This window comes from Astatotilapia calliptera, chromosome 19 (genome assembly GCF_964374335.1).
Source record: "Astatotilapia calliptera chromosome 19, fAstCal68.1, whole genome shotgun sequence".
Classification (NCBI taxonomy): Eukaryota; Metazoa; Chordata; class Actinopteri; order Cichliformes; family Cichlidae; genus Astatotilapia; species Astatotilapia calliptera.
Window position 1 is genome coordinate 26,508,154 of NC_137440.1, and position 61,133 is coordinate 26,569,286.

Genomic DNA, 61,133 nt, shown 5'->3' on the forward strand with positions numbered 1-61,133 from the left:
ATGTCAGTGAGTCAAAAGTCACGATGCGAAAGGCTATTATTAGGTTTTTGTAGACTGGAAAACAGGAAAGCCAAAGAACAGCTTAAGCGATCCATGTCCAATAAAAGTGCTCTTTCTAAATTTAAAAAAGCCCCAAAACACTACAGGATAGCCTTGATCTTGATCTAGGACTTGATCACAGAGCAGTACTGGGGACAGGTTCAGACTTGATTTGTCAGGCTAGTAGAGTGATGTGTTACACACAAGTTTGTTTCTTCTTCCTCTCACATTTTCAGCTGAGAACATCTTAACCCAGCAAGAGTTGGATCAGCTGTACTGACCAAGTGTGTCTACACATACAAGGGGTTTGGCTCTGGTTATTTCTTTGTTATCAGTGCACGTAGTAGAATATACAACAGACAGTTCTGACAGTAACAATAGCGGTTCAGTCAGCAATAATCACAAATTGTTGTGCATTCGGAAATGCTCTTACTGTTACTATTACTGTTCCATAATTTCAAAACAATGTGGCCATTCTCCAGCAAGACATTTTTAGCCAGAGATTTGTTGCTAACTCAATATTTTCTTTTCTTCAAATCATTGTCTGTTAACTCTAGACATGGTTGTGTGGGGAACATCCCAGTCAATCAGTTTCTGAAATACTCACACCCGCCTGTCCGGCACCAACAAACTTGTCACATTTAAAGTCCCTTCAGTGACTTTTCTTTCTCATCCTTAGGTCTTCTTGACCATGTCTGCATACCTAAATGCACTTAGTTGTTGCCACATCTTTGGCTGATTAGATATTTGCATTAACAAGCGGATGAACATGTGTACCTAACTGAATAGCCACTGTTCATATATGCCACATGGGCACAGTGTCATTTTGCCTACTGACTTATGAGGTCAGCTTTCCCCCTGCCTCTGCCTCTTTCTCTTGGTTCAAAGAGGATAACAGCAGAGGGTGCCAGATATCAGAGGGTAGCTCTTTGATGCCAGTAGCCTTTCCATCAGGTCTTGCCCTTTAGCACACTTGATCAAAGTACATTTTGATCAAGAGCACACATTCTCACGGTGCTGTTTTGTACTCACAGTTTTCTTTAAGAGATTATTTACTGTAGAATTGGAGCCTATGGTGAAGAAATAAGAAGCCAAAGAGGCCATATTAAAGTAGATAACTGCATCATATATTCAACTTGATGCATTATAATAATCTGTGCGGTTTCTTGTGGGTCAAAAATGTGTTTACAAATAAGCTAAGATATTTCTTCTTCCAGGAGGATGATCCTAAGATATTTATTTATACAATAAATAAATGAGCAAGCGGAAAATGTCTGACACTGCAAAACTACTGGACATTATTACAATATTTATAAAGTTATAGCAATGTCACGTTAACCTATCCATAGCTAAAAATAACTAGTCAGCTGAGTTCAAATGATGAAAAAGGAAACATTTCCGGAAAATTCCCGGGAAAACCGGCTAACAGTTATTCTTGGAAGACAGGATTAAGTCTGCGTCTCAGTGAACAAGTTACAGTTTCTGTGTTTTTCAGCTATTTTGAAGCTTTAAGAAAAAGGAAATCAGCAATGGTGTGAGTTAAAGGGCTCATAATATTTCTATAAACCTAATTTTCTATACAGCATCTGCGGTTTTTTCTGTGGGCAATCAAAAGGTTGAATCAGGTCCAGCCACAAGTAGCGCAGGGCTATTACAGGATTATCGCATTGTTATTATATTGCATTGTACAGGTGTTGAGGTGTTGTGTGCAATACATACTTCCACATTGCTGCATGAGCCGTGCGCCTTTTTTTGAGCGGCGACGTGAACTGCGCATGAAAGTAAAGTATGAGGGAAGTTCTGAAGTCTTAAAGCCGCAGTAAACACACTATTCCTTCAGGTAAGGAAGGGGTGGGGGATAGGTGGGAGGGGTCTTGCTCCTGGTGCAGGCTGACAGTTCTGTGTTATTGGCTGACAGCAGGTGAGAGACTCTTACCTGTACCCGAGAGAAGGAGTGCCAGTCGTCGTCGTCGTCGTCTGATTCCAAATCAGGATCTACTTTTGTTTCTTCCAGCCACCCAGAGAGGTAGAAATCGGCCAGGACCGCTGGGAACTGAACGAGCGACTGCAACAGGACTCCGAGCATGGAGCCTATAACGTCGTGGAGCGAGGAGAGAGTGAGCAAGTGGCTCCAAGGTGAGACACATATTGCTTTTCCTTGTCTAACGCCTTGATCACTTCACAGGTACTTTGGCTCGCACGGTAATGTTAGAAATAGAATCGCCACACAAATCCTCTTGGAGGTGGAAGGTGAAGGTGGAATGAGGAAGTGGCCCGTGCAGAGGGAGAAGCCAAAACAGTGTAGCTCTGATCAGTGTCAACAACTAAAATAGTGTCCTCATAAACAATAGTTTATATGAATGCTTGTCATGTACATTTAGATCTCGTCATATAAACAGGCCTCCCCAGTTGGTATGTTAAAGCGTGTTAAAGTAGTGGAGGAAAGTAACTGAGCACAGCTTTGAGGTAATTGATTAACTTTAATATTCTGAATTTATGGTAAGCTCCTTTTTTGTAATTATAAACATGTTACTTTTTTATGGATTACTGTTGACAAGGAGTCACTCTATATATTATACAGCTTGAACAGTAAAAGTACATTTTGCTGTAAATACTTTCATTTTAGTGTTAATTTAAAAGCAGTATTTGAGTATTTAAAAGCATATTAAAATATCCTTACATATTACTGATATATTGTAGTTATATATATACAGAAGTGTTAATGATTTCCATGCTTTAGAGATAATTCTAAATATCATGTTTTTGACTTGTGCTTTTTACTGATGTGGTTTTGATCATAAATCATAGCTTAATTTAATACACAGTTAATAGCACAGTTAATACACATAATACAGGTATTACTTTGGTACCACTATAGTGTTCAGATATTAGTAAACTACTCGTGTTTCACAGTCAAGTCTTTACTTTTTCAAACGTAATTACTCAACATGTGGTAGAGAAGAAGAAGAAGACCATTTTCAAGCCTGCACATGCATGGGACTTTATGAGTATGTGGACTTTTCCAGTTATACTTTTGCCATGTGTGCAGCTAAAGCCTGTTGTTTTTTGTGCCCTTCGGCAAGGTTTGGATACCCCACTGCATCAGTATCCAGTTGCACAGTGGCATCTATCAGGGGTGGACCTGCTCCAGTTGACTTCTCAGGACCTGGAGGTGTTGGGAGTCCATAAGATTGGACACCAGGAGCTTATACTGGAGGCTGTGGAGAAACTGTGCTCTCTGGTGAGTGAGCAATGAGAATTACATATTATAATACATGTAGACAGTGATGGTGAGTGTATCTCTGAGTATCTCTTGTCATGTTTTTGCTATGCTGCGGATTGTAACGGTGCAGTAATCATGCTATCATGTTCTGGTGGTGCGTATGTTCTGATACAGCAGCACAGAGATATAATTTTGCCTCACTGCTGTGTTTTTACACCTTATTTTTGTTTGCACAGTGGAATGAGCAGCTGTTGGTCAATCGGTTGCAAATCTAGCCAGAACATACAGCCAGTACTTGACTTTTCTGTCACTTTTACAACAATCCAACATATCACAGTAAAGTACTTACTTTGGTTTTCTAGCTAAGATCAAAGGACTAGTCATGCATCAGCTGTAAGCAAAGCAGATTTAGAATACAAAAGCTTGGGCTTAATAGTTTGCATGCAAATTTTAGGGAAATCGTGCAGTCAACTAAAAAAAAAAAACTTATGCATTCCCTTTGATTCTCTATCCCATTTTTTCTGCTGCTTAATTATTTACCCTGCTTGTCCAATTTTAAGAGCAAGTTTTAGGAGACTTAAATTCTGTGTGCGTATGTGTTTGTGTGTGTGTGTGTGTGTGTGTGTCTGTGTGTGTGTGTGGAGGGGACTCCAGAATGGCCTTAGGACTAATTGAGGAGGACAGTACCAGGCCGGGTTCCAGCTCTTGTGGCGTAACAGCCTGTAAACATCAGCCTAAGACTCAGGCTGCTTAAACTGCCGAAATAACTAATACTGATTAGTCGTTACAACATGAACAGTTCAAACCCAAAGTCTGTGCGAATGAGGGTGCAACACTTAAGTAAAAGCTTTGCTTTTCAAGCTTCCATTATAGTGTGCATGTGGCTTCATGTGCCCACTTCCTCTCCTCCCTCCAGGACTTAATGCTCCACGAAGCGCTAACACTGCGCTCATTCATAAAAACACCCATCAGATACTCACATGGAGTAGACCAAACAGGTTCACGCGCATGGTTAGATAATTACCAGCTACAGTGTTGAAAAGGCCATGAAAAATTCATGGCCACTTGTTGACAGGCCCAGTGTTCCGGCTGGTTGTGTACCAACAAGCCTCTTGACCATGGGTGAGTGGGTCACGACAATTGCATGCTCCTCCTTCAGTGATTTTAAAGACTCACGTCTCATGCTGCTGGCCAGCAAACTGTGAGGACAAGCATATGATTGTATTATTATGTATTGATATTACTCTTTGTTACAGTGTAATCTATTTGCTTTTCTCCCCTTTTCACTTGTATTGCATTGTGCTGTGATTGATCATTTATGCAGTTAAGGGTTCAGGATAGACTGTTTATAAAATGCTGTGCTTCTTTTTAATTGCTCTGGGTGGATTAGATCCATGTGGGCAGTTTATGAAAAACAGGTGTTTAATGGAATTTTTAAATTACTCATTATGGTTCTTTATAATCGCTCAGACAATTGCTAAAATACCTAAAACAGACATGCATTTTTTCATAACAGCTGTGCTATAACACAATATCAATACCTTGACAAAAGATTACATATAAAATATACATACACAGAGTCATGAAGCGTAACCCTGTGAGAATAAAAGGTTTGAAGTTTGTCTTTGAATGTAGATACGGTTGTAATTGACCTCAGGTCAGACGAACGTGCAGCTTGTTCCAAAGAAAAAAACCACAGAAACTGAAAGCACCCACACTTGTATCTAATTCTGGTTCTGCACCTGATGACCTGAGAGGTCTGATTGGGTAATAAACAATTCAATTGTCATGCTGGTAGTAAATGTTCGACAACAGTAACTTACATGGTCACTTTTTCACATATCTTAAAACAAAACAGGAAACAACACACATTTTTCCATCAACAAGAAATGCTGGATTTTGTGCAGGTCGCACAGCCTTTGCTGAGCATTCATGCTACAATACCAAGAAAAAAGTCTGTATAATGAATTCTCTGAACTCTCTCCCCACAGCTATATTGAAATGACATGCTGAGGATTGTGTTCTAAGGATTTTAGATGCATTTTTTTGGCTTTGTTCAAAAATACACCGAATAGAAGCGACAGGAAATGACGAGAGAGCGGGGGGCCGATGTGCTACACACAGCAGGTTCCATCCAGTTCAGAGTCAAAGGGACATGTTGTGAACACTATATCAAATGTATCTTAAGCGATATATTGTGTTAACTGTAAAGGGACAGTAGAAACGAAGAAGGGGTGTTGTGAATTAAACATTCAACATCATTAATGTAACACATTGTTTTTTGAGTGAAAAGGGCACTGTACTAGTTGGATTTGTGTTTTTTTTTTGTGCGTGTCCAGACCTATGGTATAGGCGGTGAGAACCTACGTGGTCTGATAGAGAAGCACCGCGCTGTTGCTCACAGCCTACAGATGGGCATCCAGGCCCGCTGGCGCCTCAACAGCTACGACGGACGGAGCACTACCAAGCTGACTCCCACAATTCTGCAGCTCGTAGTGGAACTCATCGCCTCAGCCAAAGGCCTCTTCTCTTTGCTCAACAGGTCTGTAAACAGAAAGCAAGCTAACCTTTTTATTTTTAAAATTTGAAGTTATTGTAAATCAGGAAGGTCCCCTGCTGTTTCTTAAGCATATTCTGGTTTTTAGAGTTTTTTCTATATAAACTGCAATCATTTTCTTTTCAGATATCAATATTCCCAGCTCAATACATACACCACCACCAAGAACATATTCAGTTACTGCAAAGAGCTGGGAGACATTGTGCACAAGGTAGGCCCATTTTTTCTAAATAACTGCATCAAAGTCTCAGCATGAGCTTGTGAATGGCATTATTGCAGTAAAAGAAACCAAACAAACTAATATATAATATATACTAATATATATTTTTTATCAGCTGTCTGCTCTTACAATACAGAGAATTGAACACAAGTACTTCACAGCACATGTGCTCGTGAGTCCACACAAAGTGTATACTTTTAAGAGGAACCAAACACTATTGAACAATGTTTCCAGCAGCACTCTCATGCACACTATAAACCTCCAAAGGGGAACTGCAACCTGTTGTGCGATTTATTTATTTATTTTTCAAATCAAAAAGCCCAAACGAGCAAGCCAGAAGCACAAACACACTCCCTGTTCCTCAGTTTAGCCCGAGTAATGCAATTTTTATCTTTACATTCCTGGCATATTTGGAGGCAGCTGTAACTTGAAGACGCTTAGGTTAAAAGGGCTGGCAAAATGAACGGCTTGGTTTGGTCTGTGTTTACCCCGGCAGGGTGCGATTGAGAGAAATGGCGGTGGGGAGAAAGAATATTTATAATAGGATACATGTAAAGGTGGGTGAAATGTGCTCACAGGTAGCAGGAAAGGCAGGCCTGGATATGTTGTTGTGCCTGTGGGAGGGAAGGAAGGAGGGGGGGAAGAGCTGAGTGGGAAGCAAAGGGTATGGGAGAGAAAGGGGAGGAGACTGAGAGAGGGATTGCACCACCGCTACTAAATGACTTTTGACTCCTGAGGGAGTGTGGATTGATAGACGCGCTGCAAAGAGCAACAAGCAGAGAGAAGTTATTAGCTGGGCACTGTGGTGACATTAGAGATAAATAGCCTGACAGAAGTTGAGAAGAGAAGAGGAGAAAAAGAAAATGGAGCTCCAGCGATAACATGAATGGAAGATAATTCGAGAGATACAGAGACAGTAAGCAGTAGAGAGAAGCTGTGGCTGAAAGAGAACTCTGAGTATTTAGAGAGGTTTATTTAAAGCTCCTGGACACCTGCCCACCACAACAGGTAGAGTTCTCATCTCTTTAACTGGATAACTCTCCACATGTTGATCCTTTTTTTCTTTTTTTCTTTGCTTGAATGCTTAAAATACCTACACTTAGATATAAAAGCAAGTGTATTTTCTGCTGGTGTAGTTAAAAATCAATCTCTGGGGTCTAGAAAACAGGACATTACCCTAATGGGCTTCAGTGAGCAGCAGGCAAGGAAGGAAGCATGGATTTAAGATTGATTTTAGTTGTTGACTCTGAAGGGATTTTTTTTGATCCTATGAGCTGAATCAGCGTTGTCCCCTGTTGTTTTCTTTCATTGTCCGGTTGATCACCATTTGTTATCGGCGAGCTTTTGTTTGTTCCTGTTTTTAAATTTTGAATATAATCAGGTGTTTTAAAGCTAGGTGTTATTTTATATAAAACTGCTCAGAGCTGCTGAGACTATTCTGTGAAGTAAGGTCAGAGGCATGTGAGGAAATTATTAGTGGGCTTATGTGTTAACCAGAAAACAGGATGACTATTGTTTCAGGTTCCTCTTCTTAAACATCAGCCACATCTATTGTATAAATGCTGGATATCAACGGTTTTGATAGAAAACTCTTGGCAGATCAATTGTAAGGTCAGTTTTGAGCAGCGTGTGTGCACACGTTCTTGTACTGCTGCAATCGCATTAGCAGCATAGCATCACTAAAAGCATCCATACAGACTAGCATTTTCAAAGATTTTGCTTCAGGCTCGGCTGGTATCACACACCCCACCCTGTGGCATTTACTGTCCTGTCAGGAGGCCACCCTTTAGCATGACGTCTTTTCTAAAGAAGGGCTTTTAAAGAAGCCAAACCACATCCTTTGCATCAAAAAAGGAGTCTTATTTCCTGTGTGCTTGTGTATATTTAAGTGTGTGCGTGTTTCTTTTCTCTCACCCCGAGGGTGCTCGGGGTCAGTAGTCAGCTGGTGTCGTTGAAGATGCCGCACTAAAGTTGTCAGGTCTGATTTTCACAGTAGCACAGGCTCAGTTTGCTTTGAAGCAGCCAAGCAGCAAGCAAAGAGAGAGGGACAGAGAAGGGAAATTGGTGGCGATGAACTGAGGAAATTCATTATAAAACGGTACGTGAGTATAACTGGAATTCCATTTCTTCTGGAAAAACAACAGTCAGACTTTTAATAGTGCCTTTCACATGAGAACATCAAGGTGAAGGTGTTACTCAAGAGATTTTAATGTTTAACTCTTGAAGGACTATGCCCAGGGTGGCTGGAGCCTATTGAGCTGTCAAAGGACGAGAGGCATTGTACACCCTTTTGTTTTTATCTATTTAATTATTTTTTATTTTTTAATCTTGTGTTTTAAAGCAGACACATAATAATATAATATTAAGCACTTTGGTACACCACTGGTTTTTAAATGTGCTATATAAATAAAGTTTGTTGTTGTTGTATAAAACGAATTGTAGGACACAACTACTTCATCTTTAAAATTAGCATTGGGATCTTATTGCTCACCGGAATTAGACTCAGGATGAATTGGCAAGAGGATGAAAAAGTCATCATGCATGAGAGCTGTCAAACTATAGCTTGTGTTATTTTTAGGGTTAAAAAACAAGAGCAGAAGAGAAATCCCAAAAAGACCAGAATTTGAAAAAGGTATGGAAAAAAAAACAAACAAGGAAAAGAGCAACAGGAGTGGAAGAGATCTAACATAGTTATGTCTTCCAGTCTTTTTATAGCAAGTCTGTGAGTTGGTGGTTAACACAGGGGTAGTCCAAGTATGTAAACATGCGTGCTGAGGCAGCAGAGGTCTGTCTCAAGAGATCTTGTGTAGACTTTTGATGTAAAGTTTGGTAGATTTTAAGGATCTGTAATAGGTTGCACAGCCTCCAATCAACAGTCCATGTTTGAGCATACTGTACATTCCTGTCATCTCATTTGTTGTTGGTTTTAGCCTCCTGTTGTGTGTGTGCCCATGCATGGCTGTGCCCATTCTTGTTTTTCTGAATGTTACACCCACATAAAAGCGTGTCATTGTTTCCTAGACAACTATGGAGCAAACAGCTTTAAGGCACAGGATGTTGTTCCAAAGTTAGCCCAGCACCTGATCGGGCCACACACACCATGATCCACAAGACAAGACAGCTCAGCACTATTCCTATTTATTTCTATGTATTTATTTATATAGCGCTTTTAATTACAATAGTGGTGTTCATCAAAGTGCTGTACAAACATACAAATTACACAATAAAATAACACACAATAAAATAGCAATATCAATTAACATCAATGCCAAACAGCTAATAACAAATAAATAAGTAAATAACTCTCATGCAGTATTAAAAGCCAGTGAGTAGAAATGTGTTTTAAGATAGGATTTAAAAAGGCTGAGGGTAGGAGCCTGTCTAATGCGGAGAGGCAAATCATTCCACAATTTAGGCACCACGACCGCAAATGCACGATCATCTCTAAGAACCAGCCTCGACCTTGGTGTGGCCAAAAGCAAAACATCACCCGATCTAAGAGCTCTAGGGGGCATATAAAGCTGCAGTAGGTCTGACAGATACCCTGGGCCTGTCCATTCAGTGCAATATAAGTCACAAATAAGATTTTATAATTGATTCTAAAATGTACAGGGAGCCAGTGAAGTGAGGCAAGCACCGGGGAAATATGTTCATTTCTCTTCGTTTGTGTCAAAAGACAAGCAGCGGCATTCTGAAACAGCTGGAGCCTTGCAAGACAAGTCTGATTAATGCCTACATATAAAGAATTACAATAGTCCAGTTGTGATAGGATGAAAGCATGAATTGCCTGTTCTAGGTTTGTAAAAGACAAAAAAGATCTCACCTTGGATAAAAGCCTCAGTTTAAAGAAAGACCGCTGTACAACTAAACTAATCTGTTTCTCAAAGGTGAACTTATTGTCAAATATAACCGCCAAATTTTTTGCATGCGATTTGATAAACGGTTCTAAACTGCGCAAATTAAAATGTGAGGTTCTAGAATTGCAACTTGGTCCAAAAACGATCACTTGGGTTTTATTTTTGTTGAAATTCAGGAAATTAGAGGCCATCCGGGCCTTAACTTCGCCGAAACACTGAAATAAAGGTTCTAGGGAGGCAGAACTGTTTCTCTTTAGCTGAAGATAGATCTGAGTGTTGTCAGCATATGAGTGAAAACTAATATTATATTTCCTAAAAATAAGACCCAGAGGCAACATATAGATAGAGAATAGAATTGGCCCCAGTACAGAACCCTGCTGAACACCACAAGTACAGGAGGCTGTGGAAGAGGTAAAATCTCCAATCTTCACTGAGAAAGTCCTATCAGAGAGGTATGACCTGAACCACTCTGGAGTGCCTTTGATGCCGCATTGCTCCAACCGAAAGATCAAGATGCTGTGGTCAACAGTATCAAATCCAAAAGCACAGCTGAGTCTAGTAAAAGATCATTAAGGACTTTTAAAAGTGCAGTTTCAGTGCTATGAAAAGCTTTGAGTGCCTTGAAAAGTGCTATATAAATCCAATCCATTATTATTATTATTATTGTTTAAAACCAGACTGAAACCTCTCGAGAACATTGTGACCAGATAGAAAAGATTGCAGCTGAACAAATACAATCTTTTCCAAAATTTTGGACATAAAGGGGAGCTTTGAAATAGGCCTGAAGTTTGCAAGAACAGAGGAATCAAGATTAGGTTTTTTAAGCACTGGCTGCACAACAGCATCTTTAAGACAGGCTGGCACAACACTAAGCGCAGTATTGCAGCAGAACCGTGCGGCGACGCACAAACTACTGTTCTCGTTCATTAAAGGTGAGATGAAGAAAGATTTGTGTCTCTTTTTTTAAAGTTTGCTGCTCTTCCTAACTGGGATTGTCTACCATTTATTGATGTCTACACTGTGGCTAATCTGTAACTATTATAGTTGGAGTAATGTTAAAGGTTAGGCTTGAGAATCTGGCTGCAGAATAAACTTGTTGTTGCTCAAAACTTGGTGAGTGCCATTGCTGTGTTTTGTTGGCAAAGTCACAGTTTATAGGCCTGCATCAATTTCATTGTTTCAGTTTTGTGGGCATCTTGTTCTGCTTTTGTTGATGGCGATCTAAAATTGATTCAACTCGAGAGTGACAGTACAACATGCTGTTGAAAACTAAATGTTTCCCACCCCTTACGTCTTATCTCATTTCCTCTCCTCTGCTTCTTTCTTTGTCAGGTCTTTACCACAGACAAGCTCGCATATTCTTTTTATAGATTTGTAATAATTATTCGTAATTTCAATGCTCACTTATGTTAGAAAGGGGTGATTCATTGTTTCTATATGCACGAACACGCCCATGCATACAGTTTTGGTGCCCGTAATTGATTCTTAGTGTGATACCAGCAGTGAGAAATGTTAGTTTGTGGTCTTTGTTTTCCCACCACGCCCAGCTGAGTTTCACGGCACAACTGTACCTGTCGCCCACCTGAGATGTGTCATTTCCTATTCTGGCAGAGCTAGAAAAGAATGCAGAACAGACTGCATTGCTGAAGGGAAATAACCTGTGGCGTGACTTTAAATACAACAGAAAGTAGAGGCGTTGGTTTGGCTTTATTTTTACCATATTTCTATAAAGCTATGGTGAGAGTTTTTACAGGAAAGAACCTTATGCAGAACAGATAATGTGTTTGAAAGGTGGCACCAAATTAGAACCGCAGCTGCTGTTGCTATTTACAGCACTGATTTGTACAAACTAAGTTCTTCAAATATGTTAAATTAAAGTCTTAAGCCATCCATAATGCCTTTATATTTTGCTTCCAAGGAGCAGACTTTCTTGCATTTCTTGACCTACAGTTCTCTAGGATTTTCAGAGGATTTGTCTTTGTTTTGTGTTGTTTTGTTGGACAACATGGACATAAAAGTCATTCAAGAATAAAATGACACCTAACTTTGGGGACATTATTTTATATGATGCTTTTAAGTTCAGCAGTAGATAAAACTTTGTTTAAGTTTAGGTCTATGTGCAGAGCATCCCATTTTAAAAGATGCAAACAAAATGCTGTTTTCCCCAAATCCATCTAAAACTTCTGGACATAAAAAAGCTGTTTGGAGGAGCGTAGCTGGTAACTATTGGAGCTTAGAGAGATACAGTGAACAATCTCCAGCCAACCACATCATAACTAATGCAGTGGTGAGTCCTTGTGTTTGTAATAAGGATGTGTTTTGGTAAATATTACATATTCTGTGAGCATAACTACGAAACTGAAGGCATCAGTGTGAAGGGAGCGATCAGGCAGTATCTGAAAAACTCAGCTGTGTTTGTTTGTTTGAAGCCAATTGTTAATAATGATGCTATACAGATTATTGTGAAATGTCCCTGCAGAAAGTATCAAGCCTTCTAACATGGCTGTAGATGCCTCTTGCGATTATCTTAATTTTCTTGTGGTATTGAGGGACATGTAAAACTTCTGCAAATGGCTTAAATTAGCGCTGCATCTATTTTTTCCTAATGCTTTGATCATGCCTTTATATGATAATCATAATGCTTTGGTTCGCATCTTACTTACACATGATGCAGCTTTTGTGCTTTAGGACAAGGCACTCGTTGATGTTCTGCTTTCTGCATCTTTTCTTTGGTTTATTTTGTGATTTAAGCCTGAGCAACTAACAAACTTATTACACATTTAGCACCCTAACTCACAAGACTCTGTTGCCGTAGTAGGGATCAAAATAAAGATCTGAATATCTGAATCTTTATCGGTTTGTTTTGGTGTATATAACAGTTTGCAGCCACTCTCATGCAGTAATCCCCACGGGGAATAGCAGCATACAAAGAACACAAGCACAAGCGGACCAGTTGAACTGGCCAGTAATCACGTCGTACCTCTTCCTGCAGCCTTGTGTCGCAGCCTTTAATTAGCCCAGAAATCCAGCCGTGTTCACTGTTGATCCCTTGCTACATTTCACAGGGATTAGTTTCCCCTTGCAATCCATTATGTAACCCATTACATCGCTGGCCATTGCAAATTAGCTTAGGGCAGTAATAGTGTGTGGCATTAGACGAGTCAGTGAATATTATATGGTGTGCAAACATATGCCCTATTCACCTTTAACCCCTCATTTGTCCTCCATTGTTCAAAGCCTCTGCTTGTTTCTTTAGCTCCCGGGACTACTCAGCTACCTCGCAGGAAAGCTCATAGGAAGGCGTTATTAACACCCTCATCCCAGAAACCAGAGATTAGCCAACATACATCTGTCGCATGAATTCTAGTAACTGTGATACTGACTGTGTGTATGTCTGTGCGTGCATGTGTGCATGTTTAGATGATCCGTTTGTAACATTAACATTATAATGTTTGCAATGTTTCCTGTACAGTAAACGAGAGCATTTGTCTTAAAAGATGGGTTCATCTTGCGTGACAGTTATGAGCAACAAATCAGTGTGTTACCCACTCTGGATAGAAATGTATTAGCAGAGTGTGTACTGTTTAGTACAGTATGTGAACTCCTGGGTAATAACGCCAAGAAATCTGAAAAATGAAACAGCGCAAACAAGGCCAAGGCCACTTTGATATTCGTCAGAGATTTTCAATTTTCTCCTCACAAAACGTATCTGCTGACGCGAATCAAATAAAAGGCTGGAGTTGAGGAATATCTCTTTTTATAAGTCTGCCATTTGCAAATTTTATACTATAATAATAAAAAAAATCCTGTGCACCCACGAGTACTGGACCTTTTAAATTGTTAAAGTTTCAGTTATATTGAAAGAACTCATTTCGTTTAGCATAGGAAAGGGGAGCTGAATATCAGCATGGGCAAAGGGGCAGCTGTGGCTCATGTGGTTCAGTGGGTTGTCCACCAATCGCAGCCCCAAGTATGGCTGAATAGGTGAATGAGAATCATCATAAAGACTGCTGTGGTAAAAATGTGCCATTTAAGTGCACAGTGTGGGGCCTTTTGGGCCTGTTTGCCATCATGGTATCAAGGCCAAGGATAAAATTACAGGAAAAAAATTAGATAAAGCTTAAAACTGGATGACACAACAGAATAGGTGGACTCTAAAAGAATATTGTGCAGATCTGATCCAAAGATAACTGACTCGTCTGTATGTGAAGAGCAAACATTCATTCATTGTAGAAAGCCAGAAAAAACACACTAAAGATCTCCAGGGATGCTTCTGTGTCCTCTAAAAACCCGAGGCCTTTCACTTCCTGACTCATGCTGTGAAGAGGAAATGGGACATGGGTTTTTAGTCAAACTGTCCCATTTCCACAAATCAATAACATTAGCATGTCGTACATAGGCTACAGGGTGTCATTTGGTCAGCCTTCTGCTCATATCATTTCTTTTAATTCATCCAACAGAACAGCACTGGCTACGAAAAAGAAAAGGACATCATCTCTGTCGTAAGTTTCTCACTTATTTCTATGTTCGTCCGTTTCATTGTGCCTTGGAGTAATTTAACCTGTTTTGCTGTCCTTTGTTTTACTATGAAGTAAATGAGATATTCTGAATGGCACGTGTTTCTTTCCTCAGTGCCGTCAGTTGGTGGCGGTTTGTGACGAGATCCTGAACTGCTGCCCCGAAGCGCTCCTCAATCACACCGCTCAGCTAGAGAGTGTCGAACTGATACCCGTGGCACCCGGTGATCAGCTGGTAAAGACATCTTTCGCTTTATAACTGTAGAATTTTTGCCTTCATTGAATTTAGAACTCCTGAGAGGACGTATTGTTTCTAATGGCACACAAAGGAAAACATATGTGTACATGTTTAAAAAGGAGTAAGGTAACTTTAGATTTAGTGCATTAAATCCAGTTATTTATACTCATTCTTGAATTTAAACCTCACTCGCTAAAGTTTTTCCTCTGGTCCACTTTCCTAATCATCCATGTCTCCTACTTTTCAAATCTCATCTCTCTGTTTCTTCACTTCCCTTTTTTGTCCTACTTTTTTCTCGCTGTTTTATTTTCAGTATTCATTTCCTGTCTTCATCATTACCCGATGGTTTCCATCATCATCACCACTTCTTCCATCTAACTCAAGGTTCTCCTTGTACTTGTTCCTATTAGATTCACGAGAACCCTTATCTCAGTTGTGTACTTTTTGTGCCGCTTCTTCTCTTTTTTCCTCCAAGTCAGAACATCAAGTAGTAAAATTACAGCTCTCATCTTTGTTTGTGATTTACGTAATCTTGTGTCCCTTTAGTTTCATTTTAATCCCTACAGAGAAATGCGTTTAACCAATTTCCTTCCCTTTTGTGATTTGTGCTTAACAGCGAGCGTCAAAAACTGATTGTCCTCGACGGAGGGAAATTGATTGGAGCACGTCAGCAATAGTGCTTTCTGCCTGTCGACAGATTAAAGAGTAACGAGAACTAAAAAGAGAAACCAAGGGAAGTGAGGGACAGGAAGGATGATGATTTATGCACTTTCAGTGTAGCCAGTATGACGTATACCCGCTCAAGTCATGACGTGCACACGAGTCCAAAGCACACAAAAAAATAAATTCTCAAATTCACATTTCTGTCAGTAACAAACAAATTGTTTGCAGTACATGACTAAGAGAAAGTGACTCAGTCTGGCTCCCAGTGTTCATTATAGGTAGATTTATATTTTTTGGACTTAAGAAAGAAACTAAATATGGCTTTTTCTAAGCATATTATTAAAATGGACTATTTATTTCTAAGCACTGAAAACATTTATTGAACAATGAAGCTGTTTGCAGCTTTCATTGATTATAAAGGCAGATAATTACTGCTGCGTTCTGCAATTCTCTCTTTCATTATGCTTTAGTCATCACTCTCATCCACACTTGGACCGTATTTACTCCAAACTACAGTGCGTTTAATTATTAAATGTATCTATAAATGTAATAATTTGATTTATTGGTGGTTGTGACTCAGGAGGTCGTCTACTAATCAGAAGGTTGGTGGTTTGATTCCTTGCTCTTCCAGTCTCCAAGATACCGAACCAAGAATTTTCCCATATGCATCCATGTGAGTGTGTGAGTGTTAGGTTCAAAGTGCACATGCTTTAAAAAAAAAGTACTTTTATGAATGTGTACGTGAATGGGTGAATGAGGTTTGCAGTAATAAAGCTCAAACTGAGTAGAAGAGGACTATGTGAGCACTGATGTGCCTTTTAATTATTAAATCACTTTTGAGCTTTTTAGTCAAAAATGGATCAACTCCATTCATGTTTCCACAGTTTCTGTCGTGATAAGTATTTATTATGTGATCAGGGCTTTCTGGAATGCAATTATTTGTCTCCCCATACGCCCATTATATTAAAATGATCAGTCACAGCAAGATGACAGGTGGAGGCTGACACCAATATCTTTATGTACATAATCTGATAATGACGGCAAGAAGACGCAGTAAATTTATCTGTCCATTACGGTGAATCATTCTGATTCAGCGATGTGCAAAATTAACATTCTGTGTGGCAAAGTTCATAAATTTATCACTCGGAAAAGTACGTAACATTTTTCCTTTTTTTTTGCTTTCTTTCAGGGCATCGAGATAACATCCACCAACTCCAGCAACCACTACGTGACTGGAACTGCCGCTGAGGTCAGACTCTCGCCTTTATTTTTCTTTCCTCATTGTTGACTCAGCCATCAAACCACACACTGTTAACCATCGCTGCCTCACAAGTGCTCGTAAGCAAGCCACTTATCGTGAACTTCAAACCAACCTGTCAACAGTTTGTCTCTTTACAAGAGCCCCGTGCAGATTCTTTACAGTGCCTCTATATTTCTTAACCAGCTCTGTTAACATGTACTCATGTATATGTGTACTCACTGATTGGCTACAAGTGCAGGAAAATATAGCAGATGGGATTTATTGCTTTAAAAGGATCATTATGATAGCGTCGTGTTATGCTGAGCTCTGCCAGATATTTTTGCAGGAGCTGACACTTTCATACTCATTTACACTTCTTCTATCAGAAGGTTTTGTTCTGCTTAGGACAGAATAGCACAAGTCTGTCTGAGTTTCTTATCTAGAAGGAACTGGAAGTATATTTCCAATTGTGAAAAGCAAAAATAAAACACGAGCATCATTTGGTTTCTTGTTTTTGATTCTTCTAAAAAAGAAACTTTTATCTGATTTCATAAAACTACACCATCCTCTTTTTCCTTTTTAAAGACACATGCAGAATCTGCTAAATCGGGCTATCCTCTCATCTGCACAGTTAAAGTATAAAATTAAGATTTTCATCGATTTCTTGTGGAAACATTAGTTCTCTACCAGGCAGAAATCCCCTTGGAAGTACTTTGCGTGAGGTATTATTTTTAGCTGCTGGCTTATCTTTCCTTCGCTGTCGCCGAAACTGACACCAATATCAGTCCTCGTGCTGCAAATACTGGCATACTGTTTATTTTTAAATCTCTACAAGGCTGCTTGTTCCAACCATAAGTAAGACTGGATGTAAACAAGTTTATAACACATTGTGACTCACAGGATTTTCCTATGTGTGTCAGATATTCAGTTAAACACCGGCTGTAGCTGAGCGGGAAACTGGAGGCAACAACAGGGAGATCTGGTACATGTGGTGCATTACATTACAATAGTGGACTTCATTAGCTTTACTTTGTAACCATTTGGCTTTTGATGTGGATAAAAGCTTCTCTGAGAAAAATGAAATCATCTAATGGATGCGCCGCAGATGAACGAATTTCTGAGAAAGCCAAAGATCCTTTGTATCGGGAGCTTATAAAATGTATGAGGGAGTGTTTATGAGTGAAAATAAGAAGGGCTTGTGAAAGGATGAGGAGGAGAGGGGCAGAAAGATGAAGATGTTATTTTTCCATGATGTCAACCTCAAAGGCTCCCCTGCTACTTGTAACATTGCTGTGGCTGACGGCTAATAAGAGATATGGCCACTGTCCACAAATACAGATAAACTGCATGAATGTGGGAAGGATCCATGCACTGCCTTGCACAGACAGGGCCTTGGCTTATAATCACAATATCGACCTTCACAATATCAGCAGACTGTCTGATGTCGAATTCAGTCTCAAATTTGCTATATTATGAATGCAGTCACAAACAATATTTATAGTTTTATTCAGTCATAGTCAGCAATGCTTGATTTTTGCACAGATATGATGCTGTATGCATTTAATTTATTGGAGTGTCCATATATTGAGATTTCTGTCTAGTTGTTTGACCCTTAAACATTATTTTATGGAAATTTGTTGAAATATTCCTCACAAACTGATAACATCATATTGAATTAAATGTACCAGGATAGGAAGCCATAAACACAACTTCTGTCTGGTTACTTGAATACACATTACAGGATAAACATAGATGATGTACTTTATAGATAGCTTCCAAAGGAGCCAGACTAATTAAGTGGTTTTGATCAATGGTTCTCCTGGTTTTCTGAAGGTCTTTCAACGTTACAGTAAACCACAATACACAAGAGTTGGACTGAACATCAGTATCAATGGTTTTATGGAGTGATAAATGCAAGTTAGAAATTTATGGAGAAGGAGATAAGGTGAACAGGTCAACTGTGATTGTGTATCAGAGCTATAATGGTTTTGTAGTTTCTAATTAGTTTTTATTATTCCACTTTGAGTTAGTTTCCAGAGTTGCGTTGCTTGTTTCAGTTCAGTTTTTATTGCTTGAAAATGTTTAGTTTTTGTTGAGTTTTTATTAATTTCGATATTCGTTTTAGCCTTTTATTGCATGGAGGCACATATGCAGGACGCACAGTTTAGTCTGAGTTAGTACAGATATTCTAATAAAAGCTAAAACTTTTGAAAGAAGTTGACTCTCAATAGTCTCAATAAACAGGTCCGTCAAAGTTTCATCAGCGATTTTTTTACAAGATAAACAAGTACTAAAAGTAAAGATAGCACCTCTTTATTATTATTTTATTTTAATTTTTTTATTATTAATTTTAATTTTTTTAAGTTCACAAAATAATTGGTGAAAAGTTAACTAAAACATGCAAACATCTAAAGATGAGCTTTGAATGTCCTTCAAGAAGACTGCTTAAAGAAATTACAAGAGTTCAGGTTGTGTTGAAGAATTGTAAACCTTAAGACTTTTGCATTATAATATGTATATATATGTATATATGTATATATACATATATATAAATTAGATGGGTTCGGCATTTTTATATGTGTTTTTTAAAGTTATTATGTTATATGTGGTGTACATGTATATATATAAGTATACATATATAAGTGGGAGGGGGATAGGGGAATATGTAATAAAAGTACAAGTATTAATAGAAATGCACAATGTGTCGCTGCACCTGTATAATATATATACTATAATAATATAGTACAGAATATAATATAATACTATACTGTATCTAATCTAACATCCAAACAAAGAACAGAACTCTCCCTATTCCCGACTCACAAAGGCTGAATAAAATCACACAACAAGAAAACATAATAAAACAAACTACTTTAAGTGCCAATTACAAATTTATGCCGCTGTCTGTGAAAAACAAATCGTGTAATTGCTGAAATCTATATCTGGTTTGTTTAAACCCAAATATAGATGTGTTGATTGTGTTGATTTTCTCTGTTTCTGCAGCCCTCTACTGATGCCTACGTGAAGGTCTTGGCTGGAGATGAAGTGATCCAAGTCAATGATCAAATAGTGGTGAGTGATACCGTACATACAGCACTTAAGGGCCTAATGCTCTGCACTATAAATTTGTGTGTGTGTGTGTGTGTGTGTGCGTGTGTGTGTGTGTGTGTGCGTGTGTGCGTGTGTGGTCCTGTTAGTCTGAGACAGTTCTCCTCCTGCAAAGTCTGAGTGTCTTATACAATAACCTTCACGGTGAAATAACCACCGGTGTTGCTGCCTCAGGTGGGCTGGAGCAGAGTTAACCTTGTGAAGAAGCTGCGTGAGAATCCCAGTGGGGTGACTCTCGTCTTGAAGAAGATCCCTGGATCAGTGCAACGCAACAACTCAGCCCCGCTCATCTCTACACAGGTCCGGGCTCATTAAAATCCTCCTCCACTCACTTCTTCACTCCACAAACTGTACAAACTTTCTTCAAAATAGTCAGTGAATTAAAAAAAAAGCCCCAATGTATTTACCTTTTTATATATTATACAATACTTGTACTTTCCACATAATTTGGAAAACAGACTTCACAGGAAAATTATGCTAAGGCCTGTGAATAACACTTCAGAATCTATAACAATGGCGTCTCAAGCTACTTTCACACTCACACAGTGGCCCTGAACGTCTCTAGACATCTGCGGGAGCTGTATGTGAGAACACAAATGTCCAGCTCAGTTGGATCTAATATTTTTAATGGTCTTTACCCTGCAAGCTCTCTGGTACAAAGTCTGTGTGAGGTCTGATTGAGCCTCTGCGAGAAAAGAGAAGGTAATTGTCCTGTGAATGCACAGCCAGTGAGTGTCACCGTGTCCTGCCAGCTGTACGCTCTACCCAGGCTCTAACTTCACCTAAATGACACAAGAGTATTTCCAGCAGGGAGAATGTGTCTGACCCTGCCATTTGTTTGCTCAACCCCACAAAATGTCATGATTTAATTCTCCTCACGTAGTCTCAAAATTAAAGCTGTGAAATTGATGGCAGATACACTATAGATATATCATGGGGGAAATCTCCATTTTTGTAGCAAATCTTCTCAGAAGCTTAGAAAAGGTTATCTATAATGACTGGATGCCAGCATTTAATACGACACATTTTACGCCCTCACGGTGACTAGAACATTTTTAATGAATTACATTTTTCTCCTCTCTGTCATGCTCATACTTTTAATCATTTGTGAAGCTAAACAGAAGAAACCTCAAAGGCAGAAATATTCTGCTTTCAAGTGTCTGCTGTCTGTGTTCATTTTAGGATAATTACATCCAGGGGTGAGAGTTGAGCATCAAATCCTCTCTTAGAAACCTGATTGTTTTATATCAGGGGGATTCTTTTATGAGAATCCCCTCTTTGATTTCCGTTTAACCTCATTTGGGATCTATTTCCATAAACACTTGCGCACTCTCAGTAGTCACCATGCCAACTGTTGTTTGTCTTTGAACAACACCCTGAATTACACACTGCATCTGATACAAACGCGCACGCATGCACGCACGCACTGTGAGCATTTCACACCCCCCTCGTGACCATCACCGTGCTAATCTCAGATCTAGCTGGCGGCATAGGGTGAGAAAAACATTTAAAAGATGTGAATCAGCTGAGTGTATAAACTCCATATTGTCCTCAGAAGATGCCCTGCTTTTCTTCCAAGAACTTCGCCGGCTGTGTGTGTAGAGTTGTGTGCACGCGGTGTCTGTGTGTGTGTGTGTGTGTGTGTTTGTTTGCGTTGCCGTCTTGTCTGCTAAGCCACAGAGCACACAGATGGCAGAGCCTAGGAGAAGGTTGCAATTAGAGTCTACCGTGACATCCAGCTTCTTAACCCTCCACCGACCCCTAAATGCAGACAGTTCAACCTGCACACTCACACGCTGTTGTGTTTTCAGAAAGAAGAGGACAAGGAGGAGAAGTCAGAGGAGGAAGAAGAAAAGGACGATCAAGAGGGTCCACGGCATTCATTACTCAAGAGAGTGGCAGCATCTGTCAGGTCCTTGTCTTTCAGTTGAGGGCATTCATTTGCTTGTCCTTTAATAAGATGGAACTGCTACTTGTGTTTAATATTCTAAACCATACAGCAGCACCTGGGTTTGTCTCTAAAATAAACATCAAGAAGAAATCCAAGCTCCATTTAAAGTTAGAATAATAGATGTAGATTTCTGAGGGGATGCATGGAATCCCATCTGAAATATAAACCTTTCTACCCCCCAATTTAGAACACGTGCATTTGCCCCCTCAGTAAACATTAAAAAGGAATCGCTTAGAAGAATTGCTGTAACATTAGTCAGCAGCATAACAATGGCTCCTAGACGGGTGGCTCTTTTTCCTTCAGCATTGTTTTTGTTGCGTTTTGTTTTTTAGTCGCATTATTTTCTCACCAAAAACATTGCGATTTTGTTTTTTCCTGCTTTCATTGTGTTTTATTCAGCTTAACAACGTTTGATCTTTCTGGGTCACCACATTGTAAAACCTTAACCCAATAACACAATAAAGTCACCACTGCTCAACAAAGTTTAAAATACTTTATTAAGGAGTAGTAAGTCAAATGTAATGTCCCGCAACTGGGCCCCAAAAGGATAAAGAATCCAAACTTTTGTTTTCAGACGTGATGTACATGAAAACATGGTTTAAACATTAACATCTCGATTTTTGTCTATGGAAAGAAAAGGTTTTGTGCATACACCCGAGGCACAATCCACAAATAGTTTGGCCATATTTAGCAATCCAAAAAGTGAGAATGCTTTAAGAAAGGTATCATTACATCGCCTAAATGCCTGAGAATAAGAATGAAAGATTAAAAAAAATACATAAACAAGAATGCAAACAATGCAAAATTGAATAAAATATGCAAAATTGTAGACAGACGTCTAAAACTGATTTTAAAAAAAATTTTTTTTTGCCAATTGTCTAATATTTTCTGAATTTAAATATTCTTTTTTGCTTTTTAAAAAAAATTGTCAATCACTTTGTTTGCATACATGCATGAGAAGTTGAATACTGATCTGGTTACACAGCATTTACTCAGTAGAGCTGAACATCCCTGAAACCCTTTTGACCTTGTTCATCTGCCAGCACCTGGCAGGTTTCCCATGAGGTCACACTGCAAATGCCACAAATTCCACTGCGCACTCGCAACACACGACTGACTGGAAATGAGTTAAAAGGAAGAGATGAGGAGAAAGATTTAAAAAATGCAGGGAAAAATTAGTAGACGGGAGGAAAAGAGTGATGAAGAGGCAAACAGGGACAGCGAGAGCTGATGAAGAGCAGGCGGACTCTAACAAATGGATGGAGTGGGCGGTGATGGTGCCTTGTGGTTGTAAATAATTCTGACACATTCTAATATACAACAGCTACATTTTAAGAAAAAAGGGAGAAACTGGCAAGTAAAGTCATATTTTATCACTTTAAATTACTCTTTTTAAGGACTTGTAGTTTTGTAATGTGCTGTTAGTGTTTTCCAGCTAGAGGTTTCACTTTATATCAGCCTAATGTGGCAACTGTGAATATAAAGTAAGATAAAAATCTGTATTTTTGCAACATGTTTATGTAATTTCCTCGCTGCTCATTCTTTGCTCAATGTTTCTTTTCATTTGGACTTTTAATTTTATAATACCAGATGCTGCATCAGTGGAACCCAAGTGTTTTGACTGATATTTCTATATATTTTGTTACAGACGAGCTGTTCAGGGGCCAGAGGTGCAACAGCAGCCCATGGGACAGGAAGAATCTGAAATATCCTCAGTCAAGGAGCTTGAGGAAAATCTGAGCCTCACTTCATATCAAAGCCGACAGGGGGCGCTTTTGGCACCAGGTAAGACAAATTTGCAAGATTTTATCTTTTCTTATAACTGATTATATTTTAGTTACTTTGTGTTTTTCTTTTCAGAAGGATTTTAAACTGTTGATTACAACACACAAAGTGTATTATCGTGGCATGCCACACTGTAATAGTTTCACTATCATTTGACCTTCTGCACAGAAACCACAATGTAACTGAGGTGCAAAGATGTGGGTTTATTTAGAAACTTCATTCTGTTTCCCAGCAGGGTCACAGAGCTTGACAGGTTCAAGGCTTTCACTAAATCGCCTGAGAGACCGCTCGCCCTCGCCTGTAAGAACCAAACAGGACAGAGCTAGCATCAGTTCCTGCCCTGATATGGTGGGACACACGGTGAGGGGAAATTGAGAACATTCACTAACAATTGTTTTTGTTACAATCCAGGCAATTAATGGTGATTTAATTAAAGTAAGCTTTTAAACACTGAGTGATCGCTGTCTGATTATCTTTTCAGGGGAACAAGGATGGTAAGAAGACCTCCACTAAAGGTACGATTTTCTTTATCACAGGACAATAAAATAAACAAAACACTGAAGTGTTTTTGTAATGACAAAATCAGCCCCGAACTGATAACTCCTCTGTAAGCTGTGGCTTATAGAAGAGTGTCGTAAGACCAGGAGCACAGCAAATCTCCCTCACCAGGCGTGGCAGATGGACTGGTTGTGCCAGGTTTCTTCCTGTTAAAAAGGAGTTTTTCCTTTCCACTGCTAACAAAGGGCCATCTAATTACTGTGTTTTTCTCTCTATTATTATTATAGTTTCTTAAGCTCACAATATAAAGTGGCTCGAGGCAACTGTTGTTGCCATTTTGTGCCACATGAAATGGTCACAGAATGATAAGCATGTCCAAAACACAACTAAGACTAAAGAAAAACAATGAAAATAAAGCATTGCAAAGGAAAGAAGAGATAAATAGCCAAGAAATACATGCCTAAACAGAAACAAGAGGTAAAATATAATGATTCTTTAACAAAAAAATCCTGACTGAGGATGTTTTATTCCACTGAAAACCTGTAGAGTGCCTGAAACTTGTCCTGCAAAGGTTACTGGAAAACCCGATGGGAACAGTATGTACGGGTTAAGCAGTTAGTGAACTGTGTAACACAGTGTAACACAGTGTCAAATGTGAGAAGCGATGTGAGTTTGTTGGAAGCTTTATGGATGATACTAAGACAACTCAGCTGTGTGATACAGAGATTAGGAGGGTTCAGTTGCTGTGGCAATAATGTAGCAGTAAAGAATAACATGAATTGAGTGCTTGGAATTGCAAAGAAAGATCAAGTCGAATTCCCCCCAAATAAAATCTGCTTCGACTTAAATATTAAATCGTAAATTTTCTGTGCTTTTATATTTCCTGGAATGGTTTTAAAAGGATCTAATACTGGAGACATCGCAAAAGTCCAAAAAACCCCAAGAAATACCCAAAAATTTAGTTCACTTATCATGATCATTATCTCCCTTCTCTTCCTTATTTGTCTTTCAGGAAAGACGACGGCTATGAGCCGGCGTCGTGTGTCCTGCCGTGACTTGAGTCACCCCGACTGCGATGGTTGGCTCTGGAAGAAAAGAAAGGAGAGCAGTGTCTTCATTGCACAGAAGTGGCAACGGTTCTGGTTCGTGCTCAATGGGCCTCACATTTACTGGTACAAGAGTCAACAGGTGAGCAAAAAATCAAGAAAAAGGTCATCATCGCTGTTAGTTCATATAATACCTAAAGCACATGATCTATCTGAGTTAGTGCCACATGCATTATTAACTATCAAAATATTTTGCATTCATCTAATTGTCAGTATGTCTAATTTTCTTCAATTGTATTTCAGGAGGAGAAGGCAGAGGGGTTTCTCAATATATCCAGCTATGGCATAGAAAGCGCCGGAGAGCACAAGAGAAAATAGTAAGAGTGAACCCAGTGATGAGTCACATAATGGTGCCATAATGGAAAGCCATGGTTTAAAACAGCAATTATATTATGTATGCACATGTTCTGCATATTTAGGTCTTCATTTTTGTGACACCCCCGCTCCTTCTTTCTGTTTTCTCCCTACCAGCGTATTCCAAATGTGCCACCCGAAATTTCAGAACTTTATTTTCGCTGCGGACAATGTCAATGACATGAGCAAGTAAGTTCATACTGTATAATGATATAACAATGTCACAATCGGCTGGTTGTGTCGGGCACTAGCTCGAACACAATGCAGTTATTCATTCCTTTTGCTAACAGTCTATGTTAGAGGTGGTAAAGTTGTAACAGGTGGTGGTGTTCACTGCCCCCTGCTGGTTGCTTTTTTCAGGCTTCTCTAGTGAGACTGTTATGCATTGTTTAAAGATGTTATCCTCAACATACTCTCACTAGACACTTTATTAGATAGATGCTGCAAGTATCAAGCTGGACTCCCTTTTACCTTTTACATCCCAAAGGTGCTTTATTGAATTGAGATCAGGTGACTGTTGGAGGCCAGTTGTGAGTGCTGTGAACCTGGACACAGACCAGTACAGTACTTAATAATAAAGTGTTTAGGTAAATGTGTATGAATATTGGTGACATAGCTTATCCCCTTTTTTTTCATCAGATGGATCAACTGTCTGATTACAGCCATACAGAAGCACAAGAAGTTCAACAAAGGCCCAGATAATGAGGAAGGTGTGGAAACATTTCTCTTATGCTTTTAAATTTTTACTCTAAATCACTTAATTGTATGTGCACAATACAATTCATGTTTTCCCATATATTTCCTACGGCATTAGCAATAATGCATCGTGATGTGTCCTGCTTGAGCAAATAAATGGTAGATATAATGATATTTTCACCATAAAAAATAAGAGCAAATTGTAGTCTCATAATTATCTAGTAACACAGAGCATTATTGTTAATTACTGTAGCTTTGCCCATTTACAAATGGCAGTCCTGATGCTTCACATTTTAGGTAATGGCATTACATTGACAGCTGTGTTCATTTATAAACAGAGTGTTACAGTGAAACTGAATCAGAGAGCGAATCATCTCCTTCAACCCGCAGGAAAAACAAGGTTAGCTCGGTAAGAGAGTTATATATTGCACAAATAATCATTAAAGCATGCACATACACATCCAGATTACATTCATTTCATATTTGTCTTGATTATCTTTCTCAGAAGGTACAGTCCAGCACCCTACCTCTCCCCAAGGGTAAGAACAGGGCGCCTTTACCTAGACCTACAACAGAGGGCAGCAAAGGAACAGGTATTTGTTATGTCACACTGCCTCTCTCTTGTTCTCTCAGTAATAAAAAATGTCTTTAATCACAGCGTAATGAGTGTTAATATTTTAAGACTCATTAAGTTTTAATATTCTCTGAGAGAGTAAATAAGATTAATTGTGTTGTTTACTTACCTTTAATCCTGTTTTGGATAGATGGTTCACAACAACTGTGTGACTGTGTTTTTTTCCTGTGTGTTTCCTCCCTTCTGTTAGAACCTGGTCAGGTAGATGAGATGGGCATGATGCTAAACAATCTAAAGGAAGGGGGAGTTTCTCTGATCGGCCACGAGCAGCCGTTCACGCACGACCACTTCAGGAAGTCATTCATTCGGCGCAACAAAAATCCCGTCATCAATGAAAAGGCACTCACGCTCCGAGCTCTGCAAAGCACTCTAAAGGTGAGGAAAGGTCTTATCCAGTCTTACCTTTCCTTGTGTCTGCATGGAAACCCATGCGATTCAGCATTAACTCCAGCAACTGATACGCAAAGCTGCGATGGTCCTGGGTCAGTGACCCAGTGTTTTCTGTTTTGTATTATTGATCTTTGATTTCTTGATGTGTCTTTGTTAATGCTTAGAGTTTTGGTTCTTGTGTTTAGTGTTTTGTTATATCTATCCATGTCTTCCCCTAGTGCTCTGTTTGTGTTCCTGAGTTTGTGTTTGTAAAACAGTTTGTAAATTTCCTGTTTTACTTTGAAGGTCTGTGTCTCTCATGTCTAGGTTCAGCTGTGTCCTCCCCTTGTGTGTTTATATAGTGTGGTTTCACCCGTGTTCATTGTCGCTCTGTCTGTGTTATTTGGGGAATCTCGGTGTTTTTCCCTGCGCGTCATTCCGTGAGTTATGGTTTCGGGTTTTGTTTGTTTCTAGTTTTCCCAGTTTAGGTTTATCTTTAGTTCTGTTCTCGCTTTTGTTGTTTTCACCTTCCAAAATAAAGCTCCTTCGCATCACAGCCAGTGCCCACATTTTGGGTCCTTTCTCAAAACACCACACGACTGCTGCTGCAGCCGTGACAGTAGCAGGTACATTTATCACTGAGTGCATGACAAATGGCTCAGCTGGTGAATTAACCAAGCATCTTAATTATCGAAAGTTGCTCTGGCAGGAGCTATATAACAAAATTAAAAACTCAGCTTTTATTAGTAACTCGCTTTGGCCGTAGGGAACATGGAAGACATGGGTAAAACCACTCCTATTTAAAACTGCAACGCACTGTTTCCCACAGCTTGAAATTCACTCGGCGGTGATGGATGGTGTATATATGACAGATATTCCTTAAACGCCTCACATATTGTGAAATGAGAAAGTCTCATCCAAACACCTTCAAATTCAATACTGTTCTTGCTCAGTATCACAGGTGATTTATACTTCTAGTAAGTCTGTGCCGTAGGTAGATTGTAACTGCAAACCTCTCTGAAACCCTACGCCATACCCTGATGTGCACTTTCCTGGAAATGTAACTACACATCTCATGTTCATCTCCTGCTGTTGTTTCAGTTTTTAAATTAAAGAGTGGGAACCCAGGAGGGGGAAAAAGTCCCATCATTCTATTTATTTCTATTGTGGCTGGCACTTCATGTAAAACTGTCCACATAACCACAAGGTAACTGAGACATAGCAGTGTTGGCCACTTATGCGTTGGCTATGCAAATATTCACTGCAGAAATCTAAATATAGGAAAAGAACATTGCATATATGCGCATACAGAGACTCCTCAGTTAAGTAAAGTGTTTGTGCAAGTTTTATGAAATGAGCCATGAATGAAACTATATCAAGAAACTGTCTTGCTCAGAAAGGTTTTTGTGTTCAAATGGTCAGAGGGTGATATTAAAATTCATCTGCATGGTCGCTGACTGGAAATGCTTTTTCTCCACAGGCCAAAGAAGCGGAGTTGCAGCAGATCAACAAGATCCTGGGCGACTCCGATCTGACACCTTCAAAGTACCGTCAGTGGAAGGAGAACAACGAGGAGCTGTTCAAGGAAATCGAGAAACTGGTCTCGCTCAAGGCCTCCAAAGCAGGGGACCATGCACCTGAGCAGGACACGCCCACTGAGGAGGTTGCCCTAGAAACTGTTGCCAAGGAAACAGCCGCCGCAGAGGCAGAAGGCGCATATAGACTAAGCCTTAGCGATGGGGAGCAGTTAGTAGATGCAGAGCCATCTGACGTTCTTCTGGAGATGTCACAAGCGTCTCCGAGCACAGACAGCAGCCCAGTATTAGAACTCTCTCTCGGCTCGCTCCAGGATTCAATAAACAAACAGCTGAGTGAAATGGCACAAAGTGGAGACACTTCAGAGAGCTACTTCTTCATTTAAAGCCACACCAGTTCAAAGTTGCTCTGTTTAATAACAGTTAATAATGTTAGACAAATGAAAGCTTTTCTTCATGCAACAATATGAGACAGCGCAGACGGTTTTTTTCATTGGGAGCAGTTAAAAGTTGTATTAAAAATGGCCACAAAATCAAACATTTTTAAATCAAACATGTCAGTGAAATACATCAATGCATACTTGTTTGTCTTTTTGTTTAGGAAACAAATTTCGATAAATGACAAGTTTACAACAGCAAAGAGAACATGAAATTACCAAGTGTCACAGTCTCAGTTTGGTATATATTTATATAATTTTAAAATTATCATTCTTCTTCTTCTGTGGTTAAAAATACCATCAAGTATGACTTTGCTTGGAACTTGTGATATAAGTTGTACCTTTTGCAATGTGATATGTATGTACAGTTTTACTATAAATACTCTATGTATTTGTTTATTGACATTACCTTAATAAAGGTCCATGTGAATAATTTTGTACACAACTTTTACTCCAGAAACACTGCTATTGCTCGTCTGGGTAAGTCCTTTTCAAACTCCCTTCATGACCTTAATGAGAACCTTTCACCAAAAATTATATATTTAATGAACTTAAACCTCCTAAGACCTGAACTCTTTCATGGCATGCATTTTTAATTTCTCTTTGCTATTTGGGCTGATTGAGACCTGTTGAATGTAAAAACAAAGAAATATCTTTTTATCTGATTTTGCTCTTCAAGGGCCTGATATGCACCTATGAGGTCACTCGTTTTCAATTTCAGTAGAACAGTGGCAGTATAATGTCCTCGTAAGTGGATATCCAGCCCTTGTAGAGCAAAATTTAGTATTGTGGTCTAGACAACCCAAAATTTGGACACCGGGTCCTGGATCCTAGGAGAATAAAGAACAGCTGCGTGACAGCCGAGTTTCTCGATTACCTTTTGCCTGGATCTGCTGTAAATGCACTAAGACAGATGATGTCTTCCTGAATACTAAGACATCCCATGCGACCCTGCTGCTTTATACTGTAACCTTCACTTGCTCAATTAAAAAAAAGAGAGTGTAACGATCACTGAAGAGTGTTATGATGTTTTGTGATTTCCCGCAACTGAGTGGGAGATAACTGCCCAGACTTGGTAAAGTAGTGTGTCTGTGTTTCTAAATGTGTGTGTCTGTCTTCAGTGCATGAATTACACCGTCCTCTGTGTCTGAGACCTCTTTTAAGCCGTCCACTGACGTTTACTACTAAGTAGATAAAATGTTTATTTATGAGCTACTTGTTCTGTGCCAGCAGGTCTCAAAGACCTGCGTTCTCAACCATGATGTGAATTTCTCTCCTCTCCTGAGGTTGTTTGTTGCCAGCTGAAGCGATTGAATTGGTTATTCTCACATCGGATTGCGATCTCTCCACGTGGCTCCAGGCAACATTCACATCTAACATCTATTCACATAATGTTGCTTGGTTTAAATGCAGTGAACTTGTCTGCCGTACAACATGTGAGATGATCATTCTGGCTCTCGGCCTCGTCTTAAGACAAATAATGTGAATTTATTTCCATATTAAACATGTAAATGTATTTAGCTTCCAAAGTTATCTTCATAAGTGAATTGCATGTGCTCCTATTTCCTGATTTCGTTTTTCTTCATTGCAGCATAACCTACCTAATCTGAAAAGTAATAAATAAATAAATGCAACAGATTGTGATAAATAGTTTTTTATTTAGTGCAACAAATATGAGCACAAAATGACAACACAAACCAGTCATTTGCAAGGAATAGAAAATACCCTTTTGTATATCCTCCTGTGACGCCTTCTTTAATATTCATAGTGCTCATCTTATTCCAGAAATATAATGTTACCCAGTGAAAGCTCCTCCTGTGCTCAAGAGCAGCAAATTCATCAACAAAACAGGATATCACATATAAATGTAAAGCTTTTTTTTTCTGTTAACAACCAGCTTAATACAGATGAAACCGAGTGTGATGACCTTAAGAATTTAAGCTATTTTTTTAGGCTTCTGCTGGCATCATCTATGATTCACAGTTCTGTTCAGACAATTTTCTTCTTAACAGTACAAATGCATGGCTACAACGTAAAGGCAACACAAAGCAATACTTCAATCGTATTTCACCACATGTTGCATTTAAAGGCAGCGTGATGTTGAATCTTTTTCTAACGTGACATTCATCCATTTGTTTTTATTTACACCCCCAGATCATGTTTGTTCCTGTGTTAAAGGAGAGCTACATCCATTATGTTTAAACCTGCATGACAGTTCATTACTAAGCAGCAATGTCTGGTAGTCCACAGTCATTTATGAATTTATGACTTTTCATTACATAAGCTACACACTGAAAAGATAAAAATGGGTTTAGAAAGTGCCCTTAATGCTATTTTTTTTCTCTTTTCTGTCCACGCTTTCTTAAAGTTTAAAATGTTGGACAAGCTTCTAACAACTAACTTCATATACATCCATGTCAGGCTTGTTGGTCATTTCTGGACATGAGTGGCAGGGAGACACAGACAGCTCATGCCTAGATGGGCAGGTTGGGCATCGTGGTCGTTTGAAACTGAAAAGCAAAGCGGCGCCTCCCAACACCTGTAGACACGAACCCAGCCACCCAAAGTAAAGCGAGCCAGCTGGATGCAAGTTGAGGTGTGGGTACCGTGGGTTATGAATCCTTTGACTTGGATCCACCCCGAGTCTTTTAAGGTTGTGGGTGTAAACCCCTAACGCAGTCAGGCTCAGCAGCCCTGCTGTCACCACCAGAAGTCCTCCTGAGGCTGCTACACCTCTTAGAGGGAGATCTGCCCAGCACCGGACCCCGATGCAAGCCAGGACAATGCCAGTGCCGCACAGGAACAATGAGGTTAGCACCAAACCCTGTGCCAGACGAACCCTGGGGTCTCTCTGATACGGACCAGCCACAGGCCAGCACTGCCTCAAGTCAGAGCGCTCCACCTGCAGGCAGCTCTCCCATAGTCCATCAGAGCGCAACAAGATCAGTGCCTCCACTGAACTGGACCTGGTCCCATGACTTTTTGTTCCTGACCGGAGCAGACTTCCCGGTCCTGCCATTCCCAAATGTGCCTGTCCCTCTCTCCACTGGGGGGTGATGGCAGCAGTGAAGACTAGGACCAAACCCAAGGGGGCAAAAACGATCCCCATCACCATGGAGGCTGGAGTGTGCATCTTTTGTTCTCACAAATCCAGCTTGTCAGGAATAAAAAAAATAGTACAGTACCAGTGTTCAGTATGCTACAAATATTTTACAAAACACAAATAACAGTGGTTGTTTCTCCAGACAGAGACATCGCCTGCTGGTCAAATCTTGGCATGGTTTACTCTGCTCTAAAAGAAGAAGAAGAAGAAGAACAGTTAGATAAAATCCTGTGTTTAAAAAAAAATCAATTTGTGTCACAAACATCTCCTCCACTTTCTGACAAGAAACACAAAGAGCTTTAGAGAGCTATAAATAAGACTGTGGCAAATGCAAAGACAGTCACTACAACGATCACAACATTAAAGATTTAACACGATAAAATAAGAAAAAAGCTCGCCCAGTACCTCTTAAACGAAAGTCTCATGTGTTTAATCTGCAGGCTCTTCATTCTGACTGCCTGAGTCAAAGAGAAGGTCAATGCGATGATGAGAGACAGAGAAAAGCAGAGGCAGAGCTGAAGTGGAGTAAACACAAGTGCACGAGCAGACGGAGAAAGCAGAAGGAGGTTTGGCTTCACTGCTCCTGCGCTGGACAGGGAAAAAAAACACACACACACAAAAACCCAGAGCAGTCGATGGCTGCCTCTGTTGCTAGGATACAATAACCTGGCCAGGCTCAACGTGGCAGTATGCGTGTGCGGTTGTGTTTATCACAAGACTTCTCTCTGCACAAGATGTGATGATCTCATGTGTACAAATGGTACAAATGTTGGCATACTTGAGTTTAGTGTGTGCGTGCGTGCGTATGTGTGTGTATGATGAGTGTGCCACTATTTTTTTTTTAATGTTTGAGGATTGATGGCCAGCTGTGACCTTGGTAGAATTCAGTCAGGTTAGTAATTATGTGAGGCCACTGTTTGAATGCAGAGTGAGTCTCAGACAGAACAGTAAAGAATGTCCCAGGAGAAGAGGACAGAGTGAAGACGTAAGTGAATCATGCAGACAAACAAGCCGGACATCTCTGTTAAACAAACAATGTCTGCAAAGATGTTATGATGACAATGCTGTAAGACGTGGCTCACTGTGTTTTTGCAAAGGAGGACGACTAGAAATGTTGAGGCTGTTTCTTATAATAATAATAATAATAATAATAATAATAATAATAATAATAATAATAATAATAATAATAATAATAAGCAGAAAATTATTATTATACCAAGCAAATGTGTTTACACAAAAAAGTTTTTAACAAAGAAAAGTATTTTTATCTAAGGGACATGATGATAAAGTGTCACAAAACATGCAAGCTGTTAGTGAGCTGTACACATAAGAATGCAAACATTTAAAAAGTAAAAAAAAAAAAGTGCAACTATAGTTTAACATATTAGATATTACACAGATTCTTATCCATCATTAATTGTTTAATCATCTTTTCTTTATTATTACAAATTATATATATATATATATATATATATGATCCTGCATCTGAAGGTTAAGAAAACAAAGGAATGCCTATTTTTAAGCTTAACTTATAACTTACAGGAAGATATTGATCCAACAGCAATCACATTTGTAAATCTGACCTATAATTGATGGCGAGATATTACTTCCAGCAATGTCGCTTGGGAGCTGATGACATATAGCGTGACTGAGTCAGTCTTGTTCCTCTTTAATTTAATCGGAGATTACACTTTGCAAAGAAGCAGCTGTGGGCAGGAAAGGACAGAACGTACTAGAAAAATATTGTTTTAAACGTGCAGAGACAATTGTAGAATTTAGAGTAGAAATTTTGCATGAGAATGCATGTCTGGATGTGGATGCGGGACACAAGCTTCATAAACACAAATATCACTTGCTTGACTTTAGTGACATGACATAAAAATCATAGAAGATGACAGAGACAAGAATCAAAGCTCTGAGCCACCTGTGAGGGCTTTCATGTGCACCACAAAGTCTCACTTAGGTATGAATTATGTTCTATACACACTTGTTACTCTTGCAGCTGTCGCATTGCCAAGTCCATTGATTACTGCCACTGTAATGACTGTAAATGCAGTGCAGCTCCCTGAGGTGCTTGATTAGGTTTGATGCAGAAAAGAAAGACATAAAAAGGCCAGTCATGAGCCAAAAAATTCCAAGCATGCAGTACATTTTTAATAGCATTTTCCCTCATGAAGGCGTATTTGGAGCAAATACAAACACATGCACGCACACCGACACAGTCCATGAAGTAGCAGTCACTTACCATTCAGGAGGGGTTTGTTTGTATCTCACTGCAGATCGCTGGCTGCCTCCCTGCTGTCGTCTGAATGGCTAACATGTTTCTCTCTGTGGGAGCAGATGGTGCGACGACTTCTTTATTGTTCTTTTCCCTCTTTCTTCTCATCTGCCCTTGCTTTAAAAATTTCTCCACTTGCCTCTGCAACAATTTCCTCTGTCTTCATGTCTGTGTCCTTGTGTCTGCCCCCTCCTCTTTTTTTCCCCCCTGGCTGCTTCCTCAGCTGTCTGCTTCTCTTCCCCGCTATCCCACTTTCTCCTGGATGTGTTTCTCTCTTTGACTTGCCAATGTCTGTGTTATATCTAGGACAGTCCCTCCCTGCTTTTCCCTGTCGCTGTTGCCAAGTAGGGAATGTGGGGAGCTTTCTGAGTAATACCAACACTTCAATCTGCCTGTTTTCGACCACATAGAGGTGTTCGAAAATCAAAATCTGACTGCTTATTGTTTGCCTTTTTATGAATCCTGTTTTGTTTTGAGAACACGGACATAGGGACACAAGCTTGCACAATCACTCCCACACTGGCAGGTGTCCCAATTTATGTGGGACTGCAGAGCATTTTTATCCTTTTTCCTTCATGCCACATTTTGATTGACTGAAACATGAAGTAAACACTGCAAGACAGGCACTGCAAAAGGGAAGAGAAGGCAGTCATAGTGGTCAAAGGGTAGTTTAACCTGTAGGTGTCTTTGGCTGGATACACTTTGAACATGGAAAGGTGTGAGCCACTAAAAAGTCACAGTTTGTGGAGATGCATTGGAGAAATACTGTATGATGGAAACTACTACAAACCTAGAAATGTCTTGATTGTTAGAGTTTTAATGTCAAAAAGAGATGCATACAGCTGCAACCCCAATAAAGCCTCAGGACAAAGAAGTTCCGTCACATGCCAGATCTATAACTCTTTCAGTTTGTGTGAAAAAAGTACAGAAGCACCTACAGCAACATTGCTTTCTGTATGACCTTTACTCTCAAGGTCCTGCCACAGCATTTCAATTGGGTTGAGGTCCAGACATTCTGTTGTTCCTGGGATCACTGTCATGTTGTATGACCCAGTTTTAGCTTTAAAATTAGCTGTTGGACCGATGATCACATACTTGATTCTAGTGTAGACTCCAAGCTGCCTCGGTCCGAGTAAAAGGCTGTTAAACAATTGCAAAACAATTCTTCATACCTCCACCACTGTGCTCTACTGTTGGACAGTTGGTATGAGGTGCTTCCTGTGCTTCCTGCCTCTGTTTATCATGCTTTCACATCTCCTTTCCTAAGGACTTTGATCCAGACATCTTGTTGTTCATATGCAACATTGTAAACCTAAGATGTATTTTTTTTTAGCATTGCACGACCTGACTTTTGGGTGAATTTGCAAGGACATCCATCCCTGAGAACATTGTGGCAATTCACCCGAAAGACAAAACTCCTAAACACAAACTTAACAATGTGGTGTATGCTGTACAGTGCAGCGAGGAATGCTCAGACCTCTACATTGGAGAGACCAAACAGCCACTTCACAAGCGCATGGCACAACACAGAAGAGCCACCTCCACAGGACAAGACTCAGCAGTCCATCTGCATCTTAAGGATAAAGGACACTCTTTTGAGGATGCCAATGTTCACATTTTGGACAGAGAGGAAAGAGGAGTGAAAGAAGCCATCTATGTCCACTGTGAGCGACCATCTTTGAACAGAGGCGGGGGTTTACGACACCAACTCTTTGCCATCTATAATCCAGTTTTGAGATCCCTTCCCAGACGCCTTAACGCCCACTCACATCCTGGGCCATCTGACCTCAGGAATTCGCATGATAAGGTGGGGCCAGGTTTCACAATGAACACACCCGAAACTCTGGCTGATTGGGACCCACACCCAGTTTCACACCTTGGCTCAGGCAATTAGAGGATCATCAGGGGGTCCTTTTGTCCCTCTGTGGGGGGTTACTCCCACTAGGTTTATATCTGGGACTCTCCACCATTTGACCTTAGAACTGAAGAAGCTTCTCGGATGAGAGGTGAAACATCTTCAAGCAACTTAAAGAAGTCCAGACGCTTTTCTTTGCAAGCTCCTTTGACTACGATGACCTGGATGACTGAGAACCTTCACAGACACATTGTGGCAATGTGTTAACACATACCTGAATCTTCTGGACCAGCAAACCACCAAAACATCTGCTTTTACAAAGGTTCTCACACTTCCTGATGATCAATTAACCCTTTAAAGCCGGTCGGAGCGGGCACGCTCTGTTTTGCGTAACTATTTTTAAATCGCGGTAGCACTGCAACCACATAAGCTAGCGCAATAATTTTTTTTGCATATGAAACCGGGGGAGTTGTACTTACATCTTATGCCATCAGCTTGTCCTAGGTCACAGTTTCCTTCCACATAAAGCTTTGCAAAAACTGCATAAAAAGCGCTTGCAGCAACAAAAACATAATATTCCAGAAACATGCTTTGCCGATCCATCAGCTGTTCATAACACTTCCCACAGTGGAATAGATGTCAGAGCGAACTTTTGCATGTTCGCCATTACCTGCCCGAAACCGGAAGTGACGTCATTTTCGCGGAAATGTAGTTTTTTTTTACTGTCAGGGCCTCATGAGCCTATACTGGTGTTTTTAAAAGTTATCTTTGACTTTATGACTTTCTGTGTCGTTTCTGGGATGCTTAGGACTCATATTGCACTGCTGGAAATAGTTTATTTTGATGCATATGCTGCTTTTTTGCAAATTTGCACTGTAATATTTATTTTCGTTTTTCCTGCAGTATATAAAAATTGGTGAATTTCAAAAATAAAACTATGACGACACTCAAAATAAATTTCCTGTGGTGGGAAACTATTTTGTGCAACTTTTTTGTATTTACAGTTTTGAGAGATAAGCCTCTTAAATTTCTCTAACTAGAAATATATGTTAAAAAAACAAAAACGATTTTAAATTTTTTTGTAGTTTATTGCACTTTTTTGCAATTTATGTAATTTCTATGCACTTAATGCATACATATTATTAAAATTTGGGCTATAATGGTTGTATTGATGTATAGCAACTTGAAATGCTCCCAAAAATGGCACTACAGCATGTAAAAATATAATATAAGCTCTGGCGGACTTGGTTCTATGGTAGGTCTTAAAGGGTTAAAACAAAGCAGCACCTAGCTGCTACTTAACCCCTTAATTCCTATGGAGGCAATTAGACAGTACTTCATTTTTTTACAGGACTGCAAAGTCTTGTGAAAACTTTGTTTTTCAATGCTTTTCACTTTTATTGACACCTCTCACAATGTCTCATGCAAATATACTATTTTCTGCACATTTTGTCTGTTGGAGTCTGAATAACACACACACACACACACACACACACACACACACACACACACACACACCTATTTAACATTTATGCTTTCAGAATATGAGAGGACCAATCTCAGGCACAGATCAGTTTCATGCTTTTGTTTGATGTGTAGAGAGAGCAATCAGCTCTTTCTGAATTTTCCAATATGCACTTAATCTCCTAGGCTAATTGTAATTATTCACACCTCCTCTACACAAGTGGTATCTTTTGTTTTTCCCACTGCTAATTTATCTCTTTTTTATTTCAGTTAGAGCTGTAAAAACAGAAACAGACCCCAAACCTCTTATGCATTTTCTTTATTTTCATACAAAAGGGCCAATGCTTGACCAATATAACCTGATTGTAAAATTATGAAATAACGCAGGGATACATGCACGCTTTGAAATGATGCATAATGTATAAAGAAACAAACAAGTTTTTACACATGCATATACATGCACACAGTGAAAGTCCTCTGGCTGGGTTGAGGGTGTTTTTGAAGTGTTTCCAGAAAAAAAAAATTTGTGATATCACCATACAGTCAGGAAATGTCCACAATTTAGGGGCTAAATGATGACCAATACTAACTCATGTGTGGTTTTAAGGGTGGAAATGTCTGACTTTAGGTTCTGAATGCAACCCAGTGTTGGGTGATCTCGGTTGTGAAACTAACAGGAACCTAGAGGAGGATACTTTTGGCAGTAAAAAAAAATAGTGACAGCAGACTGAGAGTAAGAAAAAAACGCACCATTGTGTTTTTATAGAAGAAATGATGAGTACATCGCAAGCAGCTAGAATAGTAACCTATAAAAATGCTTAAAAAATGCTGTGCACAAATCATGCACGGAGCTCTTTCAATAAAAATGAAATACATAGCAGTTTATGGAAACTGGTATTCTATATGTACACAGATAGCTCATACAACACTGTCTTCTTAAAACCTATTTACATTAAATACATAAAGGGCCGCTGAGCATTATTGCTCTGACGTTAACACAATCACAAGAACGGGGAAGAAGAATGATATGTACAACATTTTAGGCAGAAGTAAAAAACTGGGGTGCTGCTTTCACTTCAGTTTTCTTCTCGCTTTTTGGAAGTCCACATCCTACATTCTGTCTGCTCAGGCAGTGCTTCAAGAAATTGATCAAACTGGCATCTTTATTTCTTCATCCTTCAGCAGAGTGGGTGGCTGATTCTTCTCATACTTCAACAAGGGTAACCTGGAACTGACCGTTGCCCAACTCGGAAACCTCGATGAGGAATGCTGACTGGTTGGTGTAGTGTTGGATGATGTTGTCATCCATGTTGACAAAGATCCTGTTGGGGAGACAAACAAAAAGACAGGGTTACTCCGGGGACTGTGGAGAAACAAGGTGCAAAACCATTAACCTATTTAGAGAAAATCATATTTGCCTCTAAAACTGCGGTGTTCAAACAGCCTAATAATGTGTTCAGTGTACTCAACCTTTCACCCTGGTGTGACACAAACAGGTTGCCAGGGTTAAAGACAACATGTCTTTTGTTTGGAAGAAGATCTCAAGTGAAAGACAGAGGCGGTATATCTCCTGCATCAGTAGGAGTTAAAAATCAGGTCACCCTGTTCTTCCGCCTCCTCCTCCTCTGCAGCACTAACACTAGCCTTTAAGGCTGTAATGACTGAACTAACCACTGGCCCGTGCATTCTGCCTGCAAGGACAGGATTGATTGAAGACAAGAGCAATAGACAGGGAGGGAACTGCAGGGAGAATGTAACCCAACCTGTTAGTTTAGCTGCTCCCCCTGCAGTGATTGCTTCCAGCAAGCAGCAGGAAAATTACCCAAAGGTGTTTCAGCTACTGACAGTAAGTCTCAAAAAGAAAAAGCACAGACTATCAACAGTTTGTCAGCCACATAGAAATTCTGCTAATTATTCTTTCGCGGCTAGTTGTAAACCCTTCCTATCTAAAATAACAAGCATCCGTATTCATCGTGGAAAAAGCGCAGCTACCTGTATGACCTTTCGCCATTGAGCTGAAAGACGCGTGACAATTGTAAACCTGACAGACAGCCTTCAGCTAGCGAGTGGAAACATCCAAAGCCTTTATCATATCAGGAATTTCGTCTTTCAATGCCGCTTTCTGATGTTCCAAAGAGATAATGTTATGAAAACATAAATAAGTACAGCCATTGCCAGTGACTCAACAGCAGGACTTAAAAAAATCTTTTCATCTTCTTTCAGTCATATAGTTTTCCTTTAGAAGAGCTGCAATTAAAACATTCCAGGGCCGAGCCAACTAACCTACCCGCCCGGTTTGTCAACAAGCGCTTCCTTAAGGGAAGATAAGATTAAAACAACAAAATAAGCCCAAAATCAATGCAAATCATGGCGACAGGTGCACTTGGTGAGACTAACTAGTCTATCCATCTGTCTGCAACACAGGAGCCTGTCTGAGATATCACAGGGTGAGAGGTAGGGTATCAGCAACCTCGGAAAGGTTGGAGGGCCAAGACAACCATTCACTTTCACTATGGTTAATTCCTCAAAAAATGTTTGGATTGGAAAAGAAAGCTTCTTAGTGCCACCAATGATCTCAGTTGTTTTTGGTAATTTGTAAAATCACAGTCATAACAAAAGAACAGGACGCTCACCCTCTCCTGCATTTTTTGTAGATTTTCCCGATGGTTTCTTTTTGCAGGCCGTACTTTTCTGAAATCTGAGGAAAGTAAAGGAACGAGAAGACTGTTAGCATGATCTGATGAAAGAAATATGATATTCACTTTTGGCAAAAAGGTATGGTACAAATGTTCCAGTGAATACAGAAGTAAACAGGTGAAGGTGCTTTTGATCCCCACCTCAGGAAACTCAAGTCAGAGGACTCTGGAATGTGTTTTTGTGTGTCTTTAAAGCAATCATGTGATACTTACAGCTTCTCGCAAGCCCGACAGCGTTGGCGAGTTGAGCATGAGGGCATCAAACACCTCTTCAGAGTTTGTCCTCACGTACAGAAGAACTAATATAAACCAAGAAAAAACATTTTTTAACACCAAAGAGGACACTTTTTTTCAATTTTGATTTAACTTAGATTTTTTTATGAGACTTGCATGTTTCTATCTACCTCTCTGTGCATCTTCTTTGCGAGCTTGTTTGTTGGTTGGGGAGCTCGTCTGCTCTCTGTCTGGATACAGCCTCTTCAGAGAACTCCTGGAAGCGCAAACATTTGCATTAGACAAAAGCGGCCACTTAGCTTCTGTTTGAAAATGCTGACTGTGATGGCTAAATGTTATGTTTTTTTGTGCGTGTGTCTGCGTAACTATGCTTACCTTTCCGCTTCGTCCATGGGAGTGGCCTATAGAGACAGGGAAACCGAGAGGAGACCAGAGATCTGATTAGACGCTTCTCTACTGATAAAGGCATTGCCTAATGTCCCACCTTCCCAGAGCTGTCTATGCTTAACACTTTAAAAGAAAAGGAATGTTATCATCATTTTAGTGCTGCATTTCCCATAACCTCTAACGGAGCAGCGGAAGTGTGGACACTGATGGAGAGACACTGATAGCACCATCCTACGCTTAATCATACTGTTAAATCAAAGATATTTTCTGCTTTAGCTATGCAATACAAAACTGTGATGCGTCACATTGTTAAGCAATTTTGCAACTTCCTGTTCTTTATTTTTCTTTTGTGTTAGCCACTGAAAATCAGGACTAGCTGTATAATGGACCTAACAGCAATGACATCTAACCCATGAACCCTCTTATTATTGATCCGAACATATTGCATGCTCCTCTAGGCTTCCTGGCGTGGGAAAAATGTCCTGTCTGAACAGCACTCTCACCACACTACTAATGCAAGTGTATCTGAGTAGAAGAAACAGAGGATATGAGGGTGTCTTGCCGCATAAAAGGTGTGAGTGCTGTCTCACCAGGTGCGTGCGTGCATGTGTTTCTGTGAAAGCGCTCATAGCTTAATCTCGGTGTCAGCAGCTGTAGCTGCTTGTACTTGTGTCTGGTTTCGACTCCAATTAGCTCATCGGATCTCAGGCCTGTGTTTCACCTCACTTTCTCTGGCACCACTATCCCCCCACCCTCCCACTTTTCCCACCGCATACTTTCCCACAGTTTTTTTTTTCTCCCCTGCCTTGCTCGTGCCTGCCCTATTGCCTGCAAGGATATGGATGGGTGGGGGTAGCACTGTTGTTAAATGAGGACCTACCATGCGCTGTAAGCTGGACAGGTGTGTCTCTGGAATAAAGAGAACTGGCTGGGTGGTGTGGTCATCCAGGGTCTGGAAGAAGGTGCACTCGTTGCCTATGGAGCTACTTACTAAAGATTTAGCTGCAAACAAAGGAGGACAATGAGGGATGTTAGATTGGACTTTCACAGATAGCATATTAAAAAAGGTCCTATAAAGGTTGTGCTGCCATTTCCAGTGCTAACTGTTACCATCATTAGTGTTCTTTCCTCGCCTCTTGGATCTCTTCCTCTCCTCGTCTCTCATCTTCCTCTCTGCACCCTGACGACACACAGTTACACCATTAGATAAGTCATTCTGACTCAATTAACGCATGTTTGCTCGTATAAGAAGATGAATGGAATAAAGCGAGTTACCTTATCACAGAAAATCTTGACCTGGAGAGCAGCTCTTTGTATCATTTGGCCGTTTCCTGAGCTTAAGTCGTAAGTGTCGATCTGAAGGTTCAGGGGCAGGCCTTTCACTCCTTTCTGAGAGGAGAAATCTGTGCTCAGGGAATTGATCCCAATGTACACCTGGAGGAAAAGAGAAATGATTATTATATGTATACATCACTATGGTGTCGGGCAGCTTTTACTGATGTTTTTCATTTGTTGCTCATGTGTCCCAGTAGGATCATAATGACATGTTTCGTAGACAGATTTCTTTTTTTCTGGCCTTTACACATTCTCCCTGTGATCATATATACTAGAGATAGTTCCCTGCCTTCCTGCTCCGTGCCGTTTGCAGTAGGTTCGCCCCACCCCAGCGCCTTTGGGCCACAGAGAAGCTCGCATAAGCTGTCGTGTCTTTAGCCGGTTGTTGTGACAAGAGCCTTAGGGCCAAACACATTTCTGGGATTCCTCCACTCCCACCACAGCCACTCCTTTTCTCCTTCACCTACCTGTTCTACCTTTCCACTATTTTCCTCTAAAACTTCCACCTGTTCTTTTATTTTCATAGAACTGGCCTTACAGTCAGAGGTGTCTGTGCATTCTTGTGTGATAGTGATGTGGGTGCATCTTTGTGCCGGTCTGTTTACCTTGGCCTCCTCGCTGGGGTTCCACACAAAAGAGAGAGCATTGAAGGCCACTTCTTCAACATTGCTAACATTGCTGAACACTTCCTTGTAGTCCGCTGTTAAAAAACAAAGAGAAACGGTTTTTTAACAGCGGTATGAAAGGCACAACAGAAAGTGGAGTATTTTTTTTGTAACTTTTTTGGTAACTTTCCATGTGCAAAGAACATACCGATGTCAATGACCCTCTGCTTGACAGTTGGCTGGCGTCCGTGCCAGTGATTCCAGAAGCGCAGCTGCATTTCTGGGCTCTTGTCATTCTCAAACACGGCCATCACCACTGTCTGAAGTGGAGAAAGGAAGGTGACAAAAAGAGCAGGAAAATTAGATTCATTTGTCTAGCTGGTACGTATTTCTTTACACCTGCACGCATATCTAAGAATTCTCCTTCATCGCACGTCATCCATCACTCCAAATCCTTCCTTTCTCCCAAATTGTCACCAGTTATTTGTGTTGAGCTAGCATGTGTTTTTGTGTATTCTTATCCTCCGATTCATTTGACAAAGAAAACGGCTGTAAACCGCACCACACCTTCCTCTCTCCTTGTCCACTCCTTTTTTGCTTTCTGTTCTGCTTGTGTCACATCAGACAAATGTAGCTGAGGTGAGCTGTACTGCGCTCTGGCCTCATTGCCCTGAGGTAGGAATAAATTATAAAGGGCAGGATGCTGTCATTTTAAATGCACCAACCTGGTGTGCAGGGTGTCAGCAGGGTATTAGTCATTAAAGGAACTGTCTCCAAGGGAGGGACAGATATTTGGGAAGGGTTGCCTTGTTGGCACGCAAAGAATTCAGGTGTTATTTGGCTTGATGGAAAAAACAAAATGCCCGAAGGGAAGGATGTAACAATAGTCATCTTTTTTTTTTTTTACATAAGACACACACAGAAAACAAAACAAATCTTGGAGAATAACTTAGAACAAAAGCAGTCCTTGCTTTCCTGATGATGTGTCACGATGGCTCACCTTGACTTTGGTGGCAGTAATGCAGGTGCTGCTTTCCACCCCATGGAGAGTGATGGGGTAGAATTGTCCCTTGTTCAGATACACCATGGGGAGCTCGCTGGGCTTGTGAGAAGAAGCTGCAGGAGCCCCAAGAGAAAACTGGAACTCACTCCTGGATCTCTCAGATGGGGAACTGGTGTAGGAGCGGGAGTAGACTGGGCTGGAATGGTTTTCAGGGAAGGGGTCGCTGTAGGGAAGATTCTGATAGCCACACAGAGATATATGGATTAGTGAAGGAAAAAAAGAAACAGCACAGAGCTTTTAAAACTATATGGGAGACAGGGCTTTAACTTTAAATTATGGTACTAAGTTTACCTCAGTGCTGGGGTCAGGGAAAGCAGTGTTCTCTGGCCACTTTTGCAGCAATTCAAAAAAGTTGCTGAGCTCCTGTTTGTCATAAGTATTTTCCACAACACTGGTCAGCGAGGTGTATGTTTCTGAGGTGGCGGGAACGGAAATCTGCGGGATCTGCTTAGATCCCAAAACATTGCTGGGCTGGATGGGAAGGTTCTCAGAGAGAATCTTCATGGCGATAGCGGACGTGTCCAGTGGAGAAATCTCATTGGTCTGGTGCAGATTCCTGGCAGGATGGGGAAGTTGGGGGGGGGGAAGATTAGCTATAACAGAAAATCCACCTTGTTGATGTCATCATGACTCAGGTAACAACACATCAAGGAAACAAACATAGTTGAAGTGACTGGCTATTGTGTGCCCTTAACCGTTACAGAAGCTTAAAGGCTGCCAGAGTAAACGTACAACGGTCAGTAAAAGCACCTCTTGCGTCTCAACACACACACGGCTACTGCAAACTTGTAGAAAGGCCCGGTTTGACTCTGGGCGGGAACTGTTTGTCTCTTAATCCAGTTTTTTCCCCCTCTTCTCTGTGTTTGAGTTTCTCGGATAAAAATGTTTGAGGGAACAACACTGAGCCCCAACAATGGCCTTTCTCACATACCTAACAAGGAGTAGGAATATAAAGACCAAAATGAGAAAAAACAGCTACCTGTCCTCCTGTTGTGAAACTCTTTAAGAAAGGCAGAGAGGATGATCAAGGAAGGGTAGATGAATGGAAGAGCTTGAGAGGAAGACAACAATCCCTCTGACTGTGTTTGACTAGAGGATTACCCACTCATCAGTTTACGGCCTCCTAAAGCCCTGCCTTTCTCTTTCTGTATTTATTACTCGAATAACTTCAGTTCAGTGACAACTGATTGAGTATCTGAGTCATGCTACCTGTCACAGAAATGACAAAAAAAAAATGGACTGAAATAACTATTTAAAGCTGTGCGGTGAAGAGTGACATGACTATGACTATGAATGACTATAGATACATGGAAACAATGTCAGAGGCATGACTGGTTTGTGAAGCGTGAGTGAAAGTGTGTGTGTGGGAGCAGCTGCAGAAACTCTGTCTTACCTCTCTGGTACTTTGCACACGTTGCCTGTGCGGCTGCAGGCAGCATTCACTTTTGGGGTCTGGAAAAATAGGAAAAAGGGGGAAATGCGATAAGTGTCAGGAAATTAAAATGAATCTTTAGGTTTACTCAAGATGAACTACTTTGGTTTAACACAACTAGTGCTTATACATTATTTACCTTGCACTGTTCATAAAACATCGAGAGGGCTGTTAGCTCTTCGGGCAATCTGGATTTTGAGGGGTTCGGCTCAGTTATGGAGTTATCCAGATAAGACCAGGAGTCCATGGCGTAGTTTGAGTAATTGTTATAGCTGAAGTTCTCGCTCTGAAAGACCAGTCCCAGAGTCCTACAACAGGCCAGAAAGGGTTTAGATTAGCAGGGTGACTTTCAAATTAAAATATACACTGAAACAACTTTAAATATCAAACTATAACTATTTAGTTTTAAAGTCCTAATTAATAGCAGACCCACTATGTTTCCGATCGCTTAGCCATCAGGATTTGACATTTACCATGGCCCTGGAGCACTGCACATACTTGTCCTGTAGCCTGTAGGGTTTCGATTGCAAAAGCACCGTGCTGAGTAACATCTCTCAGACGTAGCGGTGTCAAAAAGGCTTAAAAAGCCAGGGGCCACCCATAAACATGCACACACACACACGCATAGAGTTTTTTGGTTTCCAGTGTTGTGAAAGAAAGAGAAACTACATTTGTGAGTCCTATATAAACTCTCATATTTGCTCAGATCTTAAAAGAGATGACAAGATTTTCTTGCTCAGTAAACAGAAACCCACAGCTGTCACAGAGGTGAGCTCTGGTTTTTCATTTCACTTGGAAACACACACACACAAAGAGCCTGGGGTTCTGGGGATTGTATTTGTTTGTAGAGACTCACATCGACACTGAATTGTTAACATCAGAACTGTTAGGATAAGCCCCCTTTGGAGTTTGTCTTAAACGGCTAATGAACAAATAGCTGCAGTGTAACCTAGATAAACAGTTAATCAAATGTGATGACATGAGGCAAAGACCACAGGTGTGAACAGCCGCAACAGAACTAACGCTTAGGGAGAAATCCCACGACTTCTCACACGCATTAATGGATGACTGCTGATTAATGCAATTCAGCCCAGTATCTGTAAAGCTAAAAATACATTACATACATATGAGCATGGAAAACTGCGTACCTCAAAATCTTTGGTTGCCAGATTAGAGCCTCAGTTTATACTAGTGTCCTTTCAAATTTTAGCTATGCCACAAATCCTTAAGCAAAGCCGGTACACCTGTTCAGAGGTGCACCTGTCTCACACTCAGCAGCAGCCTCCCAAAACAACAAACACAAGTTATTCTCTGCGTATTTCCCCCAAAACAAGCCGACAGCGCTGGTTTTAACTTTGGTCCATAGGAGGGGGGCGGGGGGGGGGGGGGGGGGGGGTGTCTCGTGTCTTGGGTTTCACCATTACGTAATTCAATGCAGCGCATGCTGTCATTACCCCTTGTCTCCAACACCTCAAGAAGAGGTTCTTATTTTCTGCGCTCCTTTTGTGCTCTGTGGCCCCCTAGGTTAGTGACAGCGCAAGTAGAAGCAGACCCACTACAGCAAAAAACGCCAACTTTGTGTGTGCCTATCACAGCTTGTGTGTGTGATAAATTTATCACACACACAAGCTGTGATAGGCACATTTTCTCCTGAAAAACGCTCCCTTTCACATGGGGTACCATTGACAAAGAAGAACGGGGGATTCCAGGCTGGAATCTTAAATAACCCATTCACTGTGTTATACCAAGTCCAAACTAAAAATGTTTTTGTCTTGTGGAAAGACAAAAAAATACCTAATGGGAAAAAAAAACTTGCAGTTACAATAGCTAAAAAACACCTAAAACAAAACCCTTGAAGAACTTACTCAGTCTCTTTGGTCATGTCTTCAGTCCAAGTCAGCTTGAATAGGCTCCTTTAATCTCCACTCTTCAGTTTTCGTAGGGGATTCTCTTCTTCTTCAGTCTAACAGGGAAGAGCTGTGAAACGCAGATGAGTCAAGTGTTGTGATTCTCTCTGAAGAGGACCCAGATTTATTTCATGCCCGGACAAAGTTTCCTCTCCCCTCTGATTGGCTGAGAGGTGTGGAACAGGTGTGTGATAGGACAGGTGAAGAGGGGAAGGTGTAGATCTCTTCCCAAATTGGAAAGAAACCATGACTGTGAATGTGTAAGCCCGGAGTTCACTTTGCATGACAATCCATGGCAGGAGAGCTTTGAATCTCATTAACATTTTGGATTAAAAAGAAAAGAAAAGGGGAGACTGGTGATCCCAGAGGTGTGAAATGTTTGGTAATGACTCTGAGAAAGGCAGCAGAGGTCAGGAACTCAGCTTTAAGATGTTAATAGTTTTTCAGTATCATTGCTCACTCTCACCCCTTCATTATTATTTCACTGAAAGGTTTTGGTTTCTTTACTTTTTAAAAGCTACATTGCATTTATAAATGCGTTATTGCAGAGAGCAGAAGAATCCTGAGATTTAAAACTTCAAAAGAAATCTTTCATTTGTTCCATTGTTTTTATAATGATCTGAAGTGTTTTGAATTTTCAGAGCAAACTATAGATTTTTCTTTCAAGAATATAATGAAAAAATGAGAATAACAGAATAAATGAGCAAATGATGACCAAGACACATACGGAGAGGAAAAAAACTTTAAATAAACAACAATGAGCCCTGAGATAGGCTCTAGATGTAAGTTTTAGGGCCACAGTTAGGAAAGTGGATGGATGGATGGATGGATTAAAAAAATGCAATCACCTGAATCTGTTGGACTCAGGACTGTCTGGGCAACTTTTTATGCTTTGCATTTGGAGGGAGGATCTACATCTGAAGAAAGAAACATGGAAATGATGAGAAAGAGCTTCTACTTTGGTTAGAATCTCTTTCACAATAACCCTGTGCAAGAGTTTTTTAAGAGTAAGATGCAAACTCCCTAACCAAAGCTCACACATCGTGCTACCAGGAGTCATATAGGCGCTTGTCGCTAAGGGATTTTATCTGTAGCTCAGAATCTGCCGAGCCTTTTACACGAACACACAGAGCGAAAGCTAGAAAAAGCAAGGATGATTATATGTACCTGTTTATCTGTTCATCCACGTGTGAGCCCCTCTTGTGGGACACCTGAGGGAATCTGGCGTGGTAACACACAAGGGTGCGTGCTGTGCAGTCTGCCCACACACTCATGCACACCCTCACTGGATAAGAAACACACGCATACATGCAGAAAGCCCTGAGGCAAATTGGCTCTGAATCAAAAGAGAAAAAGAAAGAAGTCTGTGAGTATGACGCATCTTTTATTACTCCAAAGTAAATATGACCTAAAACGTCAGCCGCATACAAAAAAACCCTGTAATTTAAATGAAAGCCAGTTATAAAGTAATAATAACGCATGAACATGGGGATAAGAAGTTTACAGACACGCCACGGTAACATGGAAGTGGATCTTTTCTCACAAAGCAATTATCAACTCTTCTCGTTGAAGGTGTGAACTATTTCTCCAAGTTTCTCTCTCTCACCCTGTCTTTCTTATGCTCTCTCTGTTTACCCTCCATTAGAGCTGCAAAATTAGCATATCAAAATGCTTGGCTCCTTTATCCTTGCCTTACTCTCACTCTGCCACTCTCACCTCTTCTTTCTGCCTTTTTATCTTATGTGTTTACCTGACATCAATCCTTCTGCCAATGCAGCGCCCTCCCACCCCCACACACACCCCAGTGTTCAGCAAGTCTACTGAGCAATCAATCAATTTCCTGAATATCAGGCGTGATCATCTTTAGGAAAGAAAGTGCATCTTTGTGCAAACTCTATTTGAAAGTAAGGTCTTCTGTTTATTGTTGGACTTCTTGTCAAATGTAGCAGTGCTCCCCAAACCCCCCAAAAGATCTCTTCCAATCTGACAATGCAGGGAATTGGAAGATGGATGGCGGTGTCAAGATGTTCAAAGGCCTGCCTCGAAACTTATCCGTAGAGTAAGAAACCAACAAGCGCCGGGCTGCTTTGCTGTGCTGTGTGACAGCTTGTGTGGATGTGAATGCAAGCATGCAGCCATGCATGCTAGCACACAAACAGACGTCAGCACCAGCTCTACGCACCACTGCTGCTGAGAAGGATCATTCTCAACACCTCTCTCCCACCATAAATCTCTCTTTCTCCTTTCCCAATCTCCTACTTACTCTTCCTTTCACCTCATGTTCCTACTTCTCCTTTCCCTTGTGATCGTTTGACCAGTGAGTCTTATCTGTTTCTGCCACTTAAGGACTTTGTGGCCACGACTAAACCCCTTCACGCAACGATCACGCACATCCACAGTGATAAACCAAAGTGAAGAAGTCATGCAGAGAGAACAAAGTAATGAAAATAGCAGCCCTTTTGTCCTGTGGCTGATCCTTCTCATTAACTCCACACTATACATATCTCCCCATCTCTTTCTCTTTCTGTATCTCTTCATCTGCCCTAATGCCTAGTCTGTCATGTAGGAATGTGTGTCGAGGATTGAGAGATATATGCCTCTGGCGTGATACTGTCTACTGACTTCTTCATACTGGGAAATCTGCCCTTATGCTAAGACTGTGCACCTGTTACTGCAAGGGCCCATCATGTTTTCTGCAACTGCAAGGAGTTCCCATTTCTGCTGCTTCTTTTTAAGCACCAGTTTTCTGCTGTTACCTGCTGTGTTCTCATAAATATTCAATTTCTCAGTATTGCTGAAAAAAAATCCAGTCATACAAAGCATTGTCAGGCACAACTGATTCCATCTTAAGCATTCAACATTATGAGTGAAGGTTTTCAAGGTTTTGTCATTTTTATGTTTAGGATTGTGAAAATGAAGCAGGATTGTGTTTATGGCAGAATAGTAAGAGATTGCGACACAACCTTAAACATTATTACTTTGGAAAAATTAAAGCAGGAAATCTAACAAATTATTTTATAATGTTGAAGATGCACATGTAATTACTTTTATATGACATTTTGATCTCCTTTGCACTCCACTGTCATTTTCTGAGTGTGTCTGGAGCCTTAAATTGCTAGTATGATTTATTAAAGTGCCTTTAAAACACATCAGCTGCACTGAGAGGATTTTACTGTGAAATATCTTGTGTCGTATACTGTGCATACTAATAAATTATATATTTCCACATTTCTCTTGGCAAAGCAGCTGCACAAACACACATGCATGCAGGATATGGGTTAGACACCTAACCAGCTTTGACAGCAAGGATATTTGGCTCAGCTGACTTTGCTATGTCCACACAATAGAAGTTATAAAGAAATTCATGCAAAAACAAGGTACTTTATACCACACTATGAACCGATGTGTACAATCACAACCATGCATGCATAGCATGGCCAAAGGAAAATGTAGCTACAGTTATAAAAAGCCAAAATTATCCTCCTCAGATGGCATAGGGTACTAAACTAGAGAGACATTTTCTCATGTGCAGAAGTGGATTAATGAACTCACCACTCACACTGAGACATTTAGGGTCACTGACTGTGAGCGCAGAGTATCATCAACATTTTCCGTTTGCTCGACAATTTTCAACTGAGCTCATGCTTTAAAACTAGCTGATAAATGGCCACTGTAGCTCCTCTTTCATAGAATAAAATAGAATAAACCTTTATTATCCTACAAATGAGAAATTTTGGTGTTACACAGCTCTTATAGCAAGGGAGATATAAACACAAGTAGTCCTATACGCACAAGCAACTCAAATTCGAACATATAAAAATATGCAGAAAATATACAGAGATATATACACAAGTGTGGGTGTGTGTGTTTGAATGATGCGAATGAAATATACAGTGTACAAAGATGTTTCAAATAAGTAGCAGCAATTAAAGAACATATGATATATCGATTAAACAGGTGATGAGTAGGATAACCATGTTAAACTGTGTTATAGTCTGACAGCTGCTGGTAAGAATGACCTGCAGTAGCGCTCCTTCCTACACTGTGGGTGTAAAAGTCTACTGCTGAACGAGCTGCTCAGTGCTCGTACAGTCTCATGCAGGGGGTGGGAGGTGTTGTCCATGATGGATGTTAGCTTAGACAACATCCTCTCCTCCCGAGCCTGCTGATGGACTTCAGCAGACAATCAAGGACAGAGCTTGCCCCCTTGACCAGTTTGTTAAGTTTCCCCCATCCCTCTTTGCCTTTTCACCACTCCAGCAGACCACAGCATAAAAGATAGCCACCATAGAACATCCTTAAAAGAGTCCTGCTCACCCCAAAGGATCTCAGCCGCCGTAGCAGTGAAGACGACTTTGACTCTTTTTGTAAAGTGCATTTGTATTCGTGGACCAATCCAGTTTGTTATTGAGGTGAACACCCAGGTATTTGTACTCCTCCACTATTTCAAACCCTGGATGTTCACTGGTGTAATAGGGAGTGACTTCTTGCTTCTAGGCTTGCTGCAGATGCGCTTAGCTGAATAATGAACATGAGATTAGTTACTGCAATAATCATCAATAATCACTTATGTGGGTTTTTAACTTTTTTTTAAATAGCAAATAGCAAAACTGTTCACTTAACAACTCAAAACACACATTAGAAAAAAAGACAAACTGTCAGCATCAACCACCCCTGTGCAGGCAGGTACTCACATTAACTCCAGTGGTACTTTATCTGAGTGCTCCATTTTCTGTTAATTGACTGTTTCACTCCACTAAGCTTGATAGACAACTACTACAATTTATTACTGTGCTCATCTGAAAGCTGTACTCTAGGTTCTGGTCATTTCTTTGAGCCTTGAAAACAAACCAAAAGAAAAACCAAAAGAAAAACCTACTAGATAAGATAAGATAAGATAAAACTTTATTAATCCCTCTGGTGGGTTCCTCTGGGAAATTCGGTTTCCAAAAAGCACAGCACCGACAGAAGTTACAGAGTTACAGAATATTATATTTATATATATATACATACACACACACACACACACACACACACACACACACACACACACACACACACACACACACACACACACACACACACACATATATGAATACAGAGACAAATATAAATAAAATATACAAAGGGGATAAATAGAATAAATAGGAATAAAAATAAAAATACAAGTGAATTGCACATTTCAAGTATTGAGGTCTATTGCACCGTTGACTATTAACAAAAGTATTGCACAAAAGGTATTGCACAGTGAAGTGAAGAGGCACTACAGCTTAGTTGTTCCCCCCTCCTTTGTCCTCCTGTTTCCCCTCCCTCTCCCCTCCAGAGAGGAGTTAAACAGTTTGATGGCATGTGGGACAAAGGAGTTTTTAAGTCTGTTAGTTCTTGTCTTGGGGAGAAGCAACCTGTCACTGAACAGACTCTTCTGGTTGTTAATGGCCGTGTGCAGAGGATGCCCAGCATTGTTCATAATGTCCAGCAGCTTTTTTACTGTCCTTTTCTCTGCCACTGTCACCAGAGCGTCCAGCTTCATGCCGACCACAGAGCTAGCCTTCCTGATCAGTTTCTCCAGCCTGGATGAGTCCTTCTTTGCTGTGCTACTGCACATTCACCCAATGTATATACTACTGTATATACATTTTTGCACATGTCGAGGAGCGTGTCAGGCTACATTTCACTGTGTGTTATACTTGTATAACTATGCCTGTGACAAATAAAGAACCTTGAACCTTGAAACCTCCTGCTTTTTGTGTGTGCGTGTGTGTGTGTGTGTGTGTGTGTGTGTGTGTCTAGAACAAGCCTGGAATTATCTTTCTTTGACTTAGTCCAAACAGCAGAATTAGGGTTAGTCACCTATAACTCAGTAATTTAACATTCTTGCACTGATACTTGATGCTTAGTTCGTCATTGTTACATTTCTATTATGATTTTGTTTTCTTAGTCAGCTAAGCCTATTGTATCCATGAAAACAGCCCTGCATATGAGCCGGTGTGTGTTCATAATAATGTTGTTTTTGCTAGATTTATTTGAACTTTGTGCAGCTAGTTTCCCAATATGTGTTTGGTTTGCATTATTGAACTCTGACAGGTATTTGGACTCCTTCAAACCCGTTGTACTGATGAGGATGAGAGATGAAGAGCTCTTTCTAGCGGAACACTCGGGTCACTTTGTTTGACCTGGGCTAGAGAGGCTCCAGGAGTCTGGAAAGCTCCTCCAACCCCCCCTCTATCGATCCCACTTTCCTTAACAACTGTTTCAACCACCGAGCCATCAGCAGCCACTCCCAGAAACTCCACATTGCCTATGAAGGATCATAGTTGGGAGGAAGTGAGCGGGGGAGGGTTAGGTGTAAGGGCAGGGGGTGAAAGTGTAAGATTAAGGGAGGGACAGCTAGAATATGGAAAAGCAGCATATGTTAATGTCAGAAGGAACAGGTCAAAGAAAAAGACTGGGAATTTACAAAAGGAAAAGTTGAATTTTAGGAATTTTACAGCCACTTTAAAGTTTCAGCACTTTACACATTGGCTAACTGCAGTAAAGACAATACTCGCCTCAGGCAAGGGGAAGCTCTGGAAGGCATCATGGTGGTTGAATTGCTCAATAGAAATGCATTTCTCCGAGCTCTGATCGGGACAACTTGAGAAGGAGAATAAGCCTGGTTTCCTTCAGTTTCATGCAATGAGCACAACGTAATAAGCAAGAGAAAACAGCTCTTTGGAAGAAATGTAGTCTCTGTAAAAAGATTGACTTAAAAAAATTACAATGATGTGGAAGTGAGAGGTTTTTAAATATTGTTAAAAAAATGGTGCTGTGTTACATTTCAACTGATAGTTTACTAAACTCAAATGTGACACCCTTGAATTTAATTAGACCATAGCCATCGTCGTAGAAAACAGACAAATGATTTACAGAATGAAGCTGTGGACCTGCTTGGATTTCATTATCTTTCTATTATTTCTGTAGCAATGTTTGCTGTTCTTCCAAAGTGCGTTGATTATTCTTTAGCAGGAAATGCCTGCAGCATATTGTGAGTTCAGCGTTTTGGAATTGTACACAGTGATTGGTCTTTTATTTCATTTATTTGCAACAATGGTAGTAACATAACTGTAAGAGCCTTTAAGATAACAAGTGCTGTGGAATAACACTTGTACCAGGACACACACACGCAAACAGCAAAAGGAACACAAGAAACAAAGATGGTAGATACAGACGAGCGATAATCATGTCGCGTCACACAACCCATCAAATCTAAGATCTCTCCGCTGTGCCATATCAACTAACAGACAAACTAATGAAGAGGAAAACAAATGCCAAGAAATTCAAGTTGAGTGTTGAATGTGAAGATTTAAAGAAACAAAATCTTGCAGAACAGTAATTAGTGGTAATTGATCCTGGCAGCTTTTGATTTTGGGGACTACACTGAAATCTTAGAGCCGTGTGATCTTATTTACATAAGATAAATAAGATGAAAAGTGCATTGGTGTGACATGCAGGTCACCCCAATTCTGCGGATTCTGAACATATATGAACAACACTTCCCAGCAAAGGTTCAATGTTTTAGAATCTGGCAACATTGCAACACCAGGTTAAAAAGTCCAGCTGTGGATGCTGTTAAAACAATACAACAGAGTCATGGTTTTACTCATCTCCATATCTGGTTTCACTGTAGACCCCTGGAGGCAGATACCACCTCCCATCATCAACGACCTCTGGGGAAAATCTTCTCTACTGTAACGACCACATACTTGCAACTGTGCATAACTGCACTCTGACCTGAAGTGGTGGAAGATTCCAGGTAAAAGTCACTTTAGAGAGCATACAGTAAATAGCATTAGCTTTAATGTGTCATAAACATATAAGATAGTTTAAAATATTAGGCTTCTGATAATAGATTTTGCCGCATAGAAAATACAGTCAATTAATGACTGTAGTCAATTAATGACTAACTACCTACCCATAGGTAGTTAGTTGCAAAGCCATCTGTATGGTAAATATCAAGATACAGTCAGTAGTAGGTTAGCTTAGCTTAGTTTAGAATAAGGAGTGAAAACAGCTACCTAGTTACAGCATCATTAATGATAACTTATTTAAACTGCATATCTTGTTAGTCTAATACGCACAAACATAAGTGAGAACATGTTTCTTGTCATGACTAATATCAGCCACTAGCTACTTGCTCCCAGTGCAGACTTTAGCTTTTCCAGCCTGATATCGCTGCCTTAGAGACACAATATGAAGGCACAGAGTTTTGTGTGAACTAATAAAACATTTTAAATCTTCTTGTTAGACCATCCCAATGCAAGAATTATTCTTTAGCTGTATCTTTGTGAGTCTGACTTTATCATCAAACAGAGGAGAAAAAGTCATCAGAAATTTAAATGGAAAAATACCTGCTGGTACACTTTTGCTGTCCCCGCAGCCTGAGGCTCTTGACAGCCTGAAGTGAATACTAAGCTTCATATTTCAGTAAACCATTTCCTGCAGGCAGTAATACCACGTCTTTTTCTAGGAGATACTGTACAGCTCATTTTTCCACGAAACATCATATTGCAAACAAGCTGCTCTTCACACGGCACTGCAATTAAAGAACAACATTTTTCTTGGTTGTTTGTGAGGTGCAGATGGGTGACAAATTAAATGAAAACCTGAGTGAATACAAGAAATGACACAAAAACACCATCTGCGTTAGGCCTGCTAACTAGCTAACTAGAATTAGCAAGCAGCTACTCATTGCTAATCACACTGTGGGCTTCTGTATCGTGTGAAATGTAGATACATCTCAACCCGAGTGGATCCCAGTGGTGAAACACACAGTGCCAATTGTGACCTTGCCTATAGAAAACCCATATAGGGGTCCAAAACTGCTGTGTGCTCTGTGTGGGCACATCGACCTGGGGCCTGCATGGGATAAGTGTGGATTTGTCCACAGAGCCCCACAGTTCACCAACAGCTACCCACTGTGGCCTCACACGGACATGTTTGCTGGGTTAGTTTCATATTTATTTGCAACATTGTATGAGATACATTGTCACATAAAACATATTTAAGGCACAGGGACACACCCCAAATGTTCCCCTTCCTGTTGCATGTTTATATAATTCGTATATCTACTCCACACATAGTTTCCGTAGTTGGCAGGAGCTTTAAAAGCAGGTAGAGTGTGTGCCTGGTGTGAGAATTGGAATGTAACTTAAAAAACTGCAAAGAAAAAAGGCAAAGAAAAACTGTCAAAATGAAAGTACAAGTCAAGGTCGACTCCTTTGTCACGTGGTGTGAGCAGAATCATCTGCAGCTCAACGTGGCAAAGACCAAGGAACTGATCGTGGACTTCAGGAAGACCAGGAAACACTTGACCCCTGTTTCAATCCAGGGGGTCAGTGTTGACATTGTGGAGGACTATAAATACCTTGGAGTACACATTGACAATAAACTGGACTGGGCTAAAAACACCACAGCACTTTACAGGAAGGGCCAGAGTCGTCTCTATTTTTTGAGGCGACTGAGGTCCTTCAACATCTGCCAGAAAATGCTGAGGATTTTCTATGAGTCTGTTGTGGCCAGTGCGATCCTCTATGCTGTTGCATGCTGGGGGAGCAGGCTGAGGGTCGCAGATGCCAACAGACTTAATAAACTGATCCGTAAGGCCAGCAATGTTGTGGGGATGGAGCTGGACTCCCTCAAGGTGGTGTCGGAGAGGCGGATGCTGTCCAAGATAAAGACAATGTTGGATAACACCTCCCACCCACTCCATGACATGTTGGTCAGTCACAGGAGCTCGTTCAGTGAGAGACTGAGATTACCGAAAAGCACCACTGAACGACACAGGAAATCTTTCCTGCCTGTGGCCATCTCCCTGTACAACGCATCCACTTAACACACTGTTTGCTGCTACAGCTACACATGTTTCTTTTCCAACTATTTATTTATAAGTGACTTATGTATGTATGTATGTATGTATATATATGTATATATTGTACTATTCTTAGTTAGCGTATTGTCTGTCTTGTCTTAATGTTGGTTTAAAATGGAGCACTGTAACAAAAAATAATTTCCCCCAGGGATCAATAAAGTATTCTGATTCTGATTCTGATTCAATTGCAACTACTTTGCCTTTCCTACATGGACTTTTGTTGCAGTTCAACACTGTACTTTGTTTTAGTTCTCCAAAAGTGGAATGTTCACCAGTGAAATAGAAACTGTAGTACTTTAGTATGCAGTTTTGTGGGAATCTAAATCTACCCCTTGATTCTATAGCTTGTAGAAACACCTTTTGCAGCAATAATTTGAAGTAATCATTTTCTGTATGACTTTATCCACTTTATTAATGGAGGAATTTTGGCTCACTCTTCTTTACAACACTGCTTCAGGTTAGGTCCTTCAGGTAAGGTTTGCAGGCTTTCACATATGCACAGCTCTCCTGTCACAGCATGTCAGTAAGGTCGAGGTCTGAACTCTGACTGGATCATTGCAACACCTTGATTTTTTTCAACAGGTTTAACTGTTGGACAAATGGCCCACAGGTACCCAGGTCCTGTAACTGCAAAATCAACCCAAAGCATCACAGCTCCACATATGTGCTTGACAATTAGTACGAGTATTTTGTTTTCTTACACACAATTGCGTGTAAGGAGACAAAAGAGCAACTGTCCCTCAGATTGATTGTGTGAATACAGGATGTGATCAGGTGGTGTTGAATAGAATTTAAAATTAAAGCTGGACAGTGGTCTATAAAGATATGGGACATGTGGAAAAATGATATTTGTTAGATTTATCTTGCACAATTTTTGCAGGTAAGTGCATATTAAAGTTACATGTTCCTTGGAAACAACAGGCATGTGTGGGGGTTTGATCAATTATCACTCTTAAATAAACCAGGAGACACGTGTCTACACATCCTTACCTTTCCCTGTCGATAAACATCTGTCTTTCTCTCTGCACCTTCCCATCACCTCCTCCTCCTTCTTTTCCTCATCCACCCATCATCCTCTGTCCCAGTGCTTCTATGGATGAGTGGTGATATTCCCGTGGGATAGTGGAGGAGGAGAGCTTTCCAGGGCCTGTTGCTTCATCCCAAATAATGCACGGAACATGTTCAGACCACCTTGCCTTGGGTTCACTAATGAAGCGCTCACACAGAAACTCATTTTTTTGCTGCCATTTCATCCTTGTACACACATTCCCTGTATTTACAGTGTGAACATTATTTATTACACTTACTCTACTTCACTTTGACTTTTTTGATGTCCTCCAGTCTCTTGTGCAATCTGTTAATATTAATAAGTTACTGCCTAAACTAAATATTTGCACAAAAATGTAAAAAGTGATCTCTTTACTTTTTTTTACATGTTTATATCCTATTTTAGAAACCAAGAACAAGTATATTTTATACTATTTAGATAATATTTAGATTTACTGTTACTTTGCATTAGTTTTCTTTTATTAGTTGGAGGATCATTATTTTGACATGTTCACCTGTGATACTTCCCTGTAATCTATTTCTCTCTGTCTCCCTCCCTTTTCCTTTCTTCGCCTCGCGCCCAGTTTCAGTCTACAAGTCCTGGCTTGTCGGAGAATTGGAGGAACCGTGCACTCCTTTTTTTCTCAATAATCCGGAACAATCACAGAGTGCAATGCTCAAGAGACGAAGGAGGGTGCGCCTCATTGCAGACAGGGAACAAGGAAGATTGACGTGCTGGTGCACGGTCCCTGTGACCTCTAGGCTTGGTCTGTAGCCAAAGTCTACTACCATAGTTATAAATTATTTGTTTTTTCTCATTTTACCCCACTGCAAACCCATTTAGATCAGTTTTGTTTTTAATTTTTACTTAATTTTTTCTGTTTTGTACGTTTTGTAAGCTCTTACTTTTTAAAAACTGAATCTTTCAAAAACTTCCACGCTTTATATGCTCAATATTTACTTTATTTAGGTCACCATGTTGAGCTAATTAAATAACATTAATAATGAGTTCGGGTATTTATTTTGCTTGTAATAAGTGATATAAAACCATCATTTCCAACATCCAGAGTGGGCAGAATTCAATGTTTACAAAACATGGATGTATCCACCGTGTTGTCCCACACCATGTTGAAGCCTCAAAGTTAACATTTAGCTTTTGCATTCAAAGATCCATAGATGGGTTCAACATATACACACAGTAATATCATACCGATTAACAAAGAATCACAATAGCCAGCAAAATTGGAGCACAAGAGAGCCTCTTGGAGAGGTTGTCCCACACAGGAGCCCATATAGTGTGTCTTTTCATTCCATTAAAAATGCTCTAAAAGGCACCCAAATGACAAACATGCTTTAGAGGTTTCATTTCAGTGACTGGGATTAGTTGCGATGTTGGCACTGCACCTGCATTACCGCAGCTGTCAATCAAAGCTGCCACACCTCAAACTTTAAGCCTTAGCAACATGCAAATAAATGAGTTCTAAAATCAAATTAAACTTGTCTGTAGAGACCAAAATCATCATTTTTGAAGCAGGGGACTCTAACATGAGAGTCTATCTGGATTGGACCCAGCCTCAAGTGGTCATTGGAGGAACTGTAGAGGTTGCTGCTTGGTGGGTAGTGGGTCATTTTCTAATGGACCTCAACAGACTCACTAGGCTGGGCGAATTAGTGTGATTAGTGTGATGTGCTGATGGAATTGAAAAGTTATGTCGTTGAGCTACTAATCGTGCAATGATTGATATACAAAAACAGAGCCCATTCAGTTTAATAATGACCAACCAGAACAGAGGAAATTAGTGGTTTCAAACAGAGCAGAACAGATGAGGATGTATGGCGGAGATTAAATTTCTACTAAAAATATTACATTGTGATTATTTTTTTTATCTGATTTGTGTTTCCGTCTGGAAATTGTGTTTCCAGAGAAAAGTGAGAAGCGGCTGAACAAGAATCAGCACTTTTTTGATTGATTTTCCCTTAAACTTGTTGTTGCAAACAAAGGAATCACTCTCTGCTGCCAAAAAAATAACTTCAGCCCTGACCTCACTTTTATGTCTGAAAAACAGGTTACACTCATTTGTACACATCAATTTGCAACAATGCAGCCAGCCAGCAGTAATTTGAAAATGGATTTCTGTGAGTATTACTGAACCGTGTAAAGGGTAAAATCTGACTTCTTGTAATGTGTTAAGTTGCCAAAGAAGAAAATGAGAGTTATGATTAGCATTTGTGCCAACAACAAAATGAGTGAATGACGGGTGAAACGCTCAAAACTGAGATCTGTCAGATCCGTTTGGGGTGTAGGCATCAAAAGCGTGCAGCATCATCTTCTGACTGGGATAGCAAGGACTGAAATGTTTTGATTAGATCATACTTGGATTTGAATTTGCCATGGCAAAAAAACTAACATTTTCTAAATAACTTAAAGCAGGTAAAAAGAAAAACAGTAAAATATGTAAAGGAGACGGTTGTACAGGGAAGCATGAATAATTGAAGATCCTCAGAGATCAGGTATCAACTTCAGAAACTGTAAATGGACATGTGTATATTGTTGTTTTAATTAAATTAAGCTTGAGTCCATCTCAGCACAGTCTTTTTGAATCATATCTGGGAGATATGCACCTGCTATTGTGCGACTTAGGTCTTTCCTTAAAGGAGAGTCACCTGCCAGTGCAAAGGGGGGGTAGAGAAAGAAGAGGACGCAGTCATGCCTTTAAGGATAAAACCAGCCTGTCACCTGTTTTAAAAGAAACACAAATTACAGCATGAGTGTTAATGGAAGCCTGGAGAAGA

General features: G+C 40.2%; 3 protein-coding genes across 9 annotated transcripts; 1 reads left to right on the top strand and 2 right to left on the bottom strand.

Annotated features, from left to right (window-relative positions):
- The first annotated feature begins 1,926 nt into the window (after positions 1-1,926).
- Positions 1,927-29,460, top strand: cnksr1 (connector enhancer of kinase suppressor of Ras 1). Of its 3 annotated transcripts, none has more exons than XM_026152933.2 (21): positions 1,927-2,175; positions 3,123-3,280; positions 5,602-5,804; positions 5,946-6,030; positions 14,357-14,398; positions 14,529-14,648; positions 16,504-16,563; positions 19,558-19,626; positions 19,837-19,962; positions 21,474-21,574; positions 23,262-23,398; positions 23,631-23,758; positions 23,880-23,913; positions 24,909-25,084; positions 25,246-25,319; positions 25,474-25,545; positions 25,996-26,066; positions 26,391-26,461; positions 26,558-26,645; positions 26,877-27,061; positions 28,536-29,460. In XM_026152933.2, exons 1-21 carry the CDS (start codon positions 2,124-2,126, stop codon positions 28,974-28,976), a joined length of 2,493 nt encoding a protein of 830 aa, XP_026008718.2. In that variant the 5' UTR covers positions 1,927-2,123; the 3' UTR covers positions 28,977-29,460. The 3 variants fall into 3 exon arrangements, with proteins under 3 accessions (XP_026008718.2, XP_026008719.2, XP_080150239.1); XM_026152934.2 differs by having other exon boundaries at positions 26,391-26,452; XM_080294113.1 differs by having other exon boundaries at positions 23,634-23,758.
- A 1,205-nt stretch (positions 29,461-30,665) lies between these two features.
- cldn23l (claudin 23-like) lies at positions 30,666-34,694 on the bottom strand. Of its 4 annotated transcripts, XM_026152922.2 has the most exons (4): positions 34,376-34,694; positions 34,118-34,203; positions 32,536-32,588; positions 30,666-32,319 (listed from the first exon to the last, which is right to left on the bottom strand). In XM_026152922.2, the coding sequence occupies exon 4, from the start codon at positions 32,158-32,160 to the stop codon at positions 31,417-31,419; it is 744 nt and encodes a 247-aa protein (XP_026008707.2). In that variant the 5' UTR covers positions 32,161-32,319; positions 32,536-32,588; positions 34,118-34,203; positions 34,376-34,694; the 3' UTR covers positions 30,666-31,416. The 4 variants fall into 4 exon arrangements, with proteins under 4 accessions (XP_026008707.2, XP_080150240.1, XP_026008708.2 ...); XM_080294114.1 differs by lacking the exon at positions 32,536-32,588 and having other exon boundaries at positions 30,666-32,181; XM_026152923.2 differs by lacking the exon at positions 34,118-34,203 and having other exon boundaries at positions 34,376-34,650.
- A 3,337-nt stretch (positions 34,695-38,031) lies between these two features.
- On the bottom strand, positions 38,032-47,493 carry grhl3 (grainyhead-like transcription factor 3). Of its 2 annotated transcripts, XM_026152831.2 has the most exons (15): positions 47,345-47,493; positions 45,619-45,787; positions 45,441-45,499; positions 44,339-44,603; positions 43,985-44,224; positions 43,193-43,304; positions 42,985-43,079; positions 42,320-42,478; positions 42,155-42,224; positions 41,925-42,046; positions 41,033-41,058; positions 40,828-40,913; positions 40,637-40,722; positions 40,361-40,425; positions 38,032-39,049 (listed from the first exon to the last, which is right to left on the bottom strand). In XM_026152831.2, exons 1-15 carry the CDS (start codon positions 47,359-47,361, stop codon positions 38,932-38,934), a joined length of 1,689 nt encoding a protein of 562 aa, XP_026008616.1. In that variant the 5' UTR covers positions 47,362-47,493; the 3' UTR covers positions 38,032-38,931. The 2 variants fall into 2 exon arrangements, with proteins under 2 accessions (XP_026008616.1, XP_080149733.1); XM_080293607.1 differs by lacking the exon at positions 47,345-47,493 and having other exon boundaries at positions 44,339-44,640; positions 45,619-45,759.
- Between the last annotated feature and the right edge of the window lie 13,640 nt (positions 47,494-61,133).

Excerpts from the sequence above, each read along its gene's own strand:
- grhl3 (XM_026152831.2), bottom strand. Across the intron at positions 42,225-42,319 it reads TCAAGATTTTCTGTGATAAG|GGTGCAGAGAGGAAGATGAG; the intron begins GTAACTCGCTTT and ends GTGTGTCGTCAG. Across the intron at positions 42,047-42,154 it reads AGGAAAGAACACTAATGATG|CTAAATCTTTAGTAAGTAGC; the intron begins GTAACAGTTAGC and ends CTTTGTTTGCAG.
- cldn23l (XM_080294114.1), bottom strand. The coding sequence starts at position 32,160 with ATGCACACTCCAGCCTCCATGGTGATGGGGATCGTTTTTGCCCCCTTG.
- cnksr1 (XM_026152933.2), top strand. The coding sequence starts at position 2,124 with ATGGAGCCTATAACGTCGTGGAGCGAGGAGAGAGTGAGCAAGTGGCTC. Across the intron at positions 21,575-23,261 it reads AGAGTGGCAGCATCTGTCAG|ACGAGCTGTTCAGGGGCCAG; the intron begins GTCCTTGTCTTT and ends ATTTTGTTACAG. Across the intron at positions 23,759-23,879 it reads CTGATATGGTGGGACACACG|GGGAACAAGGATGGTAAGAA; the intron begins GTGAGGGGAAAT and ends TTATCTTTTCAG.